The 72,089-nt window shown below is 35.4% G+C and overlaps 4 protein-coding genes and 1 pseudogene across 5 annotated transcripts in view; 4 read left to right on the forward strand and 1 right to left on the reverse strand.

The window, feature by feature from the left end:
• The first annotated feature begins 12,012 nt into the window (after positions 1-12,012).
• LOC120145402 lies at positions 12,013-14,310 on the forward strand. The gene is made up of 2 exons (XM_039159244.1): positions 12,013-14,064; positions 14,296-14,310. Exons 1-2 carry the CDS (start codon positions 12,013-12,015, stop codon positions 14,308-14,310), a joined length of 2,067 nt encoding a protein of 688 aa, XP_039015175.1.
• A 4,944-nt stretch (positions 14,311-19,254) lies between these two features.
• On the reverse strand, positions 19,255-43,155 carry LOC120145749 (WEB family protein At1g75720-like). Its single transcript, XM_039159502.1, has 3 exons — positions 43,147-43,155; positions 31,810-31,817; positions 19,255-19,980 (listed from the first exon to the last, which is right to left on the reverse strand). Exon 3 carries the CDS (start codon positions 19,969-19,971, stop codon positions 19,270-19,272), a length of 702 nt encoding a protein of 233 aa, XP_039015433.1. The 5' UTR covers positions 19,972-19,980; positions 31,810-31,817; positions 43,147-43,155; the 3' UTR covers positions 19,255-19,269.
• On the forward strand, positions 24,224-28,850 carry LOC120145748 (DExH-box ATP-dependent RNA helicase DExH7, chloroplastic-like). Its single transcript, XM_039159501.1, has 8 exons — positions 24,224-24,399; positions 24,674-24,893; positions 25,822-25,933; positions 26,195-26,392; positions 26,837-26,916; positions 27,647-27,769; positions 27,931-28,017; positions 28,578-28,850. The coding sequence occupies exons 1-8, from the start codon at positions 24,359-24,361 to the stop codon at positions 28,761-28,763; spliced, it is 1,047 nt and encodes a 348-aa protein (XP_039015432.1). The 5' UTR covers positions 24,224-24,358; the 3' UTR covers positions 28,764-28,850.
• Positions 43,156-63,330: 20,175 nt separating the features above from the next.
• Positions 63,331-68,527, forward strand: LOC120145747 (annotated as a pseudogene).
• Positions 68,528-69,742: 1,215 nt separating this feature from the next.
• The window catches only part of LOC120145575 (uncharacterized protein At5g49945-like), a 4,407-nt gene continuing 2,060 nt past the window's right edge, over positions 69,743-72,089 (forward strand). For both annotated transcript variants that reach the window (XM_039159401.1, XM_039159402.1), the window contains exons 1-2: positions 69,743-69,749; positions 70,993-72,082. In XM_039159401.1, coding sequence (XP_039015332.1) covers positions 71,093-72,082 — 990 coding nt within the window. In that variant the 5' untranslated portion in view covers positions 69,743-69,749; positions 70,993-71,092. The remainder of the gene's footprint in view (positions 69,750-70,992; positions 72,083-72,089) is intronic.

Raw genomic sequence — 72,089 nt, forward strand, 5'->3', positions numbered from 1 at the left:
CAAAACAATACTCTATAGTTAAAAGACCATTTTGTAACTTTTAATAGTTGAGATACTTAATAAAGCAGTATACTATAGTCGGGATCATTTGCGTTCTTTACCCTTGATTTAAATGAAATTAATTTAGATTTTAGAAATTTTTAAATTTGAGTTGTTGTATGTTTAAAGTACTTTATTTTTGAATCATCTGAAATTTGTAATGGCGTAGCTCGAATTGAACATGGATGGAGCTACGTTGTAAGTAGGGGGCATGATTTCAATTATGCTGGTTTAATTACATATTTTTTATTTAAATATTTTTAAGCTTTTATTAATTTTAAATTAATGAAATTAAGTCTTAATTCAAAATTTTCTAGTTTAATTAGATTTTTTTAAAATATTTAATTTTAAAATTAGTGGAATTAAGTTTAACTTCTTTAATTTTTATGATTGATTTATTTTCTAGGAATATAATTGTTTCGAAATTAAATAATTTATCTTCCTCATAGTTCAAACCGAAATCCGACATATCAAAAAAATTAGCTGACCCTAATTTCCATATGTAATGGGGTAAGGGGAGATAAAATAGTAGGCTGCCCCTAACGCCAGGTTGAGAGCAACTTCCGTAAGAGACCTCCGAATTATGAAATACCCTCCGTGAGACTCGATCCCACGACCCCAAGGTTAAGAGCCTTGTGCTCTACCAACCGACATATCAAATTTATGTAATTGATAATTATTGATTCATGTCATTTTAGATTTAAGTCATTTGAGTTTCTTAATTAATTTTTTAGATCGAATCGTCTTAAATCTAAGTAATTTTAAATTATTTTTTCATGTCATTTTAGGTTTAGATATTTTAAATTAGGAGTGAATAAACCAAAATAATTAAATTTTTATGATTAAATTTAAATTGATTAAATTTCTGTATTAGGGTTGTCATAACCATTTTTATAAAATAAATTAGTTTAAAAATAATTATGACTTTATTTTGAAAAATTATGGATTAATTTTTAACTTTTGTGGAAAATTGGGATTTCGATGAAATTTTAATTTAATTTGAAAATTTAAATTAATTTGATTTGGAGTCTCCATCGACCTTTAAGTTAGGTATGTTGAATACCTAAAATTGTCTTTTAAAATAATTTAAAGATAATATATTTAAAAAGATAAAAATGGTGTGTGTATTACCAGAAATTCATTTTTAAGGATTCGTAAGTTGATTACGCGTAGATAATATTTAGCACTCAAAACACCCAAAATTTTTATATCTTGATTATATGTTGTCTAAGTAGTGAAACTTTATACATTCAAATCTAAAATTTAGTTCAACAATCATGAACCTTTAGCAACCGCATTTTAGTTCGTGTTAGATAACTTCTATTAGATCAACTTTCAGGGATAATATTTGAAAAGAAAAAAGTGAAAAAGAACATAAAGAAGGAGTTTTCAATATGAATGAAAAATCGATGAGATATGGAATATAAAGAAAGAGTTTTCAACATAAAACTTGTTATCATGCCTGTCCACCAAAGTGGCTCAAGCAAGCAAGCAAGAATACCCTTCAACCCCTGCATAAAAGCCAATAAAACAATGTCATTTCACTATGTAATGCCACTGTGTAATGCATAAGAACAATAAAAGACACCTCATACAAAATGAAAAGGCGAACAAAGCAGTAAATGAAATCAAAGTCATCCAAAGAGTTTTTTCGGTTAACTTGAGATAAATACAAAAATAATGTTCCAAATGCAAGGCAGCAGAACAATTCTTGAAAATAGACACAATCAAGCAAGTCATGATTGATGAATGAAAAAAAAAACTCTATTAAAAAAATTATGCATGAAAAAACAGTAAATTTCTGCACAATTTCTCCAGTTGCATCCTATAAAGAGATATCAGTAGGTTAAAAGATGTTAAAATCAAAGATGCCAAGCAACTCAAAGTTCAAAAGGATGGGCACTAGATTGGGAATGGCTCAAATCAATAAATTCAAAGGGAAAAATTAATTTCTAACATTTACGGTTCACTTAGTTTCATTTTCTAGACTTGGAAACAATTATTCAGTATCCAAGCAAATCATTTTACAGCAAAACATTAAAAAAAAAAAGAAATAAGAGGGCAGTTCAGTATATAACTTTGATAGAATTACAGTACCTGCCCTGACACTGGAAGCAGAAGCTTTCTTCAAACCTTTTTTCTTAACGATGAAACTTGCCCTGATAAATAAACTCGACGAAATCGCTAAAAAAAAAAAATTTGTTGGGTATAAAACTTTCTACTGTCATATCGCCCAAGTCTTTGGGCAGTATTGTAGGATGAACTAGAACAAGGTACATCATATAATCAGACAAGATATTGCTTGCCAGGCGCAATGATGAACCACCAGATCCTTCATTTTCAGTATCACTACTGCGGTCGTCCACAATCATGGTAGCAATACGGCAAATAACGATGGCGCCCGTTAAGCTTGCGGGCATTTGTTTGCTTTCATCCTTTCTGTGTTCCAGATATGGACGCAAAGATGCATCTTCTTCCTCAACTTTCGACGTCTTTAGGGCATCACATGATAAAGAACCCATAAGCTTCTTTTGCCAAACCATTGTAGATGAATTTCTTCATATCACTATCGGCTTCCACCCATGTCATAACATATGATACTTCCTTACAACTTGGACGTAATCGAATGCATCTTGGGAGCAACCAACCATTTGTACAACATATGGAGGTTGCAGCCGGTATTACTGCCAAATAGAAGCATGGTCCGATAGGACCAAATTTGCAAAACCACCGCAAAAACGTCCAGGAAAATAGCCCCAACCAACAATAAGTAGGTGATGGTAATGTCAACACTTGATATGCCCCTCTTACACCACCGATACTATTTTGCATTGAGAAAGCAATCAGTACGTATAAAGGAGACAATATGTAGAAGCCACGAAGAAATGCACTCAATTTCAGTTAACGGTGCTGTAAGGGATTCTTGGTGAAGAACAAATCATAAAGGAATTGTAGCTCAATGTTCACCAGTCGGAAGGCTTCATCAGCAGATTTGTCTTTTAAGAAAACTCTCTCCTCGTGGTACTTATTGGAAACCTCAAATGGGAGTTCCAAAAACAGTGATTTAAAATTTTCAAACGACTTGTAGGCCTTACCAAGAAATCTCAACCGTGGATCCATCTCAGGCTCAGTCGACTCGAACAACCCCGTTTCACTCCCACGACTACATGCTGCTTCGGTGTACAAGGCATCCTGGAGCTGTTCACTGCTTGCGGATCTCAATGACAATCCTTTCCGCATACTTGAGAATTCCACCAACTAATAGAAACGCCCTAAAAGTTTGGGGATTATTTATATATTTTACCCAAAATTAATATATCAGCCGACATTTTTAATAGGTTAACGGTTAAACTTAACTATCTGGCACTAAATTAGAAAAACAGATATAGGTTAGACACCTTTTGTATATATAAGTCTTTTTCTAAAATAATAGGATGCACCGGGGGTTAGTGCATCCGCCCCTGTTTGTCTGTGTTGGTATCCTACTGCTGATGACCAAATATCAAAACTTTAAGCTCTCCTTCGCAGTAACAGTTTCATGCTTTTGAGTAATACTGAATCAACCCAACATAACACACAATTGTTATGTATTGTTCTGCTCTGTTTTATAAAAGCTTTGACAAATTATGGAGTACAAAAGCTCACTAGGTGTAGATTACAGCACTAAACTATGCTAGCAGTGAACTGGTTTGTGACCAAACACCACACCAAATACTTTAACTCCTTTCTCCACTTGGACACGATACTTGACATCGCCGGCTGGTACTTTGTCCATGTAAAACGCAACTCTATCGCCGATACCAAGCTCTTTGCTGCAAACGAACTCGCGCCATCCCTTGGTAAGAACAGGCTTCGCGTACTTCTTGTTCGTTTTACGAGTGTAGATTCGGAACTTCCAAACACGGCAACACTCATCCCGTACTTCAAAATCGACCATGTGCTTGTCGCCGCTCAAAGGAGGGAAACACTTGAGGGACTTGCTGGGGAGGGTCATTCGCTTCTCGACATCGGTCTTCTTAAGATTCTTTAACACGATTGGTGCCATTGATGGAGGAGGATGACAATTTGCTAATGTTTTGCTTTTTGTTACTTCAGCTGGAGATAAACGATGGGGCTTAATATAGAGAGAAGGCGCCTGAAAACGATGAAAAATATTGGCCAGTCGGCAGTTGGTAGCGCGATTTTGTTACGGTTTCTTTAGAGTGGCTCGCGTTTCTCTTTTTCATTTTTGCTAATCAGTAGTCAACATCCTGAAGTGCAAAGTTTTGTGATATGGTTTTAAGTACTCATCAAATAGTGTGACATCATTATTAAAAATTTTAAAGAAATATTACGTGACACCAAAATAAAATTAAAATGTGAAGTTATGTATTTTAGTATTTTTGTTCAAAATTTAACATTAATTTTTAAATTTTTATTACTAAAATAAAAAAATTAAACATTAAGTATAAATTTGAAAAAATTGAAAGTTTAGATAATAACGGGTCAAAACTGACTAAATGCATAGTTTACCCATTATTTAAAAAAAAAAATTGAATGACCAGAACGGAATAAAAGTGATCATTGAGATACTAAATATGCATTTTACCCTTTTTTAAAAGTAAAAAAATTCCAAACGTGGGACCAAGCTTGTGATATGCAGCGAGACTTGGAGTTATCATTGAGTTGTAAGAAACTAAGAATGTATATCGCGCGACGTTCTCGAAAAGATAAGCCGGCAGCGTTGAAAAACAAAGCAATGTGTTATTCACGATCGCGGGGGCCATAGAGGAACCGCGCGAGTGCCCGCGGTTCCTTTATTCTCTGTTTTCTTATCCAGACCATCTCGTTATATCCACTAAATAACAATTAGAAACCGATAAAAATCCACAAAACTAACATAATCAATTAGAAACACGATGACGATGGCTGATTTATGACTTCATTTAGGGGTATTTCTATTATAGATATATCTGAAAAGAGATGCTTGTTAGGGGTTCTATCACGATCGGGTTGGAACTAAAAATTTATTATAACATAATTAAAATATTTTTTAATTTTCATAAATATTAGATGTCCTTTTTTTCATATGTATGGGGTAAGAGGAAGGTAAGATAGTAGGCTATACCCTCAACACCAAGTTGAGAGCAGCTTCCGTAAGAGACCTTGAATTATGAAATGCCCTCCGTGAGACTCGATCCCACGACCTCAAGGTTAAGAACCTTGTGTTCGGAGGGCATTTCATAATTCGGAGGTCTCCTACGGAAGCTGCTCTCAACCTGGTGTTGGAGACAGCCTACTATCTTACCTCCTCTTACCCCATTACATATGGGAACAAGGGTCAACCAATTTTTCATAAATATAATTTTTTTAATTGAAGGGGTCTGCCGGCCTGATAAATTTTTTTATTTATTTTTCAGATATATATATATTTAATATTGATTAATACTTAAAAAAAATACTTGGCGAGAGCCGAGACTCCCCTTAACTCTCACGAAGTTTCGGGTCATGATGTGGATTTAAAAAAAAAGTAGGTCATGAAAGCTCTACTTTTGTTTTTCATAGAAACAAAGCTAAGTAGGAGAATAATGAAAAATGGATTCAGATTAGGGACACTTTGCATACGATATATGATATATTGCTGCTCTGTGTGTATATATACAAGGCATATTAGCCAGAATTACAAGGGCTCCTACCAATGCAGTTGAAACTAAGCTCGGTAGAGGGTTTGTTTCTCGTGTTACATAAAACATACACTAAACTATGCTAGCAGTGCCCGAAAACGGCACCAAATATTTTAACAGCTTTCTCCACTTGGACACGATACTCGACATGGCCGGCTTCTTCTTTGTCCATGAAAAACGAAACTCGATCACCGATGCCGAGCTGTTTGCTGCAAACGAACTCTCGCCATCCCTTGGTAAGAACCGGCTTCGGGTATTTTTTGTACGTTTTACGGGTGTAGATTCGGAACTTCCAAACACGTCCGAACTCGTCTCGCACTTGAAAATCAACCGTGTGCTTGCTGCCACTTAAAGGAGGGAAACACTTGAGGGCCTTACTCGGGAGGGTCATTCGCTTCTCGATATCGGTCTTCTTAAGATTCTTTAACACGATTGGTGCCATTGATGAAATAGTAGGACTGGTTGTTGAAAGCTTTTTGCATGTTTGGTAGAGAAACGACGGGTCTGGAAATATATAGAGCTAACAGCACAAGGGCCTTAAGGACTAAGTTTGCTTGTATTTTTCTTCTACGGGCACGCTCGATTTTCCTTCCCAAACGCGCGGTTTCTATTTTCTGTTGTCGTGAATCGAATGTCTAACTGTGAGGTAGCGCGACTTTGCTAGAGTTTCTGATTGTGACGCGCGTTTATCTTTTCTTTTTATAAGCTCCAAATACGACATTCAAAACCCAAAGACTTGAAATTATTTAGGATAAATTACGCCTTTAACACCTAAACTTTCAGTATTAGTCTATTTCAGTACTTAGATTTTTATTTTTTTTAATTCATACCTAACAAATAGACTCGTCGAGCGTCACATTTGTCGTCCAATGAAGCTCAAACTTTTCGACCCCTGAACGTGATTTTGACTTCCGTTCCACCAAAAAATGCATTAATCTCCCCAAATCGATAATGAACTCTTTGACTTTTTCACCTTTCGATCTTCATTGTCAACCATTCGTTGGACTGAAACTGAACTATGTTGGTCAACTCGTCATTCTCTCGTGATCCACCATTCGGATTGATCGTCCGCCCACTGGAACTATGCCCCGTTACCCATCCATTAGATTTTTAATGGTTAAAAAAAACTACAAATTAGGTATAATTTTTAAAAAATAAAAAAATTAGATACTAAAATATATCAAAACCGATAATGTAGATATTAAATACATAGTTTACCTAATTATTTAAGCTTCCAATAACGTCGATGATCACAAATCCATTAGTTTAGAAACTTCTCTAACGTGGGACCAAACTTCTCGTGTGTATAGCGAAAGTCGGATGTTTTTTATCCAATTCTAGCGACGAACTCGCGCAATGTTTGCCAAAAAGAAGCCCTCATATTTGTATCAACGTGCGTTTCAAAGAGAAAACAAATCTTAATTACCAATAGATCGGAATTTTAATAATTATGTATTTAGTATTTAAATTATCAATTTTTATTCGTTTTAATATCTAAACTTTTATTCTTTTTAAAATTATATCGAACATTAGTTTTTATTTTATTTTAGTACCTCGTCGTTAAGAATTAACGGGATATTTACACGTAGCATCTTTTTATGGGTAAATTACATTATTCATCACACAACTATCTTTTCACTCCTATTTTGGTCACTAAAGTTTAAATTTTTTAATTTCATTACTAAACTTTCAAATTACTCTTAATTTAATCACTCTATCTTTCAATTTTATTTTTAATTATATATTAATAAAATACTAAAAATGTCATGTCCCAAAAAGTATTAATAAAATAAATTAGAGTGATTAAAATAAGAGTAATTTGAAAGTTTGATAGTTAAATTGAAATTTTTTAAACTTTAGTACCAAAATAAGAGTGAGAAGATAGTTGAGTGATGAATAATGTAATTTACCCATAGAAAAGATGCCACGTGCAAATCACCCATTAATTTTTTAACGGCGAGGTATTAAAATGAAACAAAAATTAAACGTTACGTATAATTTAAAAAAAAATATTTAAATACTAAAACGGACTAAAACTAATTATTTAGATACTAAACGTGTAATTTACTCAAAAAAATATTGTATTGGTTTTAGTTTAAAAGATTTAAGAATAGATTATATTTTAATCCCTAATTTGCTAGACTTCTAAATTTTGCATAATGATCACTAAACTTTTAATTTATTTTCATTATAGTTATTATCGTTGACTGTCGTTAAGAAAAAATTGAATTGACATATTAAAGTCTTTTTTTTCCAAAAAAAAAAAATTAAGGTCCTAAATTGACAATCGTTGTAAAGGTCAAGTTTTATATGAATATAGTAATCACCCATTAATCCCGACGATGAACAAACTCTATTTGACTTGAAATCAATATATTTTGATTTTCAACTGATTCGATAATTCACAAATGATATGTTAAAAGAAGTAACTTTTGATTTGGGGACAATCAAAATTACTATTGAGGATGAATAATGGGAGTATGAATGGATTGATAATGAATAATGAGAGTCTAAATGCATCCCTTACATGCTAAGAATATAACATGTTTTTAAGATGCATCCCTTACAATGTACATAAGAAAAAGGTTAAGGACCATCACTCAATTATCTTATCTCTTCTATTTTGATCATTCAATTTTTAAATTTATTAATTAAATTTTCATATTATTCTGATTTTGACCATTCTGAATTATTTATTATTATTTTGGTCTAACATGATATTTTTTATTATTATTTCATATAAGTAATTTAAAATATGAAATTAAATTCAATTGTTTGCCATCTTTGAACGCAACCATCGATGACCGTAGATGATGACAGTTTGATCTTAAATTTAATTGGTCACTTCGTCTTGACCCCTGATTTCAAATCTAACCTCAATTTTGTCGGAATGTGAACCAAAGTCCACAAATAGAAGATCAAAAGTGAGGAAACTGGAATGTTTCAGTTGAGATTTGTGGATTTTGAGTCATTTTTCAATGAAACAACCACGAGATTCAGACTTATCGTGTCAAAGCTAGTCTTAAGATACAATTTGAAATCAAATGGTCGTCGATTTTGAAGACTGACGTGATGATAAGTAATGTAGATTATTTTAAATATTTTAAAATTTAATAATAATAAAATATTATTTTTATATTTAATACTATTTTAAAAACACCTTGTCATAAAAAATAAAAAAAATAACGGAGAGTGAAAAAAATGTTGAATGTATCAAAATATTAATCATTTCATAATGATATTTAATTCTATTTTTAATATAATTAAATTGTGAGTTTGAAATGACATTTTTACCCTCATTATTTAACTTATAAATAGTGTGCTATTTTTCTCTTTTGAGATATATATCCCAAGCAAATGAAATTTGCTTTGAAACACTCTTTCTCACGTGAATGTTGTTTGAGTTGAGAGAAGAGCAATACCATCAATTCCGCTCCATCTTTTAGGTGTACGAAATTTGGAGAGTCGTGCTAACCTCGAGGGGGTTATTCGTTCATTGTAGCGATTACACACATTTGGGCGAATTCATTTATAAGACAGTGGAATACCACAACACTGTTATCGTTCTATTTAAATATTTTATTTAATATTTTCAATTAGTGCTAACGTCTCGTTTTGCAACAGTCTATTTTTTTAACGTAAAGTATAGTTAGTAAACTGAAAGGTTTAAAAGTTGAGTGAATAAAATAAGAAAGAAAGTAGATGAGTGACGATCTTTGTAATTTAACCTTTTATCAAAAGGAAAATATCTAGAAGGATAAAGTACACCAATCATCACTAGACTTTACTATCTCTCTTATTTCACTCACTATACTTTCAATTTTTCTAATTTACTCACTAAACTTTTGAATTTCTCATGTTTTGGTCAAAAAAATTATTTTATTATTATTATTATTATTCTATGACATGGTATTTTTATATATTATTAAATATAAAATAATATTTTATTATTATTAAATTTAAAATAATCAACATCTCTTCTCATCATCGTCGACCAACATTTAAGTTTAATTTTATATTTTAAATTATTTTTATATTAAATAATAAAAAATCCATGTCATATCAAAATAATAATAAAATAATTAAGAGTGTCCAAAACAGGAGCAATTTAAAAGTTCAACGAGTAAATTGAAAAAAATGAAAGTACAATGTGTGAAATAGGAGAGAGAGTAAAATTCAGTGATGAATGGTGTAGTTTACTCTATCTAGAATTATACTAAAACTTTATAACTATAACTGTAAACTAAACATATAATAAGGTTAAAAAAACTCGAAAAGAAAAAAAACTAATTACTTAAGATCATATAAGGATTACACAAGAAAAATGTTAAAAAAACTCAAAAAGATCTTATTGCGTATCACAAAAGCTCTAAAGTAGATCAAAGTCGAACGACGTGTAAAAATTATCAACGAACGCAAATTGTATATCCAAATCTAGTCTAAAGCTCTAAAGTAAAGAATATCAACATAGTAACAAATGAACACTATCTTGATCAATTGTAACAATATCAAATCTAACTATAAGAAGAAAAAAAACGAAAATAATTATTAAACAATCGAAAACATATAAAAAATATAGAAAAACGTGTCATAAAAATTGAGTTATTAAAAACTAAAAGAAAAAAAATAATGTTATAACAAATACCAAAATTGATGTCATCACATATCAACTAAAAACGAAGAAAAGTTGAGTGAATATAGAATTTCTAAGACAGCTCTATTTAAAAGAAAGAAAAAGACCCCAACATATATGTCATACCTATCGATGTACAAAGCAAAAGATGTCGTAAAAGTTGACATGATTTTCTTAATGGAAAAAGATTGGGTGTCCTGCGAGAACAAGACCAACTGAAAATGGCATCGCGGTGCGATAGGTGTACCGCCCGCCCGAGTGCGCGCGCGATTTCTTTATTTTATGTCTTCTTTTGCCAGACCAATCACGCTGAGTTGCCAAGTGAACGTCCAATAAATACAGAACCGTGTGACAAGAATCATAACATGTTGAAAATGGCGTCATCTCTCTTTCACACGATCACCTAATCTAAAAACAAAATCGTCGCTTTCCAATGTATTTATCGCGGGTAATTATAAATTCTATCATTAAACTTTATTCTCTTTTATCTTGTTCACTGAACTTTAAAAGATTTTAATTTTCTCATTAAACTTAATACATTAGATTTTGTTGTCACTGATTTTGACTCCTCTTATTTTAATTATTCTGTCGTTAAATAATTAACAACGTTTAAAAACAATGTTGTTTTAGAAAAATAATTTTTTTACCAAAATGACGTCGTTTTGTATTTATACAACGACTCATTTTAATGTCGTTAACTTTTTAACGGACGAGTGATAAAAAAGATTAAATATATTAAGTTTAGTGATAAAATTAAAAAATTTAAAGTAGTAGTAAATAAAATAAGAGAAATAATAAAGTTTAGTTGGCAAATTTATAATTTACCCATAAATTACTTATCAGTTAGCTATCAGCCTATCACCACGTACCTTTAGCGATTTCTCTGATAAAATCTAACAATCGCGCGTTCTCAACATCCGACTATTTACATCATTTAAATAATCATTGTCTATGTTAAAATTTCTAATTATTAAAAAAATATAAAATATTTTTTATTATAAGGTGTTTTTTTATTAATTTTTTACTATTAAAAGTTATAATGATCATTCGATTATTCATATATTTTAAATTCATTATTTTTTGTTAAAAATAGCAGTAATCTGAATTGAATTAATATATTTATTAGGACATGATAAAATATTATCTTAAAATTATTTTGAGTTATATTTTATGGATTAATTCTCAGTTTACATCATGTCGTTGAGCCAATACTCGAAACATTATATTGTTAAGTCAGTAGTTAAAAGTATAACGTGCCAACAAATATCATAAAAAATATAATTTTATCATATGAATTATTAGGTTAACATCTAATGTTGAAGGACATTAATTTTTTAATAGAAAAAGAAGAATTGAAAATATATAAATGATCGAGTTTTTATTTTATATATTTTAATAAATAAGACTCAACAAAATAATACGAATAAACAAAACAAGTCAAGTGGGCCCTTCTCGCTGAAAAAAGAATGGTGCGGCTTTTTTTCTTCTTTAATTTCTTCGAACGCTGTCGCGCGGTCGCCTCTGTTTAGCGAATGATTGCCAAAATATCAAGCAACACACTTGGTTTTGGTGATTTCAAAAACCCAAATTTTAAATATGGTACTAAGATAAGATCGAGAGATCAAACTGAAATGCTATCAACGATATGAAATATTTCTGGGTAATCAGACTTAGACGATGTTGGGTTGGGAGGCACAAATCCAGATTCAAGAACTCTTGGAATTAATATCCTTGGGGGAAGAGGTTTGCTCCGCCGTTAAGAGGGCCAAGTCCTTCAAAGGGGAATGCAGTACGGTAGGGAAGCTGGTGAATCAACTTTCTCAAACGATGAAGACCCTTCTTTGCTGCATCCGTTCAGCTCGAGCTCAACTTTACTTGCGCCCACTTCGTTGCATACTGGCCGAGGTCAAGCGACACTTTAAGCTCGCTCTCGCCGTCCTTCACAAATGCAAGCGGCGGAACTTCATATGGCGGCTCTTCACTGGCTGCAATGGAATCCAATTTAGGGAGCTCCACAATTGTTTATATGCTTCTATTGAGGATATGAAATGGTTGCTTTCCATATACGTCGGAGGCCGCCGCGAAACGCCGTGCAAGGAGTTGCCGAGGTATCGGGCTTGGTCATGCATTGCCTCCGTGAAAATGGGGCGTGAATTAGACGATCGGATCAAGGCGGTGGATTCTCTGTCTTTTCTTGCTCGGGAAAAAGACGAGTATAAGAACATTGTTTATGAAGAAGGTGGTGTACCTCCTTTACAAAAGCTTTTGAAAGAACACATTTGTTTAGAAGCTCAGATCAAGGTTGCCAACACACTTTGCCTTCTAGCTAACGAGAAGGGAAGAGAAATGGCGATCGTGAAGGAAATGGTCTCGACTATCTTAAACCGATTATCGAGAACATCTCCGATATGGGATCGAATCGAAGCGGCCGATTTGGTAGCCAGCATTGCAGAACATAATCCGGAAATGAAGGAATATCATTTAATCAGGGAGAACGTATTATGGAGACTGGTTTCATTGTTGTCATCTGCTGATGATCATACGCCGAGTTCACTTGAGCTGCAGCTGAAACTCAGTTGTTCAAAGGCTTTGCTGATCCTTATTCGAGAGAGCGTTCGGAATTGTTCGACGTTCACCGAGACAAAAGGTATGCTGTGCTTGGCTAAGTTGTTGAGAACGGAAAAGAATGAATTGCAGTACAATTGTTTAATGATTATAAGGGAAATCACAGCCATTGCTGAAACAGATGAAGGTTTCAGACATTCCACTTTCAAGAGCTCTTCACCGGCTTCGAATGCGATTGTCGATGAGCTATTGAGGGTAGTCGAAGGATACGACATCACTAAACTGCGAATTCCGGCGATCGAGTCGGTCGGTTCATTGGCGAGGTCTTTTTCAGTAAAAGGGAGCCGAGTAATTAGTCCATTGGTGGTACTACTAGGCGATACAGACCGAGAAGTTGCGATCAAAGCTTCAATCGCCTTGCAGAAGTTTGTATCCGTAACTAATCACCTTCGTTCCAAGCATTCGAAGTCAATAATCGAATTCAACGGCATACCATTGTTAATGAAGCTACTACTTAACGACGGAGATAAAGAGTTACAATCGCACGGATTGACTCTCCTGTGCCACATCGCCATACACAACGACGGCGAAAGCAATGTTCTGATCAATGCCGGAGCATTGAACGCTCTTCGGACAACCGGTCAGGCGGTTGCCGAGGAACAATCCGAATTAAAGGCATTGGTTACCGAAGCAATATCGAAACTACAATCCAACAACACAGAGAAACACGAAGAACCGGACAATTCACCAGGAATTATACAATGTATTACAGAACAGAGTAAAGCGTTTTTCAAATTTATGCAACGTCAATGGAAGATAGTGTTACAGTGTCTTACCGTATACCTTCCGGAGAATGTGAATCTCCTGCGAAAATCATGTAAAAAGGGGATCTCAAGAGCAAAACGTTCATTGAAAAACAGGATAATTCGGAGGCTTAAGAAATCAAACTGCGTGGAACCGAGTTCAACTCAAAAGCCGTTGATGGACTCATGGGTGAAGGAGATTGCACGGAAGCTTAGGGTGATGAAGAAAATTGTTAAATCAATGGAGAAGAAAGAGATCAGAAGAAGATTTGGATATATCATATATAAACTCAGAACCGGCAATCGAACGATTTCTAACGAGTTATACCAAATCCACATATTCTGGAGTTTGGATATTTTGGTAAGTTTATTCGGATTCGGATTATTTTGGATTCAAATTCAAATTCAAATTCCTTATATTAAATCGGATTTGAATGAATTTGGATTCGAACTCATTTTTCTAGGTATACATTAAATTATGTAAATGTGCATATTGCTAATTGATATAATCAACAAACTTTTCATTCATATTGCTAACATTTTTTTCTAGGTATTCATATTGCTATGTAAACTTTCTTTTATCTCAAATTAGTGTATCAACTTTTGAAAATTTCTTAAATCGATACTTAATTTTTAATTTAATATTTCGACAAATAATCAGATTATGACATGTTATTTTATGGTGTCAACATTTTAATCACATCAGTAGCCCAATTGGTTGTTGAAGTGATATGTCATCACAGGGGCCAATTTGAGAATTTGGAAAAACTCAAGACCCACTGAAAATTTTACAAAATTCAAGTACCAATTCGTAGAGTAAACAAAACCCAAAACCGAGTCACCCCGTTCGGCCAATCAGGCATCAGTCATCACCCAAGATAACCTATAATTTAATTTTATAAATTTTATTAAGTCATTAGTTATGTTTTTGAGACATTATTATCGGAAGATATTTGAAGTTGTCTTTTTATCATTCGTATAGATCAGGTAAAAGGAAAGGATATGATCTAAAGATTATATAAAGTATGAGACATTTGAGATCAGGTAAAAGGAGAGGATATGATCTAAAGATTATATAAAGTATGGGACATTTATCATAAATTATCTCCAAACGTAAGAGTATATGAATGTTCATACCTCTAATATTCATGATGCTCAAATTCAGGATATAAAAAAATAATAACAATTTCTTTATCATCGGGGACGTGTGGTTTGTACTATCATATAATAATTTGAATAAGAAATTAACAATGATACAAATTAAATTATAGAAACTTTAAAAAATCGAATGACACAATTATCAAAATGGGAGAACAAAGTGATCATATTAAGACTTGAACTCATAGCATAACCTTTTAAAGGGAATTCTCAAACAATATGGGTATTATGATATTGGTTTTTAAAGGCGTAAGACGTACCAAGACGCAAAAGGTCCCTAAAACCTAGGCGCAAGGCATAGGCACAAGGCGCTAAAAGATTTATAAATAAATTCTAGATAATTTCTACTCATGACACACTTGAATTCTTCCCCACACTTTATCCCTTTACCATTGTTTGTCCCATCCTTAAAAATTAATTTAAAATGATATAAATTAATTTTATTATCAATTCAAAATCAAAATATAATTCAAAATTATTATGAAAAAATTAATTGTTATATTTAATAAAATTTATTAAGTAAATATTATTTAATTTAATATTTTATTATTTTAAAAATAATTATATATATGTTATTAAATTAATTAGTTAAAAAAGCATAAATATATAATATAAACAGTGCACTTTTTTTCTTGTTAAGAACAGGCAAATGGTGGACGAAGTATAATGGGCTTGTTTTAAATAAATAATTTAGGGGTGGACATGGGTTAGGTTCGGATTAGGTTTTGGCCAACCAGATCCGATACAAAAAAATTTACATCCTTCACCCGACTCAACAACCTGACCCGAAAAATATATATCATCCACCCGACCTAAACCCGACCCGATTTTTTGAGATAAAATCCGAACTTGATCCAACCCGACATGAAATAATAAAGAATATTGTTTTTATTCAATAAAAACAATGATTTAATTGAGAAAAAAATAATATATAGAGTGGGCATTATTGTAATTATTCCTAAATATATAAGGTAAAAAAAAATTCCGAGACGGGTCGGGTCGGGTTTTTTTCACTCTAAACTCAAATTCGACCCGACCAAACCCGAACCCATTTTTTATATAAAAAACATGACCCGACTCGATCGGGTCGAGTTAGAAATCGTCGGGTTCAGGCCTTATGCCCATCCCTAAAAATAAATATTAGACTTGGGCTATATATTTGGGCTGCATATAGGTTAAACTATATGGGCTAGGACTAGGGTTAAGGGAATTAAAACATGTGATAAATGAAATAAAGTGTCGTTCTCTTCAACCTTTCTGCTGCTATTCTCTTCAAACTTTTCTACCGCCGTTCTACTCCACTATCTTTTTTCCTTTTTTTTTCCTTCCTATTTTCAATTAAATCTCTCCCCTCCGGAGGCGTAAAAAGCGCCGCGCCTTCACCTGCAAAGAAAAGCGCCGAAAGCGCGCACATACCGTTATGCGCTGCGCCTATACCTCCGGAGGCAATTTTTCCTGCGCCCGGCGCTTTTTAAAACCAAGTTTATGATGAATTAAGGTAGTTTTTCTCAATTGAGATGATTATCTGTGTTAATTATTTAAATTAAAAGTGTGATATTATAAAAATAAATAATTAAGTTGTTTTGAATTAAAATAGATTGAGTGGGCTAACAGAGAACGAAAGTATCTGAAACTGTGGAGAGATTTTATGAGACAAAAACTCCATCAGAATTGGCATTCATCGGTCAAAGATGTAAAACGCACGTGCGGGTGGACTTGGTTGCTCACCCCTCATCACTAACCCAAAGGCGGCTAATCAATTTCAATAACATATGCTAAAAAACATTACTTTATACAATGGTTAATCTGCATAATTATATATTAATAATGCATTAATAATATCGGCGCCCCAATGTCAAATCTAAATCAATAAAACTCCCATGCATCGATCGATCGAGAATTTGATCGGTTGTGTTACCAGCCGCAGTCAAACCGAGACTGAAATGCTCGAGCACCGCAGCCGCTGCCGTCTCTTGTTCACGGCCGCCGACATCATTAGTGTCACCGGTAACAATGGCACCGAACTGTTTCATTTCTCTCTTCACGTGAACATTTTTGCACCTACTTGCTGCTCTCTTCAATTCAACCCTATAATGCAACGAACTCAACTTATCTTCCTCCTTGTGAAACGTGATTCCTTCGCCGGCGTTCAAGCCGTTTCCGAGAACGAAGCGCCTCCAACCCTTGGAGAGAACCGGTTTCTTATATCGTCCTTTCCTACGAACGGTGCACACAATCGGCCACTCGACGGTATCACACGTGACTAGCAATTCCACTGCATGGCCGCCATGGAACTCGGGAAATGAGCTTAAAACCCTACTCGGGATGGACAATCTTTTGAGGCAATCCGTCTCAGTTAGGTTCTTCGAGAAGATCTTCATTCTTGAAAAAGAAAAAGAAAATAATGGGTTTTGGTAAATGTAACTTTGTTGGTGAGGTTCTAATCCCTTGAGTTCAGTCCTCTTATATATGTACATAAATCGAGTTCACTAAGGAACCAAGTGGGTGGACGAACGCTATCGCACGATCGTGTGCAACCAGCAATGGGTTTTGTTAGCTACTCGAACGCTTATCGCACGATTAATTGTCTCTGACTTACCATTGGGCATGCTGTTGTGGTTTTAGTTTTTTAATTTAAGAAATTAAAATAAATGATTTATTTTAGTCAATATAAGAAAGTTGGCCAAGGTTTGAGGGTCAAAATAATCAAACCCTATAGGACTCAAAGTGATGCGACCGACACGAAAGCGACGGTGTCAATTGATGCACATAAGACTGCGTACGTTGAACGTTATTAAGATTATCCACAGCGGAATGAAGGGTCTATTCTTAATACTTCCAGAACTCGAGGATAAAAAGAAACTCTTTCCAGAACATCCACCCATATCAGGGCTTGTTTCTGCCGGCCTCGTTTTAACGGATCGTCACTGAACATTGAACGGCGTCAAATGTTAACAAATCCAATTTGTTCACGCAATCTCTGTAAACACAATTACCTTCCTAACCATGCATTATTCCACATTCCACCTCAACTTTTCTTTGTAAAAGTATTTAGGGTAAATTATCATTTACTATTTAAACTATCACTTTTTATTTGTTTTAGTATTTAAGCTTTTAATTTTTTTTCAAAATCATACCTGAACTTTAATTTTTGTTTCATTTTAGCATCCGTTCAAAATTTAACGTTAAGTTCTAAAAAAATTGAAAGATTAGGTACTAAAACGGATCAAAACTGATAATTTATGTATTAAACACGTTAAGTTTTTTAACGGAGGAGTACTAAAATGAAATAAAAACTAACTGTTAAATATGATTCATAAAAAATTAAAAGTTTAAGTACTAAAACGGATCAAAACTGATAGTTTATGTACTACACGCCTAATTTACCCAAATATTTTTACCAATAAAAGTTCGTCTGAGAAAATTTTAAAATATTTTTACTGATTTACCCAAAATCATCTTCATTTCCACTGTTTATGCCAAACGAAATCCTCCAGCCCCAGTTCATCCTATATTCTTGTAGCTGAATTGAATCGCCAGAACACTGAATTCATATTCATAAAAGTTCCTTTTCAATCCTAACGTTATTTAGAGAAAACGAAAGATGTCCAATTCAAGCAGGACTAGGACAGGTGTTAAGCTTTACCCAACAAGCCAAAAAAATAGAGATTCAAACTACTTCAAATTCAGTGAGGACCAGTACTGCTAGATTAATATTCCAAAGGAACGCCCCAAAAGGTAGCTGGAATTAGAAAACAACAAAACTAAAAGGAATGTTGACTTCATGACTTAGCTTACATAGTTTAATTTAATATGGGCAAAATTGTTCATATAGGCAAAGAAAAAAATTCATACGGAGTCTCGCCGGGTTTATTTTTTGATCTAGTGTAAATATCACAATGCTCGTCGAGAGACGACAGAAGCATAATGTGTCTTTGAGAAGACGCAACGACCAGAGTGTATCTTCTGTTTTGTTTCTATGGTAATCTTGACGTTCCACCGTGAAAAATAGAAAAGAAAGGAAAAAGCATATTGTGTTACCGGAATCTTCTCTGACACTAGCATATTGGTCTATATTATGCTTGTACAAGAAAAGACCTCGATATTACGAGTAATTGAAACTTTGAACTGTGGACATGGGTCGATGGGCTTCGGCCCCTTGTTTAGACAACGGCAAGGCAGAGACGTGATGGATTTGTTTAATTATACATTGCACAAATACAAAACACCCTAGGAATATATTACACATGAACTCCCACAACTTCTATGCCAAAAAAAAACCCCATGCTTTCGCTCCATATAAACGATGATAATAGAAACAGAAGACCAAAATAGAACACTCTGAGATCAATCGAGATTTAAAGGAAAAAAAGAAAATAATAATTATGTAATTATTAAAAATACATCTTCATGACACATAAAGAGGATTGTGAAGAGTTGTAGGCGACCTTTTCTTCTTGAAAATCCAATCACCAAGCAGAGGAACAATGGGTTTCTTCTTCATCAACTTCCTCTCTCTTTTCCCTCCGAAATGCCCTTCCTTTTCACCTATACTCGGTATCTGAGACTGAGACAACGTCGGGTTGTTCTCCATTCGTTTCATCAACTCCTTTCTTCTCTCTTCCTCCCTCGCTATATCTTCTCCCTTCCCCATCTCCAAACTCGCTGTCCTCGGCGTCGGCGTCGTCTCCGCCGCGTTTTTAGCCGCAGCAGCCTCGGCTATGGCCAGCTTCGACATGTTCTTATGAAGTTCAGCGTTCAATGAAGCCAACACAATCTCCGTTTCGGATTCTCTTTCCTTGAGTAGCTTCAGCTCCGCCTTTGTTTCCTCGAGCTCGGTCTCCAGCTTCTTTAAGGTATCGAGAACCTCTCGTTGATCATCTTGTTTACGGCTCAGAGGAGTACTACCCGGTGAAAACCAGGCCACCTCTTGGCTCGGAGGGCGGCTGTAAGTGTAAGGCTTCGGAGTGTATATCTCTCCGACGAGAAACCGCTCGCTGAAGACGGCGACGGCTTCTTTGACGGTGCGAAAAGGGCGGGAAGTGTCGACATTGGAACGATAGTTTTTTGGTGGCTCTGTAGCCGCCGGAACAGGGACTTGGGTGTCCATGAAAGAAGGTTGAGATCAAATGAGAAGAAATGTATGTGTTTTCGCGTGTAGATTATGGAGAAGGAGAGGATGTATTTGATAATGAATCTGAGATTTCTTTGCTTTTACCGCAAAAGATTGTAGAGAGAGAAAGATTGTTGTTTGAAGGTTAAGCCTTGGAGTTGGAGGTAGGGTAAGTGGACTGCTCAACTACCGAGAATGAATGATTTTTTTAATATGTTGATCAATCTTTTCAAATAATTTAAATCAGTAGAAAAGATATTAAAATTATTTAAAGTAATAATATGATTTTATATTAAATTAAAAATCAAAATTAATAAATTAAAATTCAATAACTAAATTGAATTGAAAATAAATGATAAGTGTCACTTGACAAACAAGCTATTCGATGAATATGTACGAATCAAAAGGTCTTAATAATAAAAAAATTGTTGTTATTCTTTGAGATCTCGAATTTGAGTACCATGAATATTAATAGCATGAACGTTTAATGTCAAATGATTAAAATTTTTTTAGAAGAGATAACTTTTTTTCATAAAAAAATTATGTGTATCGTAAAACTCCCTCCTAACTCAATCCGATCAAAACGGCTGAAGGGGAAAATAGTTATGTACTATTTTATTGAATAACTTACACAACGAGAAACAATCAATAACTGAAACAATATGTTTACCGGATAGAAAAATAGCCTAAAAGCAATTTACCAACATCCACAACCATTGTAACTCAATGAGAAATAAACTATAGAAACAATATTTAAATGGATACTATATTGTATTTATCTCAAATTAATAAAAAAATATTTGGTCAACACGATAAAATATTATGAAAAACTATACTTATGTGTCATTGTCTTATACTACCTAAATTTATTGTTATTATTAAACAAATAGGGGATAAGGGTGGAAACAAAGTTTCATATATATATATATATATATATGATGAATTTTTGTGAATACAATAAACATTCATACCCTTAACATCTTTGGTGTTCGAACCCGATACCTTAAGGATAACAACAAGTCTCTTAATTGTTAAGATCGATCGGTTCGTGCTTATAGGAAATATAGGAATTCAAACATATTTCTATAACCCCTAAGGGGGTGTTTGGTTCAAGGATTGTGAGATTCTCATGGGATGAGAATCACACATTCCCATGTTTGGTTGGCCGGGAATCTCATTCCCGGTAATGTTTTATTACCAATAGTAGATTTTTTGGGGTATATTACTGGGAATGTCATTACCTCCATTCCCTTAGCTATTGTAACATTACCGACGTTTTGGACTAAAATGCCCTTAATTTTTTATTTTTTTCAAAAACATCATTCTTCTGTCATTGAATAATAAAAATTCTACGAAGGTTAAATTACAAATTTATCCTTAAATTATTTTAGATTTAGAAAAAAAATCTATAATTAAAATTTTATATGAAGTTCAGGGATTAAATTTTTTTTACCCTTTCATTAAACTTTTTTTATATTTTTAATTTTGTAAAAAAATTATATAAATATTATGAATTTATAATTTTTTAAAGAAAATATATAAATATTTTACAATTTGTAATATTATACAAATATATAATAAGAACAATTTGGTCAAATATACATTCTAATAATATTTTATTCCTTTAACTAAACACGATAATCTTACATTCCTGCTAAACCAGCCAAACACAAAATACAACATTCCCAGTAATCCTATTCCCCTGGTAATCTTTTATTCCCACTGGTAATCTTACATTCCGTGAACTAAACGCACCCTAAGTGATTGTCTATCCTTTTTAGCACAATTCTTTACACTATCAAGTTGGGTAAATGAAATTTTAAACATTAAATTGATTTTCAGGGTCATACATACTAGCTTAGAATTTTGTTGCCTAGAATTTTCAGGGTCATACATTTCTATAATTATGTTTATTAGATTTGTTTTCGATGTGTGTAGAAATCGACTTAAATCGAAAAAATCGAATAACATGTCTTTTGTTAAGTTTTGTCACGAAGATTCGATATTTCGACATGTCCGAGTACGTGCCAACAATTTTATTATACTTTTTTTTCATTTTTAAAACTAAATTTTAAAAAAATTTAAAGTATGAGACTAAAATAAAATTTTACAGAAAGACAACTATATAATAAAATAGAATTATAAGTTTAAGGAAGAAACATGAAATTTTAGTTCACTTAAAATTGATTTCTAAAAATTCGTATTTTAATTATTTCACTTTTATTGTAAATTTTTATTTTCTATACAGCTTTTTATATACAAGTATATAATAAAAATATAATTATTGTAAATTTTATTTTCTATACAATTTTTTATAATCTTTTACTTCTTTAATTTTATTTTAATATCAATATTTTATAATTTAACCAGAGAATGTGCTCATATGTGACATCGATCTAAATGCAAGTTTTTGAAAGAAAACGCACTTCAATTGATTTGCTTAACGGTTACAATATTTTGCAGAACTATAAAGTAGACTGTAGACGTTGCTTTTGGAAGTTTGGACCGTGGTAGGGTTTCGGCGCCAGAATTTTCCTCTTCCTATTTACAGATTTCACTTCAATAATTCTGAATTCACTGCGTTTAACACAGTCGCAAAGAGAAGCCAGAATATGGCCCCGAAAAAGAAGCCGCAAAAGCAAAGCAACCAGAAACCCACTTCCTCTTCTTCTTCTTCATCTAAAGTCAATCAACCGTCATCGTCCGCCCCGCGGCTTCAGATATCGGCGGAGAACGAGCACCGACTACGTCGGCTTTTACTCAATTCCGGTCACTCCACCCAATCACAAACCGATCCGAATCATCCTCGAGATTCTCTATCCAAAGCTCAGAAGGCAAAGAAACTCAAAGCCGTTTACGAGAAGCTTTCTTGCGAAGGTTTCTCTAATGATCAAATTGAACTGGCTCTCTCCTCTCTCAAGGTTATATTATTTAAGTTTTTGATATATTTTTTCTTATAATTTTATTATTTTTGTTTTTTTTCCTCATACGAATATATTGATTGACCAGTTTACATACTTTCATTGAGTAGGATGGTGCTACTTTTGAAACCGCTCTCGATTGGTTATGCTTGAACTTACCTCGAAATGAGCTTCCGTTGAAGTTCTCGAGTGGAACTTCTTTGCATTCAGATGGAGGTATATATAAATGTATATTTGCGTCTGTGACTGTATGTGTGTGGATTTCTTTTAAAATGTAATGATCGAGTGCAATGCCTAATGTGTCTTGCCACTGATGTTTTAAGATTATGAGTTTTTATTATCTTTATCTCTGGATAAATTTTATCTTCCAGTATAGTATTTTATTAGTAGTTAACTACTAAGTGTTCAATAGGAACATATGTATACTATTACGGCATATTACAAAATAAGTAGAACTTAAGTTTTCATTTTTCTTTCTGTTTTTTCAACCGTGTCACTGATGTTGTATTCTGTTGATGTCTCTGCTGTTTTGGTTTAGGGTTTATTTAATTGAATTCTTTATTCCTTTTCTGGAATTTATTTAAAATGGTTTTGACAAATTGTTTGTCTTTCAGGATGAAAACACTTGGGAGGATGAAGCAAGTGATGAGGGTTCAGCCAAAGAGGTATTGCTAACTTTTTTTTTCCTGTTCTTTCTCTATCTTTTAATTATAATATAAAAGAACCAAATGGAGTTCCACTTGATAACTAACATTTCAGTCATTTATAATTATCTTAGTTTAGCTACTATGACAAGGTCTAATTTCATTCTTTATGCGATCTCTCTCTCTCTACATATATTAATAGGTTTCTGGGCCAAGGCCTTATGATGTTATTGCAAAAGAATACCATGCAGCACGATTAGAAGCGACAAAAGCTAAGGAAAAGAAGGACAAAAAGGGCCAGGAAAAAGCAGGCATTATAATCCGCAAACTCAAGCAAGAGTTATCCGCCTTAGGTGGTTTGTAGTTCTTTTGATGGTTTATGTTAAAAGATTTGTCTCTTGATTTATTTGTGATGATGAGTTGTTTAATTTTGCTGATCAGGATTATCAGATGATATCTTAGCATCAGATTTTTTGCTTGAACGAGCATCTGCTTGTGTGTCTGAGGCCACAGCCACTGGTTCCATGTCTGAAGAGCAGCCTGAGATAATATCTTTTGGGCATGAAGAAGACAATTCTGCAACCCCTGTGATAACTTTGGGTGACACAACAGGCACCTTAAATGACACAGAGACCTCTAAAGAGTCTTCTACCAATTCTGTTCCTTCTTTATTGCCTGATCAAGAAAAAGGTGACTCCGAAAATATGTCAGAAGATATGGAGATCGGTGATTTCTTCTTAGAAGATTCTCCAATTAATGATGCTGTTGCTTCTGAAGTACTAAAATTGCAGAAAAACGAAGAGATGAAAGAACTATACAATGAGAAAAATATGGAGAAATTGGATGGAATCTGGAAGAAGGTAATGCCCAAAATGCAATGATCTTGTGAGGTTAATAGTACTGATGATTGGTGTTAAGGTATTAAGCATGTATCTCCTTTAACTTTACATAAATGACTGTGAACTTGCAGCGCGATGATTTTAATACTCTGCTGAGTCTGAGTCCTGATTTTTTTTTATTTTCAGTTTCATACGAGTGCCTTATCAATCCCCTTCTTAACTTCAAATGTTTGATTTTTCCCTTGTTCTATCTGAATTCATTCTCACATTCAGGATATGATCTAAATAATGACAGGGAGAATCAAAAAAGATTCCTAAGGCTGTTCTTCATCAATTATGTCAAAGATCAGGGTGGGAGGCGCCAAAATTTGATAAACTACCTGCCAAAGGTAAAAGTCTTGCTTATTCTGTTAGTGTGTTTACGTAAAGCTAGCGGGAGGGGCAAGAGCAGAAAAGCTGGGGGGCTAATCACCCTTCAGCTTCCTAATGAGCAAGAAGCTTTTGAATCCGCTGAGGTACTTGTTTGTCCTTATGCTTCATGATGATAATATACTGTGATTAAGAATGAACAGTGCAATTCTATTGGTGTCAAAACAATTAGAAGATGAATAATCGTGGACAACATTGGAGGAAAGTACTTAGTTCCTATCCTTCCCAGAATCTTGGATGCAGGATTAGCATTTATTCTTTATGCATACAGACATGTTGATTCACAAACTTGTTCTGAATGTGAATATGACGAATAAACATTTTTTCCTTCAACTGAATGCCTTAAATGGTAAATTCAGACCTTTTACTCTGATTCGTGGTGTCTGGTCCTCAGGTTGATCAACCATAGTTTTTAGTTTGTCTTCGAGAGGAGTGGCGATGGACTAGGAATATTATTTTCTACATTTCATAAGGATTGACAGCAATTTTTCTTTTTTAAAAAAACAAGTCTGTTTTCTTTGATATAGGATAGGTACTGAGAACTAGTTTAATTTCATCCTTCAATAAAGTTTTTATGAATAAATAGTCTCAGATGCTCTGTAAACATGCTAATTTTATATTACTGGCTCTCTTCACCTTCAATCTTTTACTTAATATTTATTATCGTGAATAACATTTTTATTATTAAAATGTGAAATGACTTATCTGAGTTTGCTGCACGAGAGGGTGTAATCTAACAGTGTGCTTGGAATTTTATTTGACAGTTACAAACATAATTTTAGGACATATTCTGCCTTCTTTTGGACTGACCTTTGTCATGCTATCTTGTGTCTCTGTTGTTTCATTTCCCCAATCTATGTTGCGTCTGTTCTGTTAAGGCTGTGTTATGTTAGTTCTCATGTGATTGGTATATGACTGAATGTGAGCTTTTTCCTTTCTCTTGTTTAGTAAATAAGCATGTCTTACAGATAAAATATTTAAAAATGGTTATTTACCTCCTTGATTTAACTACAGGATTCACAGAACAGAGTTGCAGCATTTGCTCTTTGTCAGTTGTTTCCAGATCTTCCTACTCAGCTAATACTGACTGAGCCATATTCTTCTCTCATTTTTCAATGGAAAGGAGGTGATAAGATAAACATTCATTTTGTATTCAGAAATGCAAAATAACTCTTAATAACTTTGTGTTATTTATGCTAATGGTGTTATGGCATCTTTACTAGTAGCGTGCTGGATCTTCTTTCAATTTCTGGTTCAGTTTGTTTGTATTGATGTTTTCCTATCAAATCAATGGTTCAGCATAAGGAATAAAAGAGATATTTATCAGAGTGCTAAAAGCAAGGTGTCACTGCTTTCAATGTTTATTAACATATTTGAACACTTTCAGGGGAATCATTGACCAAAATAGAAGACAGTGAGGCAGATCGAAGGGCTGGTTTTGTGGATCGGTTATTGAGTGCCGATGATTCCAGGTCAAAGGCTCCTAGTCATGATACTAATTCTCTTGCTTTAGATGAGCACCAGAAGACCTGCATTGAAGATAATGAAGTCCCTATTTCTTCTGTAGCTGATCCAATAACTGAAAGTATGTTATTTTATTCTTTTGGCACATTTGTAGTAAATTATTTGGCCAAATTTGCTGCTGACTTGAAATATGAAATGTTTTAAGAAGTTGAACCCCATTGTTTTGCATGTCCTTTCAGTTTCAGTTTCAGTTTCAGTTTCCATTTTCCTTTTCTTTCCTCCTTAGGAAATGTTCTTTTAATCCATCTATGAGAGACCCTATCCTATGCAAAATAGTTTGAATTGACTAGGAATTGTGATGGATATTTTGTTCATAAATCTTTTAGATATTGTTTGGGGTACTTTGAATGTGCTTACATACTCGATTAAATGAGGAAATATTGGATAGATTGCTATGAGAAAATAGCATAATTGTTCAATTTGAGATGAAGATCTATAGTGGTATTTTGACTAATGGTGTTGTAATATACTAATAATCTCTTCAATTCGATGCATCATATTGCAGAGAGAAGCCATGCAAAAGAAGCAGAAAGTTTATATTTGAGACAGGAAGCAGAAAAGAGAAAGCATACACAGAAATACAAGGTTGGTGTATTTTTATAGCTCTCTCTCTGGAAAATAGTAATTGGATTCATTAAGAATTGAGTATAAACTATTTATTTACTTGTTTTCTGAACTGATTCTACTATTTTTGTTGCTTTCTAATTGGATTTCTTTTGAATATTGTTTTTTCTTTCGGGGGGGGGGGGGATCTAATAGTTCAATTTCACCACACTGAAGTAGTTTTAACTTACTATCTGCTAATGATTATTATGAAGTTTACTAGCTCACTTACGTGAAATACATGTTATAGTTTAGTTTAGCTCTGATTTTGTTTGGGGGAAAGTGGGGAGGATAGATTTTGAATTTTGTGGTGCCAATCTCATTATCCAGAATCTGATGTCAGAATTTATTGATGTATGTACACCAAGAGACTAAAAGGATATGATGTTTATTGTAGTAGATTATCAACCTTCCACATGTATTTCTTGGTGTAGTTTTATAGCTGGAATTGAATAGCTCTTAAAACTAAAGTTCTGGTGTTTTGAGAATGTTATAAAAACCTTGATACCTAAAGAGCGATGTGGTCTACCCCTCTTGGTAGTGATCTAGGCAATCTCACTCATGATTACTTTTTTGATTCACATTGCGCATTTTATGTTGTTGATGTGAACATCATGCCTTTTCCCGCAAATTGTACTGTTGCTCCTTGGTTTGCAATGCATTCGACTATTACCATTAAGAGTTCTATACTTTTTCTTGTTAATGTTTTCAGGAGATGTTGAAAACTAGAGCCGCTCTTCCTATCGCTGCTTTGAAAAATGACATTTTGCAACTGCTAAAGGAAAATGATGTTCTTGTTGTTTGTGGTGAAACAGGATCTGGAAAAACCACGCAGGTTTAATCTTTTATTTCCCTTTTCAATGTGCAAACCCTTATCTTTTATGAGCCTCCTTGGCCCACTTAGCTTGGGTTTCATGTTTCTTGTGGGGTTTGTCACATTACTAATTTCTTTTTTCCTTTGAAAATTAGCCTTATGTTTTTGTTCTCTAAATGTAGGTACCTCAGTTTATATTGGATGATATGATTGAATCAGGATATGGTGGAGATTGTAATATAATATGCACACAACCAAGGAGAATAGCGGTGGGTGAATAATGTGCCAATAAATGCGTAACTCTAATTTTTCATGCACATTCATTACTAATTCACTCTCCCTTAAAAATTCAATTACCTATGAGAGGTTAATTGTGTCCACCTTTCTCCTCTATCCTCTCTTTGTCGCTCTAAGATGTTTCTGGAAAATTTTTCGTTTTGCAGATATGATTAGAATAGAAGAAGCCGGGCTCTGTTTTCACAAAGAAAGAAAACTCATAAAGGACCAATTGTATATTAGTGCCAATAATGCACATTAAGTTTCAAATAGTGCTTCATCTATTTAAAATCTTTTAGCACTGGGTATGCAGTACTTTGTAAAATGCCCGTTCAACTGGGAACTAGAGAGAAGAATCTGAGTATTTTAGTATGTCCAATATTGCAACTAGAAAATCTGAAGTAATATGTTGTATCAACAGAGTTCTTTTTGTTTTCGAGTTCACCCCTGTTAGTGTGTTATTGCAAATTTCATTTACGTTTTCATATATAATATACATATATATTTCTACATATTTAGTAAAAGTCTTGTGCGGTTTGTCTTATACTTGCAGGCAATTTCTGTTGCTGAGCGAGTTGCTGATGAGCGTTGTGAACCATCTCCTGGTTCTAATGGGTCGTTGGTTGGTTATCAAGTTCGTCTAGAAAATGCTAGGTGTTTACCTCCTTATCTCATAAGTTACTATAATGTGCTAATTGCAATTGTTGTGTCTAATATAGATTGCAATGCAAAGGAGTAATACATTGGTGACCTTGCTCTCAGAAATGAGCTGCAACAATTCTGTCTATATTCTTTAAATATTTTCTTTATGCTATTTCTTAATGAAATCTATTTGGTGTCAGATTTGTCTTGTGCATTGTGGCTTGTTCAAGTTTTCTAATCTCACAATTAGGGGTTATATTATGAATACTTTTTGTACAATCATTCTTCATCATTTACTGATTTTGCTAACTGCATGATGGTTTACTGATGATTAGGAAGGCTTAAGATAGTTGCTTGTTAAGGATACTTTATTGTGTTTCTTCGGATACGAAGGAGTTTTTTAATGAGACCTCCCGTTTCTATAAAAAAAAAAGGAGCATGAAAAACATTTCCTTTGATTTTCCGCCTTTTTTGTCTTGAATCACTATGTAAGGTGACAAATATTGTTCCTACTATTTTTTAAGCTTTACATTTCTTTTCTTATGTTGTAATTGTTCACTTTGTTTAGGTAGAAATTGTATTTGCCTTAATAGCCCACTTGTTGCATTTGAAAAAATCATAAAGGCGAATGTGCTTTCTCTCTCTCTCTCTCTCTTGTCTTGAATAACAAATTTCTTATTGGTTATACTGTATTTTCTAAGAATGAGTGTCGAAACGATTTTTTCTTCAAAATGTGAGATTTTGAAAACCACATCAATTTTTAACTTATTTTGTTCAATTGATTTTTAATTTAAAAACAAATGTGATTTAAAAGACCTCTCGTTCCGAAAAATTTTGAATTTTCTTTACGATCGAAAAATACAGTTTGAAGAGTCGCCACCAATCTTTGATTTGGGTGTGATTGGGCACCCAAAAATGCTTTGTCATTTTAAATAAAAATTAATTTTAATTAAAACCACAAATTGAGATCTGCGTTAACAAAATCTGAGTTCGGGAGTCGGTTACGTGTGGGGAAGGATTAGCACCCCCACAACGCCCTAAATCGGTACCTAGTCGATTAATTAACGTCTTTGCAATGAACTTTACAAATTCGAATTTATTTTGATTTTTGATCCCATAAAACAATGACGTAAATTTAAAAACATTCAAAAACACTCAAACAAATTAAATTAAAATTACCAAGTCGTTTTAGAAAGATAAAGAATGTTCGATTATTTATAAATATCGAGACCATATCTTAAAGATATAACAACCTTTTCTCGATATATTTAAATAAACGAACATTTCCTTTTCTCTCGTTCCCAAATTTTAGGTGACGAATCAATTTTTTTGGTTTCACTTTCGGGATACACTTTTATTTTAAAATCATTAAAAGCGGACCTCAAATCAGTTATGACTGCCCAATTAAAACAATTTTAAATTAAAAGGGTATTACCCTTAGTCCGATTATGTAATATGTCGAGTTATGCAAATGAGGTTGCCATGCGAATCGTGCAAAAAAATATCATGTCAAAATTAATTAAACAAAATTAAAAATATCATACAACGTGACATACAAAAAATTATATATACATATTTTAATTAAAAATCATAAACCATGCATATTAACATATTATGTATACATGTGACCTAAATATATAAAAAAATCATAACATGCTAAATTATAAATTAAAATATATATATGTACATATTAAAAAGTGACTAAATTTAAATAAATGTAAAATTCAGCTTGAAAATAAAAAATAAACCTAGGGCCTAAACATAAGCATACACATAAACAAGGGACCTACACGTGAAAAACCTAACAAAATTATAACTAAAATTAAAACTGAAAAACAGTGAAATTAGGACAAACACAAAAGGTTAAATTCTAAAGTAGTCTTAAAGGTGACTAAAGTGTAGATATATGACTACATTACAAGGGCACCATAGCAAATTATCCTAACATTTAGATGGCTGGAAACTAATTAACCCAAAACTATTAATAAATAAAACCTAAACTAAGTAAAAATCTAACCTAATTATACACAGAACCTACCCAACCTCAAGCTTCCCTCTTCAGCTTCCTTAGCTCACGCCCCACTCTTCATTTCTTCTTCAACTCTCCCCCTCTCATTACTCTACTGACCAGAAAAGGAGGCCGACTGTCACTTTCCTCCTTCAAACACCATCGCCGCCGTTCGACCTCCGCCCTAGTGGCCCACTCTCCACTCGACTGCAGCCTCTTATCGCCTTGTCACTTCATTCGAGTTCTTCGCCGGGAATTGAAGTAAGTAATCGGAAGTGTAATCGTTGGGTAGAATGACGAAAGATTCTAAAGACTTGTAAATAATCTTAGGGGCTGTAATTTGGGACTTATGATAGGAAAAGAATGAGCTTTAGATTTAATTTGGGTCTCGTAATGTCGTTAAACCAACAATGGTGTCTATCAAAGTTGGGTTTGAAACTAATTTACGAAGTCAAATGGGGCTTTCGTGGGTCTCGATCGAAGGAGACGAAGGGTAAAGAAGACAGAATAAATCATTTAGGGCTTTTTAGATCGTTGTTTAGGCTCCTCCGAGATTACTTGAGGTAACCGAAGAAAACGATGGTCACCAAGTGCAGTATACAGTAGGAATTTAAATGCTTTTGTAGCTTTCAACCATTGCTGCCGAGAGTTCCCCAGACAAAAATTTCAAAGACAGGTAAACTCAAAGTTCTCTCACCATTTTCTACTTATTTCTCTTAAGAATTCGCCTCTAACTTACGAATGGTGGCTACTCAAGGAAACCTAACTCTCATTAACATCCCAACTACACGCTATGTGATAGCCACAATACAAGTGGAAAAAAAAACTAAGCAAGATAATGTAACTAGTTCATCTTATCTGTATTTTCACTTACTTAGAAATAAAAACATTCATGGAAATTGCTAGCAATTAAATTAATGATAGGAAATACCAAGAAAATTGCTCCTTGCTTAATATTGCTTTCCTGAAAAATGAGTCTGTTACACTGCTTGATCTCTTTCTCCCTATATGTTTTCTGTTGTTTTTTTTAGAATGGTCTCTGTTTTTTTTTCTTCTCTTGCTTTTTTCTGTGCTCTCTCGTAGTTGATATCCCTTCTCCCCAAATCATCCCCCAATTTCCAGTAGTTAATCCCCTAAAAAAAACTGACCCCCCAACATTTTTTTCTGGTTTTTAACTCCCCAGAACTGCTTTCATTTGAAAATGATATAGGCCCCAGACAAATTAAGCATCTACAGCTGCCCATCTTTGCTCATTGATGTGTAACGAGAATAAGGAAAAGATCAAAAGATGATCGAATTTGTCTGGTCATGAGAACTTCAAAAAAAAAAATAAACCACTCACTGTTACGTCAGGATAAATAAGACTTGAAAAATCTTCAAATAACGAGCTTGCTCCCTATTCCTTCAGGAAGTATAAGACTCGAACAATCTTCATAAAATGTGTCTGCTCTCTATTCATTCAGAGAGTATAAGACTTGAACAATCTTAAAAAAAACGGGTCCGCTCTCTATTCCTTCAGAGAGTATAGAACTAAGAAAATCTTCAATAAACAGGTCCGCTCCCTATTCTTTCAGAGAGTATAGGACTCAATCTTTAACAAACGTGTCCGCTCCCTATTCCTTCAGAGAGTATAGAACTCGAGCAATCTTCATAAAACGGGTATGTTCTCTATTCCTTCAGAGAGTATAGAACTCGAACAATCTTCAACAAACGTGTCCGCTCTCTATTCCTTCAGAGAGTATAGAACTCGAACAATCTTCATGAAACGAGTCCGCTCTCTATTCCTTCAGAGAGTATAGAACTCGAACAATCTTCAACGAACTTGTCCGCTCCCTATTCCTTCAGAGAGTATAGGACTCAATCTTCAACAAACGAGTTTGCTTCACTACTCTTCCGTGAAGGCTTATAGATGATTAGCTTCACTACTCTTCCGTGAAGGCTTAAGTTTGAATTGTTTCAAAGGTCCAACCTGAAAATCAAACATTACCAATCATTAATGTATGTTTGAAAATATTATACTCAAAAATTTAGATTTTGATAAAATTTCTGAAAATCCATCTCAATCGCGAAAACTTGTCTGGAAACCATTGGATACGCGAATCTGCTTTGGCTTAGTTTTCGTATAAACATCATTCTTTTCAAAATCTCAAAACCAGTTATATTCATCTCGATGCTTCAATATCTTCAATCTTCAACTATCCCTGTGAAACCTGTAAATATTTAAGTCATCATGCAATTATGAATGCCATGATCCTATTCATGCCTAAAATGTATGCAATTATGCAATTTAATGCATTTTCTTCTTCGAAGGAACACCATCTCCTTTGATCTCGATGGAACTCGGTTTCATCTTGGGCATAGAACATTTGACCAGTTCGCCCCAGCTAACAATCTCAATTCCATATTTCTCAGCTTAATAGGGCCTTGACTTCTTTCTTTCCTGAAAACCCACCAGTACCCATAACCAACTTCTTAATTAATGACAATCTCTTTAGGTCTTCTTCTCATGGCTGAGATTTTCTATGAATTTCAAGATTTCATTTTCCCGTAACCACACAAGCTTACATGTTAAAACCATCATCAGCTTCAGAATACCTGCATTTTCTAAAACCTTTGTGCACAATAATACAAAATGATCTCATGTACTTCAAGTTAAGTTATATGTTTTAACTTTTCAAAATAAGATGCTTACAAAAGGGAAACGAACAAGGAAAGACATCTCTTTATTTATATAAATGTCGAGAATTTTCAGGTAACTACATGACAAACTTTTAACTAGAAGAAGTAAAAGAACAAAAGAGTAGGCTTCTTCAAATATCAATAATGCAAATGCTTTTGAACTGGCACGCCGTTAGAATGTCTCGAGTGTAGCTTCTATCTAAAAGATCTCCAAAATTGTGATGCTTAAGAGTATGAAGCTACTTCTAAACTCCCAAATCTCTATCATTGGATGCCCTAAACCAGTATTTAATCTCATGTGCATTCAATTTCTCTCCTGGTTATTTCAATCAAGACTCATTAATCTTTAGTCTCAATCTTGATTACCAACTGTCATTGTTACTATCCATATCAGGAGCTCTTTCCACTTCCAAAATTGATTCAGAACCTCCACCATGCACGAATCCTGAATTTCAAACTCAACTCAAGTCGCCCTTTGTGGGTTTTCAACTTGAGACCTCCTTTGGTTCCAAGATGCCCTTTTCGGGTTTTCATCTTGAACCCTCATTTTTATTCTTCTTTTTTTATTTTTCTCTTTCATTTTTTCTTCCATTTTCCATTTTTTCTCTTTTTTTCTTTTCGTTTTTTCCATCATTTTTCCTTTTTCTCATTTTTCTTTTCTTTTTTTTTTCTTCTTCTCATTTTTATTATTATTTTTTTCATTTTTTCTTTTTCTCTTTTATTTCTTCTTCAAGTGAAATATCTCTTAACAACGTCGGAATTCACTGGATATGGTAATTCTGATCCGTCCATTTCAGTTAGGACTAGAGCTCCCCCAGAAAAGGCTTTCTTGACAGCATAAGGTCCTTCCCAATTGGGCATCCATTTTCCTCTGAAATCCTTATGAATAGGCAAAATCCTTTTAAGCACCAAATCTCCCTCATGGAATTCTCGAAGGCGAACTTTCTTACCATGTGCCCGTATCATACGTTTTTTGTACATCTGACCATGACAAATAGCTTTCAATCTCTTTTCTTCAATCAAATTCAACTGGTCATACCTAGCCTGAACCCATTCTGCCTCATCTAGCTTTACTTCTGAAAAAATCCGAAGTGAGGGAATTTCCACCTCAATAGGTAAGACAACTTCTATCCCATATACCAGAGAAAATGGAGTTGCCCCAGTTGACGTTCGTACAAAAGTTTGATAGGCAAACAGAGCAAATGGAAACTTCTCATGCCAATCTTTATAGGTCTCAGTCATCTTCTCTATGAGCCTTTTGATGTTCTTATTAGCCGCCTCTACTGCCCCGTTCATCTTTGGGCGATAAGTGGTGGAATTAAGATGCTTTATTTTGAACTGTTTACAGACCGAGCCCATCATCTTATTGTTTAAATTCAACGCATTATCGGAGATAATCCTCTCTGGTAAACTATATCTACAAATGATCTCATTCTTTAAGAATTTGCATATTGTAGACTGGGTAACATTTGCGTAAGAAGCCGCTTCTACCCACTTGGTGAAATAATCTATGGCTACCAGAATGAAGCGATGACCATTTGAAGCTTTGGGCAAAATTTGTCCAATAACATCCATGCCCCACATTGAGAATGGCCACGGAGCTATCATTACGTGCAACGGATGAGGAGGAGTATGTATCCTATCTCCATAAATCTGACATTTGTGACATTTTCGGGCATAATTGATACAGTCTGTTTCCATAGTTGACCAATAATACCCAAATCTCATAATCTACCTAGCCATAGCATGCCCATTAGCATGGGTACCATATATTCCCTCATGCACTTCTTCAAGAATCAATTTGGCTTCTTTCGCGTCCACACATCTTAACAAGACCTGATCCAGACTTTTCTTGTATAGAGTCTCACCATCAAGCACATACCCTGATGCTATTCTTCTAATGGTTCTCTTATCATTCTCAGTGGTTTGTTCTGGATAACTCTGATACTTTATATATTGCAAGATATCATAATACCAGGGGTTTCCATCTTCTTCCTCTTCAATATTAAAACAATGGGCTGGATACTCATAAGCCTTCATTTCAATGGGCATCATATTTGAATGCTCGTTTATCTTAAACGCTGCTGCCAGTGTGGCTAAGGCATCTGCCATTTGATTCTCTTCTCTGGGGAGGTAGTTGAAAGTTACTTCTTCAAATTCTTCAACAAGTTCCATAACCAACTTACGGTATTCTACAAGCTTGGGATCTTTTGTCTCACATTCTCCTCTGAGCTGGTATATTACCAAAGCTGAATCCCCATACACCTTGAGCATTTTTACTTTGCGTTCAACAGCAGCTCTAAGACCCAGAACACAAGCTTCATACTCGGCCATATTGTTAGTACAATCAAAATTAAGCCGACTGGTGAAAGGATAATGCTCTCCCTCTGGTGAGACCAAAATTGCCCCGATTCCATGTCCCATGGCATTTGAAGCACCATCGAAGTTCAACTTCCAATATTTTCTAGTGGACGCCACTGCTTCTTCCACCGAAATAGACATTAAATCCTCATTTGGGAAATCAAAGCTCAACGACTCATATTCTTTCGAAGCCCTGCTCGCAATGAATTCCGCTATAGCACTTCCTTTAATTGCCTTCTGGTTTACATATTGGATGTCAAACTTGGACAATAAGATCTGCCAATGAGCTAATCTTCCAGATAATGCAGGCACACCCATTAAATATTTCAAGGGATCAAGCTTGGATATAAGCCAAGTAGTATGATACAACATATATTGTCTAAGCCTTCGGGTAGCCCATACTAAAGCGCATCAAAACTTTTCAATGGGTGAGTATCTTGTCTCACATTCAGTGAACTTCTTGCTGAGATAATAAATAGCCCTTTCTTTTTTTTTTTCAGTTTGGTCACGTTGCCCCAGCACACACCCCATTGAATTTTCATAAACTGATAAATACAGAATCAAGAGTTTGCCTGAGATTGGTGGCGCTAAAATTGGAGTGCTCGACAAATATCTTTTCACTGCTTCAAAAGCTCTTTGACAATCCTCAGTCCATTCCCCTGAGTTATTCTTGCGAAGAAGGCGAAATATGGGATCACACTTTTCCGTCAGCTGTGAAATAAACCGAGCTATATAATTCAATCTCCCCAAAAATCCTCTGAATTCTTTTTGTGTTCGTGGGGGTGACAAGTCTTGAATAGCCTTTACTTTATCTGGGTCTATTTCAATTCCTTTTTGGCTTACTACGAAACCCAACAGCTTCCCAGATGTCACCCCAAAAGTACATTTATTTGGTTTGAGTTTTAGCTGGCATCTACTTAGTCTTTTAAAGAGTTTTCTCAAATTCACAATATGTTCTTCCTCTGTCTTAGCTTTGATAATCATATCATCGACATAAACTTCTATTTCTTTATGCATCATGTCGTGAAATAACGTCACCATGGCCCTTTGATATGTTGCCCCGGTATTCTTCAATCCAAACGGCATTACTTTATAACAAAACGTTCCTCACATGGTAAAGAACGTCATTCTTTCAATATCTTCAGGGTTCGTCTTAATTTGATTATAGCCAGAGAAACCATCCATAAAAGAGAACAAAGAATTTCCAGCAGTATTATCCATTAACGTGTCTATATGTGGCAAAGGAAAATTATCTTTTGGACTAGCTCGGTTGAGATCCTTGTAGTCAACACACATTCAAACTTTCCCATCCTTCTTCGGTACTGGGACAATATTCGCCACCCATTCAGGATATTTGGCCACTTTAAGAAACCCGGCATCAAATTGTTTTTTTACTTCCTCTTTAATCTTGAGCAGCATCTCGGGTCTCATTCTTCTCAGTTTTTGTTGTACCGGTTTACATTCAGACTTTATTGGCAGTTTGTGAACAACCAGTTCTGGATCTAAACCCGACATATCTTCGTATGACCAAGCAAACACATCCTTGTATTCTTGAAGCAATTCTATCAAATCATGTCGACCTCTAACTGACAGAGTGGTACCAATCTTTACTTCTCTCTTATCCTCATCTGTCCCAAAATTCAAAATCTCAGTAGGCTCTTTATGAGGTAGAATCTGCTTATCTTCATTCTCCACCATTTTCAGCAATTCAGAAGGTAGTTCACATCCCTCATCATCATCACAATCCTCGATTTCTCCTTGACATATAGGCTTCTCGAAATCAATCTCCGGGTCAGAGTCATTGGCATTCATATTATTGATATCTGAGCTCCTGAAAAAATAATGAAAGAGAAGATATATATACATATATACATATGGGAGGATCTTTTCCCATATAAATAAATAGAAATAAATAAATACATACATATATACAACAAAGAATGAATGAATGAAATGCATGAGAGAATAATTGCCATTTGGAACCAACCGAATGCATCTTTTATTGAAAGCAAGAAAAAACAAACAGCTTAACCCTTTACATAAAATCACCTATTGCCCCAGGGTATGAACAACAGGGAGAAATTTCCAGTGCATTACTATGTAAAAGATTTGTAAACTACAGGCAGTTCTTCCGCGGTCCAATTGTCCAACACGAAGCCCGACGGTGCAGGATAAATGCCCATAACTCTCATTTCCTCATATTCATCATCAGTTATAACGTTAATGCCTAAATCTCCCAAGGCATCCTCAACCATCACCTCAGTGCTCCTTGAATTCCCTTGAAACATATTTCCTCCAGATATGAAAATGCTACTCAACGGCGGGAAGATCATGGGTTCCCAGCTAAGGTCTTCACCAGCCAATCTGGCATTTCTCATTTCCTGACCCTTCTTAATTCCCCTCAACTTATCCCTCGGAGTTGGCTGATACCCCAAACTAAATCGATCTCTTTTAATAATAGGGCATATTGGATTCACCGGTCCTTGAAACTATCGACCTAACCCCTTTCCAACTTTCGCTCCTCTTCCAAGAGTCAATTTGAGCCTCATCTTGGTACAGTTTGACAATCGAGGCTTTGGTATCTTCCTGCATTCGACCAAAAACGTAGCATTGACAAACTCCAACGATCTGAAAGAACACTCGACCGCTTGCTCATCCACTTCAATGTTCAGAGCAGTAGTAGAAACAGAAGCAATAATGTCCTCTTCAGCATGAATACATACCAACCTTCCATTAATCACAAATTTCAGTCTCTGGTGCAATGTGGACGGAACTGCACCGGCATGATGAATCCAAGGCCTTCCCAACAAACAATTGTACGTAGGCATAATGTCCATTACGAGAAATTCCACTTCATAAGTTGCTGGACCAATATTCAGAGGAACATCAATCTTGCCCAACACTTCTCTTTTAGTCCCATCGAAAGCTCGAACCACACTTTGACAGGTTCTCATAAGTGTAATATCTAATGGAAGCTTCTTTAGAGTCACTAAGGGCATCACATTCAAAGCTGAACCATTATCAACCAAGACCCGGGACAACACATGCCCTTTACATTTAACTGTAATGTACAAAGCCTTCTGACTACCCATCATCCCAGAAGGGATTTCATCCTCAGAAAAAGATAAAAAATTATCAGCTTGTACATTGGAAACTAAACGATCTAACTTTTCAATGGGCAACTCTTTCGGAACAATAGTCTGGTTCAAAACCTTTAACAAAGCATTCCTATGGGCCTCTGAACTCAAAAGTAATAATAAAACAGAAATACGGGCATGCAACTTGTGTAACTGTTCAACAACACTGTATTCACTGTGTTTCATAAACTTCAAAAATTCTACCGCTTCACTCTCGGTTACTGGTTCATTGATAACAGGCTTATATTCTTCTATCTGTACATCAATCTTTTTCCCCTTATCAACCGCAACCTTCTTCTCAGACTCTTTAGGTGGATTAAGAGAATAACACCTACCACTTCTAGTAAAGCATCCCACCTCATCTACTTCCTCATTCTCTTTTGTTACATCTCCCATCTGGAAATCATATCTCCAAGGCACTTGTTTATTATCCCGATATGGGAATGGAGATGGAGGTGTAATAACTACTTTCGGGGCTACCTTCTCAGCAACTCGATTCTTGGGAGTAATAATTAGGGGACAACTGGCATTGTATACCCCTTTAGACGATCTTTCTGAAGCGCAAACTTCCGTTTCCTCTTCTTCAGCAATCTCTCTAAAGAACTCAATTTCTTTAATGTCCATCATGTCTTGTACCAAAGATAGGAAGTCAGGACATTACTGACTTCGTTTTCCTTTTTCCTCGTTGGTGGCCTCTTACTAGACTCTCCTCCCTCGAGCTTCCCACTCTTAACAGTCATTTCAATCATTTCTCCCACCGTAACTACATCAGCAAAACTTCGATAAGGATTACCGATAAGATGCGAGAAAAAAAGAGCCTTTAACGTGTTGACAAAAAGCATATTTGTTTCCTTCTCTTCCAATGGCGGGTGGACTTGCACCGCTACATCTCTCCATCTTTGAGCATATTGTCTAAAACTCTCGTTAGACTTCTTTTCCATTCCTGGCAACATCATCCTGTTAGGCCTAACATTTTTTACATGTTTGTATTGCTCAAGAAAAGACTTAGCCAAGTCTTTCCACGATTTAATATTAACTCTACTCAGCTGGTTATACCACCGGATTGCCGAACCAGTTAAGCTTTCCTGAAAACAGTGTATCAACAATTGATCGTCCCCTATGTATCCGGTCATCTTCCTACAAAACATTGTAATATGCGCAGAGGGGCACCTGGTACCATCAAATTTCTCAAAGTCAGGAACTTTGAACTTTGGAGGTAAAACCAAATCCGGAACTAGACTTAATTCCTTTGCGTCGAATCCATAGACACTAGTATCTTCCTTCATGGCTCTGACTTCTCTTTCTAATTGTTTCCATTTCTCTTCCAACGGATTGTTTTGGTCTTTCTTGGCTTCTTCATCAGGGTCCGGAACTTGATGATATTGATGTTATTCCTGATATGAACTAGATCCAGGCTGTACGTTAACAGAAGCACCGACTGGATTAATGTGTACCTTCCCAACATGAACAGGGGTCACTTAAACGTTCTGAGATTGTTCTGGGGTTAACCCTGGATGATGAAGTGGGTCCTCGGTTACACCTTCTGGCATAGGGCTTTTCCCATGTTCTTGATTTCTTCCTTCCAACATACTCGCAAACTTGGCAAACATCTCCTTTTGGGCATTCATCATATCTTCTCGCATTTTCTTGATATTATCTTGTAACTCCAACTGAGCCTTCTCAATTTGGGCAAGTTTGTCCTTCATAACTTTCTTCCTGGTTTTGTAGATATGCTTGGATTTTCCAGTATTACTCTGTCACATAGTTATTTTGTTAACATTATTGTTTATTAAAGAATATGATTTATATGATTATGAATGAATAAAATGTGATGCAAAAATTTAAATGTACTAAAATGCATATGCAAAATGCAGGGTGTTGATTTTGGAACGACTCCTTAGAACAACTCTTTATATTAGAATGACGTTCAATTACAAATTTGAAACACATCACAAATAGATCTGCACCATCTCTCCTATTTCCTGTATATGTGCAAGTAACTCCACGATCTTCTAGTTTTCTTCAGCCTCAGGATCCAGTTCTTCAGTCACATCAGTAGCTTCCTCGGATAAAATGACCAAATATTGAGCTATTCTCTACGCGTGTCCTAAGTAACAAGCAATAAGATATTCTCTTTGCTTAACTCTCTCCTGAGCTCGCTCCCATCGAAAACGCCATTGTATATCCCCCTCATAAGGAACTATCGATAGCTCACTTGCTTGCCTCTGAAAATCTTGAACCATGGCTTCAAGCTCACTCACTTGTTTTTTCAAACTTTCAACTTCCCCATGGCTTGAGCTACCTTCCCTGCTTCGGTATCGTCGTAATGCAGTCTCTAAACTTGAAATTTTCTCCTTCAACTTCTCATTCTGAGCTTGACTCTTTTGTAACCGCTGCTCTAAAGAATCCTTTTCTTTCGATAAAATCTTCACTTGGTGTCTGCTTTGCTTGAGCTCTCCTTGACTCTCTCCAGCTACTCTTTTGAGGCTCTCCACCTCTTGCCTCAATTCGACAGATGACTTACTCGAGCTAGAACATGTCTGAGCTTTTACCATTCACTGATAAGTTGACCGAAGATCGTCAAAGTCTAGCCGAAGTTGTTTCTCTACTTTTTCAAGTCGATTTACTCTACTCTTCTGAATGTCAATCTCCAATCCCTTTTGATACACTTCATCTTCTAGCTTCTGTAAAGTCATTCTCCATTGTCTCCGTTCTGCTTCGAAATCGCGCTTGGCTAACTCTAATGGAGATGGCACCACTCTTAACTGTTCCTCCACCGGCTGAATATTTTCAGGATTCACTATCGGGATGTTGTCATTTACTCGACCGCTTCTCCACTGCTCGTACTCTTGAGATAACTCGAGATCATAGGTGAACAAATTCACGCGACGAGTTTGCTTCCAGGCCTCAGCAACCCCTTTAACTTTACCCTTATACTGATCTCCTTTGAATGCAAAATCCGATCCTACCAAGTCCCACGTGGCTGGAATGAACTGCCTCAATCCATACTGTCTGGAAACTAGTAGTGGTGCATACCCAACAGAACCCCATATACCTGGCAAAGGAACCCAATCTCACTCTCCACATCGGTAAAATATATCCGAAGAAACATTCCACGAAGCTCGCCACAAAATATCACCATCTCTGATATCCTTGAAGATGACCATCCATTTTTCTTCGGTGAAGCCCCCAGGCCATTCTTTAGAAAGAAAATCTTTCAAAGGCGAAAACCCCTCTAGAAACACTCGTCCTGGTGCTCTTTCAACATGTTTGAAATGACTCATAATCCACACTAGCAGCAAAGGCGCATATCCTATAAAGCGTCATTCTCCCTCGCGCCTACAAGAACTCAAAGACCGGAATGTCTCAGCTAAAATGGCTGGAACAGGATCCACGTGCTTGTCTAATCTTTCAAATAGGTCAACGACTGATACGTCTACATATCCTAGCACCTTTGGAAAAATAACGAGCCCATAAATCCCTAAAGCAAACAAGTCAAGCTTCTTTCTCTTATCAGGGTAATGATCAATTACTTCTTTCAAAACAGCCCAAGAGATACACTCACTGTCTCCCTTCTTCTTAATGTTTCTGATTACCCAATCTTCACTCATTCCGGTCATCAATAGTAATTTCTTCTTAAACGAAGGAGTGATTGGCAGCTTGGTATATACTCTATCCATCTGGGACCTCGAACAACAGACCAAAGCTTGATACTCCTCTATTGTTGGTGTTAGATCCACTCTACCAAATGTGAAACAGCTGTAAGCCGGATTCCAGAATTGCGCCAACGCTCTAAACAGATTTCGGTCAATAGAAACATCCAGAAGATAAGGAATATCGTCGTACAATTGATAAAATGTCTCCTTATCGGCTACTGTTCATCTTCCCCATATCTCCTTTAGCTCACTTAGATCATTCTGACACACGTTGATGTGAGTATAACCAAATAACTCCGACACGTATCCAGGCATCACGCTGTCCCCATTGGTCAGTTGGGACTATTCCGACCACCTCAGAATATCAGCATTGTCTTCAAACTCTTTCTGAGCCATTCGTTCCATATTACTGGCCTTCTATATGGACATCAATCCCAAATCAACACCATGTAATGGATCATGCAATGCAAAACAGAAAAGAAACAAGGCAAAGATAACAAAAGATCGGTTAGTAAACATAAAGCAATTAAGTCGGGATAATAATTTATTCAAGAATCCTACCCACACATGTTGGCTACCCAATCATGCTTTATTAGATCCTACCCAATATGATATCTACCCCCATGCCTCGTTATTCACAAAAAGAAAACCTAACCACATGATATCTAATTCGTATGCTTGTTCGAAAAATAAACCTAACTGCATGATATCTAATTCACATGCATTTATTCGAAAAAACGAAAATAAATTACTCAAAAAAGCTTTTCCTTGTGTACCTTCCTCACAGGATTCTTAAGGTTCGGGTTTGGCTCAACCTAAGTTCGGGCTCTATGTTCACTATATGTTGGGTTCTGTTCTAAAGTAATAGGTTCTGGAATTGTCCTTGCCGGTGCCCCCTTGGGCTGCCGAACCCTCAATTCTAGCCCATCACAGGCTTTAGGGGATCGAGTTCAATTTCGAGGGAACACACCTCCTTATGTCCATGCGAAGGTGATTATCATCACGAGGACCATAAGGCGTGAGCTCCAGGAACGATCCACTATCCCATGCAGAGGTGAAAACCACACGAGGGCATAGTCTCTCACTCCTACTTAATTAGGACGGAGCGGGATTTTAGCTCATGTCATGAAAATGCAACTGTGCAGTATGTGAGGAAAAGCGAAAAAACACAATAAAACACTCAAAATTTCCTAAATTCACACAATTAATCTGAAATCATTAGCAAACAAATTAGTACAACTATTTAATTGTTAATCGAATTAAAAAAATCAAAAAAAAATCAAAATACAAACAAAACTTATTAAAAACTAAAAAAAGGATCAAAAATCAAATTAAAACGAATTTGTAATTTTCAATTGCAAAGACAATTAATTAATCGACTATCGGCTTGACTCTCTAAAAAAAGGGTCCCCAGCAGAGTCGTCAAGCTGTCGAAACGATTTTTTCTTCAAAAGGTGAAAAAAGGTGAGATTTTGAAAACCACATCAATTTTTAACTTATTTTGTTCAATTGATTTTTAATTTAAAAACAAATACGATTTAAAAGATCTCTCGTTCCGAAAAATTTTGAATTTCCTTTACGATCGAAAAATACCGTTTGAAGAGTCGCCACCAATCTTTGATTAGGGTGTGATTGGGCACCCAAAAATGCTTTGTCATTTTAAATAAATTAATTTTAATTAAAACCACAAATTGAGGTATGCGTTACCAAAATCCGAGTTCGGGAGTCGGTTACGTGTGGGGAAGGATTAGCACCCCCACAACACCCTAAATCGGTACCTAGTCGATTAATTAACGTCTTTGCAATGAACTTTACAAATTCAAATTTATTTTGATTTTTGATCCCATAAAACAATGACGTAAATTTAAAAACATTCAAAAAGCACTCAAACAAATTAAATTAAAATTACCAAGTCGTTTTAGAAAGATAAAGAATGTTCGATTATTTACAAATATCGAGACCAGATCTTAAAGATATAACAACCTTTTCTCGGTATATTTAAATAAACGAACATTTCCTTTTCTCTCGTTCCCAAATTTTAGGTGACGAATCAATTTTTTTGGTTTCACTTTCGGGATACACTTTTATTTTAAAATCATTAAAAGCGGACCTCAAATCAGTTATGACTGCCCACTTAAAACAATTTTAAATTAAAAGGGTATTACCCTTAGTCCGATTATGTAATATGTCGAGTTATGTAAATGAGGTTACCATACGAATCGTGCAAAAAAATGTCATGTCAAAATTAATTAAACAAAATTAAAAATATCATACAACGTGACATACAAAAAATTATATATACATATTTTAATTAAAAATCATAAACCATGCATATTAACATATTATGTATACATGTGACCTAAATATAAAAAAAAATCATAACATGCTAAATTATAAATTAAAATATATATATGTACATATTAAAAAGTGACTAAATTTAAATAAATGTAAAATTCAGTTTGCAAATCAAAAATAAACCTAGGGCCTAAATATAAGCATACGCATAAACAAGGGACCTACACGTGAAAAACCTAACAAAATTATAACTAAAATTAAAACTGGAAAAATAGCGAAATTAGGACAAACACAAAAGGTTAAATTCTAAAGTAGTCCTAACGGTGACTAAAGTGTAGATATATGACTACATTACAAGGGCACCATAGTAAATTATCCTAACATTTAGATGGCTGGAAACTAATTAACCCAAAACTATTAATAAATAAAACCTAAACTAAGTAAAAATCTAACCTAATTATACACAGAACCTACCCAACCTCATGCTTCCCTCTTCAGCTTCCTTAGCTCACGCCCCACTCTTCATTTCTTCTTCAACTCTCCCCCTCTCATTACTACGCAAGCTACTGACCAGAAAAGGAGGCCGACTGTCGCTCTCCTCCTTCAAACACCATCGCCGCCGTTCGACCTCCGCCCTAGTGGCCCACTCTCCACTCGACTGCAGCCTCTTATCGCCTTGTCACTTCATTCGAGTTCTTCGTCGGGAATTAAAGTAAGTAATCGGAAGTGTAGTCGTTGGGTAGAATGACGAAAGATTCTAAAGACTTGTAACTAATCTTAGGGGCTGTAATTTGGGACTTATGATAGGAAAAGAATGAGCTTTAGATTTAATTTGGGTCTCGTAATGTCGTTCAACCAAAAATGGTGTATATCAAAGTTGGGTTTGAAACTAATTTACGAAGTCAAATGGGGCTTTCGTGGGTCTCGATCGAAGGAGACGAAGGGTAAAGAAGACATAATGAATTATTTAGGGCTTTTTAGATCGTTGTTTAGGCTCCTCCGGGATTACTTGAGGTAACCGAAGAAAACGATGGTCACCAAGTGCAGTATACAGTAGGAATTTAAATGCTTTTGTAGCTTTCAACCATTGCTGCCGAGAGTTCCCCAGACGAAAATTTCAAAGACAGGTAAACTCAAAGTTCTCTCACCATTTTCTACTTATTTCTCTTAAGAATTCACCTCTAACTTACGAATGGTGGCTACTCAAGGAAACCTAAATCTCATTAACGTCCCAACTACACACTATGTGATAGCCACAATACAAGTGGAAAAAAAAACTAAGCAAGATAATGTAACTAGTTCATCTTCTCTGTATTTTCACTTACTTAGAAATAAAAACATTCATGGAAATTGCTAGCAATTAAATTAATGATAGGAAATACCAAGAAAATTGCTCTTTGCTTAATATTGCTTTCCTGAAAAATGAGTCTGTCACACTGCTTGATCTCTTTCTCCCTATATGTTTTTTGTTGTTTTTTTTAGAATGGTCTCTGTTTTTTTTCTTCTCTTGCTTTTTTCTGTGCTCTCTCATAGTTGATATCCCTTCTCCCCAAATCATCCCCCAATTTCCAGTAGTTAATCCCCTAAAAAAAACTGACCCCCCACGTTTTTTTTCTTGTTTTTAACTCCCCAGAACTGCTTTCATTTGGAAATGATATAGGCCCCAGACAAATTAAGCATCTACAATGAGAAGACAAAGCTTCTTTTTTTGTACAATTCTTCTGAGGAAACTCGCAGTAAGTCCTTGCCAGGCTATATTTTTTACTTACTGATTGCTCTGAATCTGTCATGGCTGATTTTGAATGCAATATTTTCTTGTTCTAGTTTAAACCATTTAAAATTTGCTTCTGGCAGTATTAATACTTATTTATCTTTTGAGCTTGTTCTGGTTTTCTTTAACATGGCCATCTTTGTGATCAATTTGTTGGCAGTTTAATAACATGAGGTTTATGTTGGTTTATCATTTCATGAACTTGTTAGTCATTACATTCAACATAAGTTTGGCCTTTTAAGTTGTTCTCTTCCTAATTTTATAGATGTGAAAGTTAGCATTGGTTTGAGTAATGAATTTTAGACCTGATTCCTATGAAGTCTGCCTTGAAACTTGGCATGGTATAACTGACGTTACGATTAGACCTGATTCCTAGGAAGTCTGCCTTGAAACTTGGCATGCTAATTATTGCATTACCACAATCACAAGCTTTTAGTGTAATGTTTGACCACTTCAGCATACTTCTGTTTCTATAGATTTTTGGACAAAATATGATATCACTTTATCTTGTAATGGAAGTTAAGACATGTTTTCAATTGTCCCACTTAAAATTTTATCGGATAACCTGCTGCTTTTGATGTTTGTTTGAAGTCTTTTTCTCCTGCTTTTACTTGTTTGTAGTTGTGATGCAGCATCATATACTGTTGTCTATCCCAATCATACTTTCTCAGGATGCTGAAATGTGATATTGGGACGATGAACTGCATCTTTTTGTGAAACCAGAAACCACTCGCTAGTTGTTGACATTTTCACTAGTAGCCACTGTCTCTAGGTTCCCCTTCTTATGATTTTAAGTTGAATATTCCATGGGGATTATTTAATACTTTATAAGTATACAGAAAATACAGTTCATACTAGAATATGTTTCTATTGATGCTGATATAGCTCAGGGATTATATTTTGACCTATAGTCTCGATTATTATTTGTGGTCATGTATTTTATGTGAAGAAACTTAGATTGAACTCTTGAGTGGTTATGTCAATAATTTTTCTATTCAAAGAGATTTTCAATATATATATTGTAAAATTAGCATCTAGAGAGTTTTCATATTAAAATTTTCACCCTCAACTTCCCTTAACATTCACAGGGGGATAAAAGCTTGACCAGTGTTACTCACATTATAGTTGATGAAGTACATGAACGGTCTCTTCTGGTAAGTGGATGAATTTTGAGTTCAAATAGCTATGGCTATTTCTGGTGGATTGTTTTGTAACACATAAGTTTCTTTGGTTTACAATGTTCAATGATTTATGTTTATAACAACGGCATTTTAGTCAAGTGAATTAATTTGCAGATCTGCATGCAAAACTTTTATTTGATTTTGAGCTCTTGGCTCTAGAAGCTAACAAAATTATTTGTTTGAAGTTTGGAATTTATTAAGAACATTCGTAACAATCATCTCAAAGTTCTGTCTATTGAAAAAGCAACTCCATAATATAATCATGCTTCAGTGGTTCTCTGAACCAGTAGGGGAAGGTCCTCCTATCATGGCAGAGTTGTTGGCGATTAAGAGGGGACTGTGTCTTATGGAAGATCAAGGTTATGCTCTTAATAAGAGGTTTATTCTGGAAACTGATTCAATTAATGCTTTGAAGTGGATCAACAATCCGGGTTTATGCCCCTCTTTGTTTCTATCCTTGGTGAACGATATAGTTGCGCTGTTGGAAAGAAAGGATATTATTATAAAGCATATTTTGAGGGCGGCAAACTGGGAAGCTGATAAACTAGCTAAAGATGGGATATGGTGATTCTTGGTTTATATTGGTTATGTTGTTTTGTAGGAAATGTTATATTCTGTGTTGTAAGGTTTTGGAGTTAAGTCTTATGTTATTCATTTGGAGATTTTGGAGTCTATTAGGCTCTACCTATGTATTATTGTTTTTATGAATAAAATTTTCTAGGCACTCTTTTCCTTCTTTCTTAATCCTTCATGCTATTCACATAACATGGAGGATTAGAAATGGGTTTTTAATGAGGCCACTATTCTATAAAAAAATCATGATTCAGGGTTTTAAATAGTGTTCGCGGTCACGTTTTCGATTGCGTTGCGTTTATCATGGTTGTAGATACAACGGATGCTATTGCGGTCATTGCAGATATCGTGATCGGGAATTTTTTCGAAGGATCTGATTTTTCTTAATTAAAAACCTGTTTTTTAAAAAAAGAATGAAATAACGGAATAATAGCAAATAGTGGTCCGCTATTGCCGCGATCCGTCGCTATTGGTGTGATCCCGCTTCACACCGTTATTTTTCGCGATAGCGGTTTCGGACACCTCTGCGACCGCGATATAACGGCCGCGACACTGCTATTCGGCCACTATTTGAAACTCTGATCATGAAGAATGTGTGGGGGATGCCAATAAAGGAAATGAATTTTCAGTTCTAAATTTTCAGCCAATACTGAAAGGCAGAAGCTCAACTTTGCAAAATGAACTTGATTTTGTTTCTTTTTCCTTAACAGGGTGATTTTCTGTCAAGAATATCTAAATTAAATATTAGATAGGAACAGTTTTAATTAGATAGAATCAGTTTTTATTCTATTAGTTATTAGATAGGATCATTTTTAATTAGATAGAATCAGTTTTTTATTCTATTAGTTATTAGATATGATCATTTTTAATTAGATAGAATCATTTTTATTCTATTGCTAATTTTATGCATCTTTTTATGTAAAGTTGTTACATTGTAAACTCTATTTAAGTCAGCCATATTCAGCAGAAATAAACACGATTTATTCGGAACAAGTTTTTTTCGTCTTTATGGTATCAGAGCCAAAAAATGGCCAAACCCTACGATGATACCTCTAGTATCGACTCTATGAGTTCTACTCGCTCACATTCAATCACCCTAAATACTGAATCCTTCCAAAATATATCCATCACTTCTCACAAGTTGAATGGAAATAATTTTATGCATCTTTTTATGTAAAGTTGTTTTTTCAGACTTTCAACATGCTTCTGGCTCTATTTACCTTCCCCGCTTCGGTATCGTCGTAATGCAGTCTCTAAACTTGAAATTTTCCCCTTCAACTTCTCGTTATGGGTTTGACTCTCTTGTAGCCGCTGCTCTAAAGAATCCTTTTCTTTCGATAAAATCTTCACTTGGTGCCTGCTTTGTTTGAGCTCTTCTTGACTCTCTCCGGCTACTCTCTTGAGGCTCGCCACTTCTTGCCTCCATTCGACAGATGACTTACTCGAGCTAGAACCTATCTGAGCTTTTATCATTCGCTGATAAGTTGACCGAAGATCGTCAAAGTTTAGCCGAAGTTGTTTCTCCACTTTTTCAATTCGATCTGTTCTACTCTTCTGAATGTCAATCTCCAATCCCTTTTGATACACTTCATCTTCCAGCTTCTACAAAGTCATTCTCCATTGTCTCCGTTCTGCTTCGAAATCGCGCTTAGCTAACTCTAATGGAGATGGCACCACTCTCAACTGTTCTTCTATCGGCTGAATATTTTCAGGATTCACTATCGGGATGTTGTCATTTACTCGACCGCTTCTCCACTGCTCGTACTCTTGAGATAACTCGAGATCATAAGTGAACATATTCACACGATGAGTTTGCTTCCAGGCCTCAGCAACCCCTTTAACTTTACCCTTATACTGATCTCCTTTGAATGCAAAATCCGACCCTACCAAGTCCCATGTGGCTGGAAAGAACTGCCTTGACCCATACTGTCTAGAAACTAGTAGCGGTGCATATCCAACAGAACCCCATATACCTGGTAAAGGAACTCAATCTCGCTCTCCATATCGGTAAAGTATAGCCGAAGAGACATTCCACGAAGCTCGCTACAAAATATCACCATCTCTGATATCCTTGAAGATGACCATCCATTTTTCTTCGGTGAAGCCCCCAGACGATTCTTTAGAAAGAAAATCCTTCAAAGGCGAAAACCCCTCTAGAAACACTCGTCCTGGTGTTCTTTCAACATGTTTGAAATGACTCAGAATCCACACTAGCAGCAAAGGCGCACATCCTATAAAACGTCCTTCTCCTTCACGCCTACAAGAACTCAAAGACCGGAACGTCTCAGCTAGAATGGCTGGAACAGGATCTACGTGCTTGTCTAATCTTTCAAACAGGTCAACGACTGATACGTCTACCTATCCTAGCACCTTTGGAAAAATAACAAGCCCATAAATCCCCAAAGCAAACAAGTCAAGCTTCTTTCTCTTATCAGGGTGATGAGCAATTACTTCTTTCAAAGCAGCTCAAGAGATGCACTCACTGTCTCCCTTTTTTTAATGTTTCTAACTACCCAATCTTCACTCATTTCGGTCATCAATAGTAATTTCTTCTTAAATGAAGGAGTGACTGGTAGCTTGGTATATACTCTATCCATATGGGACCTCAGACAACGGACCAACGCTTGATACTCCTCTATTGTTGGTGTCAGATTCACCCTATCAAATGTGAAACAGCTATAAGTCGGATTCCAGAACTGCGCCAATGCTCTAAACAAATTTTGGTTAATAGGAACATCCAGAAGATAAGGAATATCGCCGTACAACTGATAAAACATCTCCTTATCGGCTACTGTCCATCTTCCCCATATCTCCTTTAGCTCAGTTAGATCATTCTGACGCACGTTGATGTGAGTATAACCAAATAACTCTGACATGTATCCAGGCATCACGTTGTCCCCATTGGTCAGTTGAGACTGTTCCGACCACCTCAGAACATCGACATTGTCCTCAACCTCTTTTTGAACCGTTCGTTCCATATTACTGGCCTTCTATATGGACATCGATCCCAAATCAACACCATGTAATGGATAGTGCAATGCAAAACAGAAAAGAAACAAGGCAAAGACAACAAAAGATCGGTCAGTAAACATAAAACAATTAGGTCGGGATAATAATTTGTTCAAGAATCCTACCCACACATGCTGGCTACCCAATCATGCTTTATCAGATCCTACCCAACATGATATCTACCCCATGCTTTGTTATTCACAAAAGGAAATCCTAACCGCATGATATCTAATTCACATGCTTGTTCGAGAAAATAAACCTAACTGCATGATATCTAGTTCGCAAGCATTTATTCGAAAAAAGAAAATAAATGACTCAAAAAAACTTTTCCTTGTGTACTCTCCTCACAGGATTCTTAAGGTTCGGGTTTGGTTCAACCTAAGTTTAGGCTCTATGTTCACTATATGTCGGGTTCAATTCTAAAGTAATAGGTTCTCGAATTGTCCTTGCTGGTGCCCCCTTGGGCTGCCGAACCCTCAATCCTGGCCCATCACATGCTTTAGGGGATCGAGTTCAATTTCGAGGGAACACACCTTATGTCCATGCGGAGGTGATTACAATCACGAGAACCATAAGGCATGAGCTCCAGGAGCGATCCACTATCCCATGCGGAGGTGAAAACCACACGAGGGCATTTTCTCTCACTCCTACTTAATTAGGACGGAGCGGGGTTTTAGCTCATGTCATGAAAATGCAACTGTGCAGTGTGAGGAAAAGCGGAAAAAAAACAATAAAAACACTCAAAATCAATTCCCAAAACACACAATTATTCTGAAATCATTAGCAAACAGATTAGTACAACTATTTAATTGTCAATCGAATTAAATTAAAGAAATCAAAATATATACAAAACTTATTAAAAACCAAACAAGGGATCAAAAACCAAATTAAAATGAATTTATAATTTTCAATTGCAAAGACAAATAATTAATTGACTATCGGCCTGACTCTCTAAAAAAAGGGTCCCCAGCAGAGTCGCCAAGCTGTCGAAACGATTTTTTCTTAAAAGTAAGATTTTGAAAACCACATCAATTTTTAATTTATCTCTTTCAATTGATTTTTAATTTAAAAACAAATGCAATTTAAAAGACCTCTCGTTTCGAAAAATTTTGGATTTCCTGTTATGGTTCGAAGAGTCGCCACCAACCTTTGATTAGGGTGTGATTAGGCACCCAAAAACGTTTTGTCATTTTAAATAAAAATTAATTTTAATTTTAAATAAAATAAGTTCGGGAGTTGGTTACGTGTGGGGAAGGATTAGCACCCACAACGCCCTATATCGGTACCTAGTCGATTAATTAATGTCTTTGCATTGAACTTGACAAATTCGAACTTGATTTGATTTATGATCTCGAAAAAATGCGAATTTTACAATGAAATGTAGTAATATTAAATTATTTCATATCGAGAAGGAATAATTTATCAATAATTGAGAAAATTAATTCCTACTCAAATCAAAATAATATAATATTAAAATTTCATTATAATATTCAAATGCACCCAAATAAATTTAATTAAAATTACCAAGTCGTTTTAGAAAGATAAAAAATGTTCGATTATTTACAAATATCGAGACCAGATCTTAAAAGTTATAACAACCTTTTCTCGATAAATTTAAATAAACGGACATTTCCTTTTCTTTCGTTCCCAAATTTTAGGTGTCGAATCGATTTTTTAGTTTCACTTTTGGGATACACTTTTAATTTAAAATCGTCAAAACGACCCTCTAATCAGTTAAGACATGCCACTCAAGACAATTTTAAATTAAAAGGGTATTACCCTTAGTCCGATTATGTAATAGGTCGAGTTATGCACATGAGGGTATCATACAAATTATGCAGAAAAAGATGTCATGCCAAAATTCATTAAACAAAATTAAAAATAGCATATAATGTGACATACAAAAAAAAATACATACATATATTTTAATTAAAAATCATAAACCGTACATATTAACATATAATGTACAAATGTGACCTAGATATGAAAATAAATAACATAACATACCAAATTATAAATTTTAAAAAATATATATATACATAAATGTAATGATTAAATTTAAATAAATATAAAATTTAGCATACAAATCAAAAATAAACCAGGGACTTAAATAAAAACACACGCATAAACAGAGAATTTACACGTGGATAACTCAATAAAATTAAAACTAAAACTGGAAAAATAACGAAATTAGAACAAACACAAAAGGTTAAGTTCTAAACTAGTCCTAAAAGTGACTAAAGTGTAGATGTACGACTACAATACAAGGGCACGCGAGAAAATTATCCTAAAGTTTCGATGGCTAAATATTAATTTACCCAAAAGCTATGATATAAAACCTATTTTACATAACCTAAACTAAATTCAATTCACGTGGACATACCCAGCAGCCTCACACTTTCCTCTCCACTCTTCCACACACACTGCCATGAAACTCTAAACCCAAACACTCTGACTGCAATTTTAATTATAGCGATGAATTCATCTCCAAACCCGACGCACTACAAGGTAAGCTATCAAAACCCTCTCCTTCGACTTGATTTATTTTACCCAACTAACACAGCCCCTTTACTTCAACGGTGTAGAATCGAACGACTAGAAAGCAAAGTGGGAGGAACTACCACTAAAGTAAACATTTAAGCTATCTTCTTTATGCTTTCGATTTGGTTTCAGTTCAAAACACATGAACACGCAAGAAAATTATAGAAGCAATTGAGAATGGAAACTAAAAGAAAATAAAAATAAATAAATACCCTTTTCGATTCCGAGTATTGCTTTGGTTCGATGACAAATGGGGTTGTTTCCTTTGACCTTCGAACAGGAAGAAAATACCTCTCTTGTACAATGTTTTTTGTTTGTCACTTTTCTCTCCCCAAAACAAAGAATCAGTGGGATCCCTTTTTTGTTCACTCCCGATGGCCGATCATTCTCCTCTTCTTTCCGTGTGTAATCTTTTAGTGATGGTTGACCCTCTCTCCCTTTTCTTTGTTTCGTTTTTTAGTGCCCCCACCCCCTTTAGATTTCCAGTGGTTAATTCCCCTCAAAACTGACTCTTTACAGTTTTTAATTGCCCCCAGTAACGTACTCCTCTCCACTACCAATAATGGCTCACTCTTTGTTAACTTCCTTATCCTGTTTATTAACTTCCTATAACCATTTTATTTTTAGGTTTCAAGCGGACTAGAGTTCACTCTGCTGAGGATCATTTGATTTGAATTGAGCCTCAACCTGATTTGGTTACGGGCTAGGTTGCAAGTAATTCGCTTATAAGCCCAAACAATATTCGAATAAAAATCTGAACAAAACGAGCATCTACAGGTGAGGTTATGCAAAAGGCTCTAGCTTAGTAGTTTTCCAAACAATCGAAGAAAAAGTTGCAACGATAGAAGGAAAGTGGGAGACTTTATCCTTCTGGTTCGAAAGGTTGGAGCCTGTTCTGGACGAGAATGGTATGCCACTACCGTACTGTGAAGTTTCTTTGATGGGGGTTCCTTTGAATTGTTGGTCAGACTTATTTTTTACAATGTTAGCTTCGAAATGGGGCAAGCTTGTGAAGATTAAGGAACAAACAGTTCATCGAGTGGATTGCAGGGTGGCACATATGCTGTTGAGGGTGGAAAGTTCGTTTGATATTCCACCCCAGGTTACGGTTAACACTTTAGGTAGAGCGTTCTGTATTAAGATTAAGGTGGAAGGTAGCGATGATTTTTTCCCAGTTTTAGATGATGCAGATGATGGGGTTGGAATAGTGGATCAAGGGGAGGACAGCTCGTCGAACCGAAACCAAGAGGCGGAGGTAGTTTGTCAGTATGGGAATATGGGTTTACAGGTGATGTATAACCCTCAGAATAGTGTAGAAGAGTGGGGTAGGGATGTTTCAAATGTGGGTGGCATGTGCGTCATTGGGAGCGAGAGAGAAAAATTGTTTTAAATAGTCTCGGGGATGCTAATTTGTGTTCAGAGAAAACAATACCAGGTGGAGTTCCAGGTCAACAAGTTATGTCGGAAGTATGTATGGATGGGAGAGAAAGGAATTTAAACTTGGGGGTTCTTGCCTTGGGACATAGAAATGCTGACCAAGATAATGGGTTATCGGTTAATATGGATTTGGTAGAAGCTAGTGGGATGCCAGTTGTATGTGAGGAAACTTTAATACAAAGTGGGAAGCACATGTGTATGGAAGTGGAGGATTCAAACTTCTCGGCTGAGAATGCAGTTTTGGCCATCACTGGAGATACTCAGATGAATGAGGAGATTGTTAATGGACGGGAAGATGATCTGATTCAGAGGCTGTATGTTGGACAGAATAGTGGGGACAGGAATCAAGTTTCCAAAAAATTAAGTAAAGGAAACCAGTAGTTGGGGGTTAAAAATGATGTACAAAGGGATTCAGTTGTGAACCAAGGTGGGATCAATTCATTGTTACCTATGGTGGATAAAGGTAAATCAGTGAGAAATATGGGGATCTGTTTTAAAAACTCGGTCCAGTTTCTTTCTCGCCCGAGAGGCATTGATAATCATAGGAAATTAAGGATTGCTTCAAGTAGGCCTGGAAGTGATTGCTCGGAGAGTGAATTCTCTGTTAGTTTTCACGAAATAGTGTATACAAAGGTGGAAAGGGGTTTGGTCAGGGATGTTCTGGATCAGGACACTGTTAATTCAGAGTATCCTCAACCTGTAGATAGTGCTAGAATTGAAGCCGCGGCCACCAGGGAGGTTTGTGATATGTTGGGAATTTCTTTTAAAGGGGGCAACATGTTTTGAAAGAATAAATTTTGAAGATGGAGTTGAAAGGGTCTTCTTTTTGAGGGATTTTAAGATTTTTTATAATGTCAAATCTTAAAATTATTTCTTAGAACACAAGGGTTTAGGGAGAAAAGAAAAAAAAGAACAGTAGCTCGACTTGTAAATAGGAACAAACCGGTTTTCTTATTCCTACAGGAGACGAAACTGAATCGAAGATCTAATGGGCTAAGTAGAATATTAGGAGGAAAGTTGCTTCAAGGTGAGAGTTTTTATCCGGCTGATGGGTCAGCAAGAGGATTGATGTGTTTATGGAATGAATCTTTTTTTCAAGTTACAAGGGAAGAAACGAACAGCAGATTTATTGCAATCTCAGGGAAGTTCAAGTGGAATATGTTTGAATGTGTTTTAATTAACGTGTATGGCCCATCTGTTGAGGAAGAAAAGGAGGAGTTCTTTAGGGAGTTGTTGAGTTTTGTTTCAAACGTAAACCTCCCAGTTTTCTTAGGGGTGATCTGAATTCTTATCTTAATCCATCAGAAAAATTTGGATTTACGCAGAATTGGCATGCCTTAGATTTGCTAAGATCCTTTGTTCAGCAAACAAACCTCATCGATCTCCCTTTAACAGGAGGTTTGTTCACTTAGTGAAACAATAGAGAGCAATCTACGTGGGTGAGATTGGACCGTTTTCTGGTCTGTAGCAATTTTCTACAGGGGTTTCCTAAGTTGATACAAAGAATTTTACCCAAATCTCTCTCTGATCATAATCCTATTGTGTTGGAAGAAGATAGGCAAAACTGAGGCCCTAAACCTTTTAGATTTTTTAATTATTTATTAAAGGAAGAAGGTTTTGACATTTTGGTTGAGAATTCACTAGCTGATCTGGAAAAGAAGAAAGGAGGTAGGGGAATTTTCAACATACTAAAAGGTACTAAAAAGAAGATAAGAAATTGGTCCAGCAATAATCATATGGGGATCTCAGAGGCTATTTCAGATATTGATTCCAAAATTAATGATTTGGAATTGAAGTCACAAGGTGATGCCTTTTCTCAGCAAGATAGGGACCAGTTAATGTTTCTCAGAAGCGAGTTATGGAGACTGCACAGAATAGAGGAGAGCATTTGGTGTCAGAAGTCTAGAGTGAGGTGGGTAAAAGAGGGTGACAGGAACACGAGGTTTTTCCATTTAAGTGCCTTGAACAGAAACATAACTAATGCTATTAACTACTTGAAGGTAGAGGGTGTGGAATTGACAGATATAGCTCAGATTAAGTCTCATGTCTCAGATTATTTCAGAAGAGCATATAATACGATTACTACGCTGGAAGTGGAGGAATTTGATCTGATTTTCGCAATGCTATCTGTGGAGCAAAGAGATAGTCTTGAGGAGAGGTTTTCAGAACAGGAAGTCTGGGCAGCATTTTCTTCATCAGCTAGTGATAAAGCCCCTGGACCTGATGGCTTTACTATGGGATTTTTCAAGAAGTATTGGCCTTTGTTAATGGAGCAGATCATGAAATTCGTCTGTGACTTTTATAATGGCAGAAAATGGGATCACGGAGTTAATCATGCATTCATCTCCCTTATACCTAAGAAACTTAATCCAGAAAGTTTAGAAGACTACAGGCCAATAATCCTTGTGGGCAGTCTATATAAGATTATTTCTAAAGTTCTATCCAAAAGGTTGGTTTCTTGCATAAATGACCTCGTAAGTCCTAACCAGTTCGCTTTTATTCCGGGTAGACAACTGCTAGACTGTGCATTCATAGCTAATGAAGGTATAGATTATTGGAGGAAGCAAGGGATGAGAGGGATAGTCTTCAAAGTGGATTTTCGAAGAGCTTATGATACGGTGGAATGGCCGACTCTTCTTAAATTATTGAAAGCTATGGGTTTGGGGGAGAAATGGATTTCTTGGATAGAATATTGTCTTTCTTCGGCATCAATTTCAGTTCTTGTTAACGGGTCTCCTACAGAAGAGTTTCCAATGATTAAAGGGTTAAGACAAGGCTGCAGTCTTTCCCCTCTATTATTTAATTTAATTGGCAAACTCCTTCATAAAATGTTGACTAAAGCTGCTTATTTGGGACTTTTTCATGGGTTTGACATCGGTAGATCAGTTAATCCTTTCCACTTAACTCAGATTCAGTTCGCTGATGATCTTATTCTATTATGTCATGACTCTCTGTCTAATATCCAGAACATCAAAAGAGTGTTGAGGATCTTCAGTTTGATGGCAGGGCTGCACTTAAACCTTTCAAAGAGTAATCTGTTTGGTATAAATGTTGAAGATGCTACCCTATATGAATGGGCGAATGTAATTGGTTGCTCAGTGGGTTGTTTCCCCATGGAATATCTTGGCTTACCTATAGGTGCAAAGAAAAATTCTTAAGTACTTTGGGAACCGGTTATACAGAATTTTAACTGTAAGCTAGCTGGTTGGAAGGCTAATTCATTGTCAATGGCGGGCAGACTGGTGCTTATAAAATCGGTATTGTCTTCGTTACCGATTTTCTTCTTATCCATGTTTAAAATGCTGATCAAAGTCAGACAGAAAGTTAATTCTTTGATGGCTAACTTTCTTTGGGGGGAAAGATCAAACAAAAATCGTATGCATTGGGTTAACTGGCAGACAATTTGCAATCCTTTGGAGGCTGGTGGTTTGGGAGTTTTGAATATGAATATCGTAAATAGGGCTATGTTGGGTAAATGGGTGTGGAAATTTGCAAATGAGAAGGAATCACTTTGGAAAAGGATGATATGTAGCAAAAATCATGCTAGTACCTTATCCTTGTCAATTTCTAACGTTGTTTCGAATCAAGACTCTTGGATTTAGAAAGGTATTGTGAACAATTATTTGAAAGATGATGACATTGGAGCTTGTTTGAGGTCTCATACTAGGGCTCAATTGGGGGATGGTAAGTCTATTTCGTTTTGGAAAGTCTATTTCGTTTTGGAATGATGTTTGGGTAAATGACTTACCCTTGAAGATGCAATTTCCAAGGATTTTTGCTTTATCTAACAACAAAAGGGGTAAGGTGGCAGATTTTGGTAGTTTTGATGCAAATGGGTGGGTATGGGATGTTCAAACTAGAAGGAGCTTATGTGATTGGGAATTGGACCAATGGGTCGAACTTTTGGCAACAATAAACTGTTTTAATCTATCTAATTCAATGGAAGATTTTCTTTCTTGGTCTGGGAAAGGGGATGGTCTGTTCTCAGTGAAATCTTGCAGGTCGGCCTTATCAAATAGTCAAGATGAGGGTTTTTCTTGGAAGAGGTTGGTATGGACAGGTTTGGCTCCTCCTAGAGTAGAAACCTTCCTCTGGCAATTCACTCACAAGAAATTGGCAGTCAAATTGGAGTTAAAGAATAGGGGGTTCCTATGGAAGACGTTCTTTGTCCACTTTGTAAAATGAATGACGAATCAGTTCAGCATCTTTTTTTCTCATGTTCAGTTGCAAAGGATCTTTGGAACAGATTTCTAAGGATTTGGAACATCTATATAGCTTTGACTAATGATCCACTAGTTTTGTTGAGTTCTTGGTCTGATTTAAAGAGAGACTCACACATTTGGAAGTTCATCCCAGCCGTAGTTCTTTGGTCTATTTGGAAAACAAGGAATTCAATTGTGTTTGAGAATTATAGCCTTGATATAACCTCTCTTTTTCATAATAAGATTTAGGTTGGCTAAATGGTTTCTAGCTAAGTTTCCACTTATTAAAATTCCAGTGGATCTCTTGATAGGGGACCCCTCAATTGCAGACAGGTTTGCTCTTAAAAATAATCACAGAAGTGAGACTCATTGTTGGCATCCTCCCTGACAGATTTCTTTAAGTTTAATGTCGATGGGGCTGTCAGGTCTGATGGGCTGGCTGGAGGAATTGAAGGTCTTTCGAGAGACTGTAATGGTATCATTTTATCGACTTTCTCTGTTTACATTGGTCCAGGTCCTCCTCCGTTGGCTGAACTGAAAGCTATTAAAAAGGCCTAGACCTTTTCCTTTCATCAGCTTGGGCTAAAAAAGGAAGACTGATCATAGAAAGTGACTACAAATCTACAGTAGACTGGATATTGCTACCGAATTATGTTCCTAGTTTTTTCAGTTCCCTGGTCTTAGATATTGTGTCCTTAGTTCGAGTGAGGGCAGTCATTATTCGTTGGATTCCTAGGGGTTGTAATTGGGAAGCATATATATTAGCTAAGTATGGGATCGGTTAATTGTAAGGTCTTCGGTGTACTATTTTGTAATAATCTCTATATTCAATAAACTAAGGCACTATTTTCCTCCTTCCGCTAGTTACTCTTTTCAAGAGGTAATTAAGAGGGAGGTTTTTAATGAGGCCTATTATTCCTATAAAAAAATATTACTCGAAACTCAGCTTCTGCACCGGATCTAGCCACCACATTCTGCTTTTTGCTTCTCTATGTCTCTGGATTTCCTCCCAGAAAGGTGCAACATCATGAAGTTGATCTTCTATCAACCATGAACCCTGCATAGGTTGCATCAGTATAGGCTTCCAAAGTCAAATTTTCTCCCTTTTTAAATATAATTCCTTTGCCTGGTATGCCCTTCAAATACTGTAGCATTTGAGTCACAACAGTTAGGTGTGATTCTTTTGGGTTGTGCATGAATTGACTCACAACTCCAACTGTATAGGCAATGTCTAGTTTGGTGTGTGACAAGTAAATCAATCTTCCCACAAGTATCTGATATGAGTTTCTGTCAACTGTTGCATCCTCTGTTATATCTTCAAGTTTGTGATTAACTTCTATTAGTGTTTCTGTGGTCTGCACCCTAGTTTGCCAATTTCTGTCAACAAGTCTAGGGTGAATTTCTGTTGAGATATGAAGATCACTTGTTGTGAATGCGCCACTTCAATACCAAGGAAGTATTTTTATCTTCCAAGATCTTTGACTTCAAACTCCTTCACCAAACACTTCTTTAGGTCATCAATTCCCTTTAAATCATCTCTTGTAACTATGATATCATCTACGTAGACCAATAAAGCAGTGACTCCCCCTGAGGAAGAATGTTTCACAAATAAAGTATATTCACTTTGACTATGTTTGTAATCCTTTTATCACTTTGGTAAACCTTCCAAACCAGGCTCTTGGGAACTGTTTTAGTCCATACAGAACCTTTTGTGCCTTGGTGTGCCTTGTGCCTTTAAAAACCAAGGGTACAAAAGGTTTTAAAGGTGGAGCTTACAGCCGATTTCTGTTTTAGAAGAAATATCCACGACACTTGGGTACAATCATCTATGAATGAGACAAACCATCGAGCTCCAGTTATATTTAGGATAGTGGATGGCCCCCAAATATCACTGTGAATGTAAAAGGGTTGGAGGCCTTTTTATTACTCACTGGAAAAGAAGTGTGTTTATGCTTTGCAAGTTCACATATATCACAATGGAATTCTTCAGTATTTAAGGATTTGAACAAAGAAGGAAACATAAACTTTATAGCTTTAAAGGATGAATGACTGAGGCGAAGGTGATGAAGCCATATTTGGTTTTTATTGGTTTTAGATTCTGATAAAAGTGAAAAAGGTGGGGGAATTCAAGGCACTGACTTATCCACTGGGGTCTTCAAGGTAATATAATATCTAGGCCATTTACTTCTTTAGCACGTCCAATCATCCTCTTCGCATTTTGTTGTTGAAAATTGCATTGAGTAGGATGAAAAAGAACACTGTAGTTAGTGTCTTTGATAATTTTTTGGATGGATAGAAGATTAGTAAATAGTTTTGGTACATGAAAGACATTTTTTAGTGTAAGGTTTTTACTTATGATAATATCTCCTTGAACGACCATTGTTTTCATAGTATCATCTGCAATTGTTATCTTTTTGTTGCTAGGACAAGGTGTATAAGTGATATTGAGAATCCTTAACCAACTATTTGTTTGTATATGCTCTTCCTTGTCCCCTTGATGATCCCTCTTTCTTTGAAAAAATTTTGCTTGCTATTTATGGCTTTCCATGAAGTCTCCAACACTTTTCTTTTGTGTGGCGAGGTTTCTTGCAATAGGTGCACCATAGAGAGTCCTTGTTCATTGTCTTTGCTGCTTCTGGTTTATTATTTTTAGCAATCTGTTGTTCCATGCCAATTGTTCTCTCAGTTACAGCTCTAGTGACTAAGGCTGAACTTTCCACTTGACTGCTTTCAATCATAACTTCTCTGTTTCCTTCCTCAACACGAATGATTGCAATAACTTCATTTAGTGAGGGTAAATCTTCCTTTCCAAGAATCTGGACTCTCACTTCATCGAATTCAATATTTATCCTAACAAGAAAATCATAAATTTTATCTTTTTCAACAAACGTCTTTAGGACTGTTGCATCTTCACTACATCTCATTTGGATACATTGGTAGTGATCCATCTCCTGCCAAAGGTTCTGCAGTGGGTTAGAGTATTATGTGATTGACCTGCTTCCCTGCTTGGTGGATGAAGTCTTGCTCTTGATTTTATAGATTTTGGCAACATCTCTAACCTTTGAGTAATTTTGTTTTACAGCCTCTAGTATGTCTTGGGCTATGTTGAGAAACATGCATGTATCACTAATCTCTGGCACCATGAAATTCCATAATTAGGAAATTATTAATAAATCATGTTCATCCCAAGAATCAAACCTAGGATCTCCCTCCTTAGGTTTAGTTCTAAGAAGATGACTCAGCTTACCTCTACCCTTTAGAAATGTACGAACTAGCTGCAACCATTTAAGGTAGTTTTTCCATTCAACCTATAAAAGCTTTTATGTTTTGCAAGTCACCTATTGGGTTAGAATAACTTCATTCATTCATTGTAAGTCCCTGAACAGTTTTAGAACTTTTGGTATCAGTCACCTCAACCATCTTTTTTGTTGGGTTAACAATACACTCTTTATGGAAGGATTTAAAAATAAAAGGGTTGCTAAACTGAGATTAGCAGGTCACAAGAATGAGCTAAAACAACTCTTATACCATGTTAAAACTTAAAAGTAGTGTAATTCTCTGTAAAACTCATCTATTTTCTGTAAGATTTGTTACACATTTATAAACAAGTTGAAACCTTAACTTGGGAAACTCTTAAGTTAGGAAAGTAACTAATTCTAGGAATAGATACAATCCCTTAAAGTTAGGGATCGTAATTAGTAAAAGATATTTTTAGAATCCTATCTAATTACACATAATATTTTTAATTTAGGAATCTATTTTCTGACAGTTTTTTTCCTGAATTATTATGTAGGTGCCTGAAATGCTCCGGATGCCTTTAGTAGAGCTGTGTTTACAAATTAAGCTACTTAACCTAGGCCAGATAAAGCCTTTCTTATCCAAGGTACTTGTACATATTTACAGTAAACATAAATTGTCAACCTATGTTCTCTTCTTTGGTGTTCTAATGACATATCTTTTGATTTCAGGCTTTGGAACCACCCAAGGAAGAAGCTATGAACTCTGCCATTTCATTGCTATATGAGGTAATTTCCCTTAATCTAACCAACAATTTACATACAGTTCATGATGATTAAGATTTTGGGCTTCAAGGAAGAAGTCATGTTTTCATGTTGTCTTCATTACTTGATTAATGTTTTCCCTGTTTATGAGCATTATTATTTGTTCATCCTATCATCCTTCTCAACTAGCATTTCTGAGTACCTGGACTTTGTAGTGGAGGAGCCTAAATTAATGATAGTATACAAATTGCTGCTTTAGTTTATTTCTAGTCAGCAAATGATGATGGCACGTGAATTTTGGTAATAAGTGCATATTTTCAGGTTGGTGCCGTTGAGGGAGATGAAGAGTTGACACCTCTAGGGCATCATTTGGCAAAGCTTCCTGTTGATGTGTTGATTGGAAAGGTGCACTTAAATTTTTTTAAATCCCCCCATTCTTTTGAGTTTTGACTACAGACGCTATTTGCTCCCCGTTCAAAAATTGAGTCAGGAAATGTTGTTAATGATATTTTTGTATCTTCTTAGTACCTCTTATTATGTTTAAACTCACTGTCATCAATTTTTGGGAAAATGTTATTTCTTTTGAATGAAATTATGTCTTTTGAATGAAATGTTGTTAATGATACTATTAGGAATTAATTTATACTGCTGGTCTGCCCCCTGATAGAAGGAGTGCTAAGGGGACATGTACAGAACTAAATTGTTCTAAAATAGTACAAACGTAATAATATTGAACCTAGATTTTAAATTAGGGTTTTTTTTTGTCAATTTACCTAGAGAAAGTGCCAGGCTGCGAGTCAAGCTATGTTTGCTGAATTTGAACTCCATCCTTTCAGATAATCTTTTGTTGCATTAAACTGCTATAGTATTCCATTGACCTGAATTTACTAATTGTTTTTGGGTGAAGTTCAGATGCTGCTCTATGGTGGAATATTTGGCTGCTTATCTCCCATCCTGTCTATCTCTGCATTTCTCAGCTATAAGTCTCCATTTTTATACCCAAAGGATGAGGTGGTTATTTTATTTCTATATCAAGTTTCTGTTGTTCTTGCTTTCAGAAAAGAAAGAAGTTGCAATACCATCGTCATCTTCTTTTTATATTACAGAAACAAAATGTTGAAAGAGCTAAATTGGCTTTGCTAAGTAATAAGATGGACGAATCTAGCAATTTAAATGATGCTGAGAGGCAGTCTGACCACTTGCTAATGATGGTTGCATATAGGAAGTGGGAAAAGATTTTCCGAGAGGTATGTCAATGATTGTGTTATGCCTTTTGGCAGTCGTTAGTTCTTAAGGAAAAGTGACCACTGTTGTCTGCTTATTAATTTAAAACAACAAAAACGAAGAGTCTACAATGCTAGAAAAGTTTGATTTGTTTGTTATATAGCACCCTGATTGACCTGCTCTCTGATATTTAGAACCTTTATCCAGCAAAATTTGGGGGGGGGGGGGGTAGAGAATCATGTTCTATTTTGGGAGGGGTTTCAGTTCTTTCTATCCGTTTAAACGGGTGCATGTAATAGATGTATCCTGGCACTTCAAACAGTATTACTTACTCGTATGTAAAATTTGTATCCTTGCAGAAAGGAGTAAAAGCTGCCCAACGGTTTTGCAAGAAGTACTTTTTAAGAAGTTCGGTTATGTCCATGACAAGGTTCATCTTTATTCTCTCTCTCTTCAACCACCATTGTTGAGATGCTTACTTGGCTGTTTGTTTCTGCGTCCATCATGTATCATTCTATTTTTTCCATTTTATGAATATGGAATGAAATGAATTCTCTAAATTACAGTTGATAGTTTTGAGTGCTTTGCAAGTTCTTAAGTTATCAATATTAATGATATGTGTTGCCTTCTGGTAGTGGAATCTTCGCCAATTTGCAGTTAGAAAATATGACATGGTGCTGCCTTATTATTAGTTATTTTCTTTAGTAGTCACCATCCTTTGGAGATCCCACTTAGAAGTGGAAGGAGTAAGTTGCTTCTCATCATATTTGTCATGGCACACCCTATCCGAGTCAAAGGCAGCAAGTCAAGTGTCAATATGACAGTTGATTGACTTGCTTCTTCTTTCTAGCCCTCCCATATGCAGGGTTCACTTGGTGTTTGAGGAGTGTAGATTTAGATATTTACCAAACTGCTACCTAAAGTATGCCAGTAAAACCATGGTATATATGTGCATATGAAATAGCCTATGTAATCATGATAATATCTACTGAAATATTTTTTTTCTGTGCGCTTCTAATCTTTAACTTTTGACTTTTCTTAAATTTTCAGAGACATGAGAATACAATTTGGAACACTACTAGCAGATATAGGATTCATCAATCTTCCAACTAATCTTCAGGTATGCAACCTGTGATTTAATTGATACAACTTATATGGCATTTGATGCAATGTATGTTCTCTCGCTCATATCTTACAGATTGGGTAAAAAAGGAAGGAGAATCTTGATGGTTGGTTTTCTGATTACACACAACCATTCAATATGCATTCACATCATTCTGCAGTTGTGAAGGTAATCCTGAACATTTGTGTCTGGCTTTTGAATTAGTTCACATTTTAGTGCTACTTTTGCAGTTGCTCAAACCTCTAATGTTATGGCAGAGGTCATCTTTTTGGTCTTTAGTCACTTCGTTTGGATTATGTACGTCATCTGTTTAGAAATTTATGAGCGATTTTTATTCTTTGTGGACAACCTATTTAATTTTTCATGATGTTCAGTTATTTACATATCTGTCCCCAAATGGAATCAGCATGTCCTTCGTCAAGTGTGTTAGAGTCATTCTATACACTACCCACTTGTAAACTGGGGCCCTCCTTTTATTATTACTAATTTTGTTTATCCTGTCTTCTTATATCACTAATTTTTGTATTTTGTTTTTGTAAAATTCTGTATCTTAACTTTTTTGTCCTGGTTTGATAAAAATTAAATGGTCAGAGTATACTATCGCACGAAATGTTTTTTGTGAGTAACTATAAAAATTATTTTTTTATAAAGAGCGAGACCTCATTAAAATCCCCCTTCATAACCACTGTTGTATCAAAATACATCAGCGGACATTGGAAGGAGGAAAAGAGTGCCTCAAATGTTATTCCAGAAAAGAATACACTACATATAACAGTCGGCTATTACAAACACCACCCCCACACTCAAGCACTCACCTCTGTAAATCCTCAATGTCCTGAATTATTACCCTATACCCGCCTTAGCCAAGCTGTCAGCCTCCCAATTCACAAACCTTTTTACACTATGCTCTATAACAAAGGATGTGCTGTTAAGTGTGTTTTATTTACAAGGTGTGTGTAACCAAGGGTGATTCTAATAATTCTAATATTTTCTTTGAAGGCAATACTATGTGCTGGTTTATACCCCAATGTTGCTGCTACGGAGCTGGGCATTACGGGAGCAGCACTCAGCAGACTTAAACCTAATCCTACAGCAAAGGGTCATCCAGTCTGGTATGATGGAAGACGAGAGGTTCATATACACCCTACTTCCATTAACAGTAGCTTGAAATCCTTTCAACATCCATTTCTTGTCTTCCTTGAAAAGGTATGTAGACTTCTATCTAGTGGATTTAATTTAATCCACTTCTGTGTTCTAATTGTTTTATTTCTTTAGGTTGTGTCTTTCTCCAATTCATGAATAATACTTATTTCGTACGTGACATACATAGGGTTGACAAACCACTGCATGGACATTTCCTATTGAGAGATAGAACTAGCCTAACAAAGGCTAATGTAAAAGATTAACTTCCTTTTTCCTTGAAAATTCTGTTTATTCATTTACTCGAATTGTTTGTTATAGTGTTGGAAGTTTCTTGAATGTGGATAGGCATCTCTGTTCATAATGTAGATTTAGATAGTTTTTTATTGTTTTAATCTGATTCAGATTTTTTTTTTCCTTTTAGTAAGAGCCAGGTTTAAAATGTTAAATTTCTCTTTATAATTTAATGGCATCATGTTGCATAATCTTCTTGTTCCCTGATTTTATCCGTTTATAAGAATAAACCATCCTAGCTGAATTTTGAAATAGTCAACATAATGATTATATTTTTTGCTTGTGCTAGTCTAGAATGTTGCATTTCCGGTTTACACTACAAAGTTTAAGATTTTGTAAGACTGAAAATGGTGAAATTCACTTTTCCTTAGTTAAAAATGGGAAGGGAAATGAAAAATTGTTAGAAGAAAGCTCCATCTTCAATTTGCTTTTGCACTGCAATCTAATTTTGGCATTAACAGTTTGAAACCAACAAAGTATTTCTTCGAGACACTACCATCATATCTCCCTTCTCTATTTTGCTGTTCGGTGGGTTAATTAACATTCAGCATCAGGTATTTTCCGTAATCCTTGGTATTTATTCAAAACTCCTTTTTTATCTGCCGGTCCATTTCGGTGTTTAGCCTTTTAACATATATTTCTTTTCTTCTTTTAGTCTGGATTGGTTGCTATAGATGGATGGCTAAAGTTGACAGCGCCTGCTCAAACTGCTGTACTGTGCAAGGAACTTAGATCTGCTCTTCATTCAATTTTGCAGGAGCTGATTAGAAAGCCAGAGGTATGGTTGTATGTTTATTCGTAGTATAGTTGCTTCTCCGCATTGCATAGAATTTGAACTATGTTTCTCGGTTATCTAACCACATAAAGTTGCTGCCATACCTTTAAAGTTTCTCATTTGTTTATGCCTTTCCTCGGCGAAGCTTGTGCGTCCAGTGCTCTGCTTAACTTGTTCTTTTTCTTTTTTTTTTGCCTTGGTAGAATGCTACGATTGTAGATAATGAGGTGGTGAAGTCTATGGTCCATTTGTTGCTAGAAGAAGACAAACCTCCAAAGTAGTTCAGCACCGTAGGTATGTGGCTTCAAGCCTTCATAATTCAGTTCGAGATTGTGGCCTCGAGCTTTCATAATTCAGCTCGAGATCATGTGGCCTCGAGCTTTCATAATTCAGCTCGAAGACTATGTGGCTAACTCGCTAAACTTTGACTTGTAGCTTCGTTTTCAGTGTGAGTGGTAAGTTATGGTGGCTAAACTTCAACTACATATACTGAGTTTAAAGACTCGCCCTTGGCAGCATCTGAGTTCTCAAAAGAATTTTCTTTTGCCTAAATATTTTGTTGGCCGTGTTTATTTCCTTCATTTTTTAGGTTTCCTTTCAGGGCATGAACGGTTATAATTAGGGTGTCTTTGGTTTATAGCATATAACAATATGATTAAAAATAAGACTACATAATGTAAGATTATAAAATAGGATTGTGTAATTTATATTATTTTATTTCGTTAATCAATTTGGTTGGAATGTAGAATTGCAGTAGTTTGTCAGAAGAATCTATAATATGACTAAAAGTATTGTTGCAGAATGTAAGATTACAAAATGAAATGTGTATTTAATTTAGTTGGAATGTAAGGCAAATCCCACTCATTGGTTGTGGAATCTACTAGTGATCATCTCTAACACACAGTCACAAAGTCTGGTAAAGACGACCCTCTGTTTTTATCAGTTTGTGTGTGATTTGCAGTTGAATTTTTATTAATGATCGGTTTAAGGGTGACAACAAGAGACTTGACAGCAGCGGAGTTGACGATAGGTGGGTATGCGGTCGATGACGACAACAATGGCCGACAAAAGAGTTGAATGATTTGGGTTTCAAAATTCGAGGGGTTATTTTGGTATTTTTTGAAACATTTGGATTCTTGAAATTATTTTATTTTTATATTTTAATAATTTTTTAAAAAAATATAAGGGTCACATGTTGCGGAAGACGGTTATCGGATAGAGCAAAATCGCAACTGATAATTTGAGAAAATAAAAATGCAGATAAAAGAGACACAAAATTTATGTGGAAAACCCCTAAATAATATAGGGTAAAAATCACGGGCAACGGTAGAAGAATTTCACTATGAGAAAATATGAATTACAACTTCTCTCGATCTACCAAAGAGAAAACAATAATAATTCTCTCTTGATAAAAAAGGAGAAAATAACTCTCAAGAAACTCTCTAAATTCTCTAGTATTGGAAGAAAGCTAGAATGTTTTGGAATGGTTTTGAAGCTAAATGAGTTAGGGTATTTATAGTTGATACTTGAGGATTAATCTTGTAAATATTCTAAAGTTTAGAGACTCAATTTGGTAGTTATACCTTTATTATTTCAATAATTTATAGCTACTTTATTGACTCCACAATTCCACTTGCACACTTGCACATTCGGTGCATTAATGCACCGAATAATTTGTTGAAATTTCAACATCACATGTATCATTTAATAGTTGAATTCAATGATCATCGAATTTTATACACTTAAAAATATAACGGAAAAAACAAGCCAAAAAAATTTAGATACCCATTGTCAATTGCGAGTATAGCTAGGATACTTGAAATGTATTAAGCCAATTAAATAAGTCTAGATAAAATTTCAATTGAAACCGAACTTCCTTTCATATCTTCTCCCATCTAACTAAACAAACCATTCAAATCAATCACGTATAGGATGATCAATTTTCAAGGTGTAATCATTCTCTTATCGTAAAAGTTTATCAAAAAAAATTAATTTATAATAAATCTATAGACGCGAATTATAAACCCTTAATTCTTAATAATTATAAATCATCTTAAATTATAAATTGTACATTTAAAATATCTTTTTCATTGAAATAATTTTATTCTTTATACGAATAAAGTGATTTCTATAATTAAAGAAATGTAATTATCTCTAGAAATCTAAATTTCAAGCATCAATATTATATGATATTTGAATGTTAGATACACTTAGAAAATTATTTTGAATTAATCAAAAAAATAATAATCTTATTCGTTTTAAACATTCTATCATAACTAACCACCAAAATCATATAAAAATACTTAAAAATGAATACGCATTTGTTAGTTCAAAACTTGTATAAAGATGCCCATCCAAACTCATTCAATACTCACAAATAATAAAATCATATTTAGTCTAAAATACAACAAACTGATAACATCGATATTAGTTCAAAATCATTAACGAACAAAGGGTGAAATATATATTTAGTGTTTAAGTTATCGGTTTTAGTTCGTTTTAGTATTTGAATTTTTATTTTTTTTTAAATTATATCTAACGTTTAATTTTTATTTTATTTTAGTATCTCATCATTAAAAATTTAATACTTAAACTATCAATTTTAATCTATTTTAATACCTAAAATTTATTTATTTTTTTAAAAATTAACGTTAAATTTTAAAAATATATACTAAAATAATTCAAAAATTAACTTTTAGATATAACTTTTTTAAAAATTAAAAGTTTACATATTAAAATAATTAAAACTAATAATTTAGATAGTAAACTTATAATTTATTAAATAAAAAAGAAGGAATATAATCCATAGCACTCCACGAGCCATGATGGTTTGAACGCCGAAGTGTAGAGTGAGCCGAGAGCTAACGATCGGTCTAAATCCGTCGGTCTTCTTATCTCATTTCCTCTCCATCACTTCAGCCGTCTCCTAATAGCCGCTAACGAAACCCTGTTTCCTTTCCCTCTTAAATTAACGAATCATATACTCAACAAGAAAGAAAGAAAATCTCAGACTCCAAAAATGAACTGTTCTCTCTTCAATCTGCTTTTCCTCCTATTCCTTTTGATAACCAGCTTCTCTTTCTCTCACGTCCTTGCTGATTCCCACTTTGAAGGATTCGACGCCGAAGATGATGAAACCATTGAGGAAGAGATCTTAGACCACCACTCGATCCGATCGCCGCCTGTGTCTCGGTCCAATTCACAGCCACTTACGGATCTTGGAACCCCAACCGATCCCGACCCCGACTTTGTTCCTGCTTCGGATACTCCGCCCCAATCGGAACTTCAAAAGCCATCCACTATATCTTTTGAGTACTGGGATGAGGACGAATTCGAGGGTTTACCTGCTGAACAACCGCCCCCCGAACCTGTGAAGGATACTGAAAACGCCACTCCCGATGACCCAGATCCGAAAACGACCTCGAAATCCCAAGGCGCGACTGTTTCAAAGAAGTCGTTTACGTTGGAGATTGTCTGTGGGTCTTTCTTGATTGTTTTTGCATTCAATTACTTCACCGGTAAACGTGAAAACGAGAATCTTGCTTTGGCGTGGGCAGCGAAGTTCGCCACGAAAGGTTCGATCTTTGAGAAAAATTTCAGTCTTTTGGGTGTTGGAGAAGGGGAGGACTCGCCTCTGTTGTTGAAAGAAGGGCAAACCGTGTTCAAATTCTACGCGACTGGGCGAAGGTACTGCCAGGGATTGCTGGCAACGATGGAGTTAAAGAGCAGGCATGATTTGATATCGAGATTGTTTAATTTGGTGGTTCCCTGTAAAGATGAAATTACTTTTGAAGTTTATATGAATGATGAAGCCATGGATCAGGTGATTTTCGCTGTGGCAAAGAAGAAGGCGGCCAAGGGGATGCAAAAAGAGGTGAGAGATTTGCAGAGGTTTGCAGGGTTGATGACGAATCCTAGTGGAAGGAAATGGGTGGTGGATGACCTATCCGTGATTTCTGAATCGAAGGAGGTTGCCGGAGATTTGATTACCGAGGCTGTGCTTGAGCAGGTTGGTT

This window comes from Hibiscus syriacus, unplaced genomic scaffold (assembly GCF_006381635.1).
Source record: "Hibiscus syriacus cultivar Baekdansim isolate YM2019G1 unplaced genomic scaffold, ASM638163v2 tig00110893_pilon, whole genome shotgun sequence".
NCBI classification, from domain to species: Eukaryota; Viridiplantae; Streptophyta; class Magnoliopsida; order Malvales; family Malvaceae; genus Hibiscus; species Hibiscus syriacus.

Coding starts and splice junctions, on each gene's coding strand:
- LOC120145748 (XM_039159501.1), top strand. CDS start 24,359: ATGAGAAAAATATGGAGAAATTGGATGGAATCTGGAAGAAG. Junction 25,934..26,194: donor CATTTTTCAATGGAAAGGAG/GTGATAAGATAA, acceptor GAACACTTTCAG/GGGAATCATTGACCAAAATA. Junction 26,917..27,646: donor AGCATACACAGAAATACAAG/GTTGGTGTATTT, acceptor TAATGTTTTCAG/GAGATGTTGAAAACTAGAGC.
- LOC120145402 (XM_039159244.1), top strand. CDS start 12,013: ATGTTGGGTTGGGAGGCACAAATCCAGATTCAAGAACTCTTGGAATTA.
- LOC120145749 (XM_039159502.1), bottom strand. CDS start 19,971: ATGGACACCCAAGTCCCTGTTCCGGCGGCTACAGAGCCACCAAAAAAC.